At 42.2% G+C, this 72,089-nt stretch overlaps 2 protein-coding genes across 3 annotated transcripts; one reads left to right on the forward strand and one right to left on the reverse strand.

Annotated features, from left to right (window-relative positions):
* Positions 1-1,081: 1,081 nt before the first annotated feature.
* LOC310996151 (solute carrier family 25 member 36-A-like) lies at positions 1,082-17,152 on the reverse strand. Its single transcript, XM_083985502.1, has 7 exons — positions 16,665-17,152; positions 13,884-14,048; positions 12,179-12,256; positions 9,625-9,725; positions 7,378-7,444; positions 4,543-4,832; positions 1,082-4,437 (listed from the first exon to the last, which is right to left on the reverse strand). Exons 1-7 carry the CDS (start codon positions 16,703-16,705, stop codon positions 4,244-4,246), a joined length of 936 nt encoding a protein of 311 aa, XP_083841628.1. The 5' UTR covers positions 16,706-17,152; the 3' UTR covers positions 1,082-4,243.
* A 10,173-nt stretch (positions 17,153-27,325) lies between these two features.
* Positions 27,326-53,796, forward strand: pxylp1 (2-phosphoxylose phosphatase 1). Of its 2 annotated transcripts, none has more exons than XM_083984407.1 (6): positions 27,326-27,450; positions 32,340-32,487; positions 40,891-41,079; positions 42,606-42,732; positions 50,435-50,574; positions 52,070-53,796. In XM_083984407.1, exons 2-6 carry the CDS (start codon positions 32,406-32,408, stop codon positions 53,095-53,097), a joined length of 1,566 nt encoding a protein of 521 aa, XP_083840533.1. In that variant the 5' UTR covers positions 27,326-27,450; positions 32,340-32,405; the 3' UTR covers positions 53,098-53,796. The 2 variants fall into 2 exon arrangements, with proteins under 2 accessions (XP_083840533.1, XP_083840534.1); XM_083984408.1 differs by having other exon boundaries at positions 27,390-27,450; positions 32,344-32,487.
* The last annotated feature ends 18,293 nt before the right edge of the window (positions 53,797-72,089 follow it).

Genomic DNA, 72,089 nt, shown 5'->3' on the forward strand with positions numbered 1-72,089 from the left:
TTATACTCGTGTAAAATTAGCTATTTTCTTCTTTAAAAAAAAAAGTTTATTGTTTTTCAATATAGAGAAAATAAAATAATAGAATAAAGAAAAAAGTAGAGGGAAAAAGAAGGGAGAGAGAGAAAAAAGAACACAGCACAGCATTACAATGATATTTCATGGTCATAAGATGAGTATCTACTTAAAAGTAGCTATTTATGTTGGAACTGTAGCAACAGCAACGGTTGAAGTAGGCGTACTTGATTAAATCCAAACCTTGTGGTCTTTTCCTGAAACTAACACAGTAGTTGCAGGCCTAAACCTAACCAAAGAAGCTCTATGCAATGAGAGAGATGAGTGTCGTTAACTATGGCGAGGATGGTAGGTACAGTCATAGACATATAAATATATATTTATATGTCCATTAACCATGACAACAGAAGCTCCAACAACCTCTATTTAAAGCAGAAGTAAGCGATCCAGTCGTTTTGGCTAACTTCTTGTCAGCCGATGGAGTTAGCAGTCCCCGCCCTCGTCCCCACGTCACCACATGCACGCGCATCCCTTGGCTGCACACACAGAGAGGACCGCCCCTTTATGCCGTTCTCTCTCCTCATTGGATAAAGGTTGTAGGATACAAGGAAAGTTTTCTCCTCGGCTTACAACAGAGCAGAGTGACTGACAGACCCGTGTTTCGGACCAAACACTCTATGTAAGTGATTGCTGTCGGAAGATATAACTATTTAAGACTTATATTAACACAAACATTGCGCTTACTTCTGCTTTAAAGAGATAGTCCAACAGTAGATGGTCAGTTCAGAGGGTTGAAATAAAACAACGTAAGTGGTTGTTTTGTTTTTTTGACAAGAAACATTAACGTTTCCTTTATGCAGGTATTACACTACAGGCTGACGACCACGTCACTGGGTTAGTTGAGGATATGTTCTCCTAAATGCACATAGCCTTTTGTGAGAAAATAGGCAAATACATTTGTTTGAACCAATCTGAGAATCAAAATAGTACAATACAATCCCTATTCAGAGACTGCGCCAAAGCAACTTAGAAAAACTGTCAGACAAGCAGAGAATTTTTGACACTTAAATATACTTGCACTCTTTCCATTTTATTGACTTTTTGTTTTACAAAAACAGTTATGAGAGAATGCATAGACTGAGCCACGCTCACAGTCGGCTCATTAGTGACAACATGGAACAAAACAAAGGGCGTCAGGAAAAAGGCAACAATTTATTTCGACAGATAAAAACAACACTGTTTGCAGCTATTCTTCTGAGTGCACACATACTCCTATGGTCTCTTACACACAAGACACAACTGAATAACATACGATTGTCACTTAAGCAAGTGCTCACACACACATACACACACATACACTCTGGCACACGATGCAAACGTGGGTGCAAAAGAAAAAATAACCAGGGAAGAATGCATCACCTGACAAATAAGAGACACTGATACAAGTGAAAGAGATGCATAGAAATTTACAGTTTAAAAAGGCTCAGTTTACCCAAACAAGGAAAAATTAAATAAAACTAAATTAAATATTATAATTTTTTTTCCTACAGGTTTGAAGTATCAGCCAACATCTAACCACGTTAGAGTTTAATACAATTTCCTTTGTGGTTCTCACAGCATTGAAGAAAGCAAAATTTACTTCACTTTGTTCTGAAGCGATGAGGCAGCATCTCACAGCCCGGAGAAATAAAAACCAGCGCCACTAAAGAGAGGATTACTTGTGTTGTTGTTATTTGGGTAAACTGACCCTTTAATCACATACGGTACAATCAACTCACACTACATGTCCTGTTTTAAACCCATAGGAGTGTAGCCAGCACCATGATACACAGGCATCCAGTCACTACTAGCAGCAACATAGTCCCACATGGACTCGTGTCTCACTACATCAGCAGTGTGTGTTGATGGCACGGTTCGTGCGAGCATAAGCACATCTCTGATAAGACTTGTACGATGAGGCTAATCTAATGCATCCTTCATGTGTGCTGTAAAACTGTTCACTGTTCACATTGAGGATCACGTCAGTAATTTCAGTGGAAAAAAGAGAAAGAGAAAGAAAGAAGAAAAAATAAAGAGAGAAAAGCATCTGGGGGACTCACACTGAAGCAGTCGAGCTGCATGTTATGCCCAAAAAAAAGAAAAAATGCCCTTGCTGCTGCTTACTGCTGCACACCAGCACGCTGACCTATGAAGCAGTGAAGTGTTTGGATAAGTTATCAATGAGAGTTAAAATACACTGGAACATAAACACAGCACTGCGGGCGACGCCGGGGGCCCTTTGAAGTTTGTGGTGAAAATGCACAGTTGTCAACAGGCCGGGCTCTTGTGTCATGTGATTACAGAGGGACAGTTACTTGTGAAGTATGGTAGGATAAATGAGGTCACAGCAAAACACTGTTTCTGTCACTATAACCATTTGAATTATGACATAAAAATGGAAAAAAATAAAAAATAAAATCCAAAGCAGAGAGCAAGCACCTTTCCGTTCCATGTGAAGGACAACAACACATAAAACACTGACAAATGAACAAAAAACCATTTCATTTTTAACCAGTTGAAATGAATGTTTTTTTTTCTTTCCAATTTCCTTTTTTTTTTTTTTTTAAACATACTGGTTGGATTTAATTAATGTGCGCTTTAATGTATGCAGAGCAAATCCTGACCACTTCCTCCGCACACTGGTTTTAACTGTACAACGGGTTTTCCAGAGTAAACTCAAAGAGGATTGTCCTCGCTGGTAAAAACTAGCCTGGATCCTCTCAAAGAAAAACAAACAAAACAAAACAAAAGAAAAAAAACAACAACATGAGATGAAGATTTTAGAGAAAGACATTGAAAAGTGCTACAAGACCAACACCCTTGTTTGAGAAGAAGGTGACAACAAGCAGGAAAATCCCCTCTTCTTTAAGAGAAGACGCACTACATGTTTGCATTTCACCCGGCAACCAGGCAAATGCAACCCACTCACTTACATTTTATATATCTATCAATATACCATTTTGTTAAAATTTGTTAATTATATTTATTTTTAATTCACAATATTGGTCAGTGTTTTACTTCCTTGCTTTTAGTAAAAGTTATTCCTCCTGTTTATTTACATTCCAGTAGTTAGAACAGTGGATTATATTCTGGTTTAGTTTGGTGACTTTATTCTTTACCCTCCGACTGACCCACCTTTGTAATCTCTCTTCTTCATGTACGTGTACAGGTTCACAGGTCGTTACGCAGACTTCACGTGTAATAAAGCGAGCAGATATCCGCTCGCATTAAGTAGGTAGTGTGTAAAGAGCAGTAAATGCATGTAAATTCCTGCGGTATGAGGATATCACAACCAGTACGAGGGTAGTAAAAACCTTCAGGTGAGCGTGTCTCTACTCACGATATGTCAAAAAGCTTCGCTCAGGGCGCCTGAAATCACACGACACCAGTGTACAACTACATTTCTACATCCTTTTTGTTGTAACAGGTCAACCGGAGCTCCGCCTCCTTCTACAGCCAGGCGTGCACCGTGGCCTGTTGTCACATCCTCAACACAAGGCACGTCGCCCATTCAACTCTCTCCTTTTCCCTTGCGCCCTTTCCTCTCTCATTGAGCCAAAGCACCCATTTTCCTCCTTGTGAACCCTCGACAAATACTTCAGCTCGCCGTCTTAGTAGTCTGGGCCTCTGGGGGATGCAGGGAATGGTGCATGACGCTAGTGAGATAAATTAACAACTGATCATCAGCATGAAAACGAAGCTGGAGAGGGTCTTTATATCCACTGTGTAGTGACGATATGAATTACTCTATTTCTCAGTTATTATTAGTATTATTAGAGGCAGAATATACTGTGACTCGGGTCCTTTCTCAAGCTCTCTGAATCTCATTTTGCACGAGCAACGTGTATAATAACCGAAGGGAGAAAAGGATGGAATAAAGATTAAAAACAGGGAAAACTGTTTCTCTGCTACAGCTAAACCCAGAACCCCCCAAACCAATGTGAGGACCTCTTCAACCCTCCTCCTTGTGCCGGACCCTTTGGTTACAAAAAAAAAAGAAAAAACTCCCCAACTTGTTTCTAAACAACCGCTCGTGTTCACAGAGACAAAAGGATCGTCGTGGCGTCTCTGTCCTCTGCTGGTTGAGCAGGTCGTTGTGCTGACTGGTGTGCAGTTGCTCTCATTTTCTTTTTCTCCGTCTCCGAATAGGGGGCAGGGTTACATATACTGTCTAGAAGGGCGAGGGAAGACTTTAACCGTTCAGGAAGTAGACCACCAACTCGTAGGTGCACATCATGATGGCCGTGTTGGGGATCTGTCGTACCAGGTGGGTGGTGAGGCCGCGGTACAGGGCGCGATAGCCCTCCTCTTTGGGCACTGTTGTTAGAGTCTGGAAGAAAGAGCGATACTTGGAGCCCTCCTCACGTAGCCTGGTGCGGATCACTTCTGCAGAGGCAACCAGAAAAAAGAAGGGACCAGGTTAAAAGAAGATGACATGAAGTAAAAGCAACGCAGCCTACGTTATTCGTGTGGTGCTAATCTGACGCTCACCATGAGGATAAGCGATAGTTGTGGCACAGGTCTTGGAGGTGGCGGCAGCGAGCATCATGCCCACGAAGTCTGAGGCGTCTTTGGACACCTCCTCCTCCTCGTCCATGTTCTGCGGTGCCTTGGCCTCCAAGATGCGCCGTTTGATGCTTTCATAGATCACAAAGTGGATCACAGTCTCTGAGATGCCGGCGTAGGATGCCGACATTCCCCTGTAGAAGCCTCGCAGGCCGTCTGCCTGATACACCCGCCGCACGCACTCAAACGCATTCATCCTGCGCTCGCCTCGATTCCTGAGGACAGACAGGAAAAAGGACACATTGTGAAAAAAAAATCTACATTTCAAATGGTCAAATAAACTCTTAACACCCACAAACATCTGTTTTTTGTTGCTTAATTATCAGTCACTCTCAGTCAAATGTAGCAGATGTGGACATTGATCAGCTGTGCCCCCCCCCCCCCCCCCCCCCCCCCCCTCCCCCCCGACCACCCGCCACACAGTCTCCTTGCAAACGTGGGAAATACTGTCGTTTATTAATGGGAATAAACGCTGGATGCGCTCGCTGTTAAGTTTCGTTTTCCCCCCCAGACGATAGCGCTTCTCAACCAGATGGTGGAAGCACTGCGCTGAAGCACTGCGCTGAAACTCCGCAATGTTGCTTTAAAACAGAAAAACATCAGCTATATTATATATAGCTGATGTATATATAGAGTGAGCTGCTGCCTCAGAATACATTTTAAAAGACTCCCAATATTGTCTGCGTCTACTTGAGTAACTAAATATTTGCAACACTTCTGATATTTGTATGTATAGCTGAGAGTTGAGTGTCTTTCTGTGGGTGAAAAGCAGTAGAAATGTTAAGAAAGAAAGAAAGAAAGGGGGATGGATAGATAGATAGAGAGGGGGGGAGTCTGAGATCAAAAGGGGGATTGTTGTGATATTTACCCCCAAATCATATATTGCTATAATGTTTGGGATATTGACATTTGCCTTAGACATATGATAAGCTCGTGACAATCAGTTTAATAATGAAGCATGTAATCAACTTTTCTATAATTGGTGTAATTACTGTGTTTTGCTCTTACAGCCCAGAGAATGACATAGCCCACACATGCCAGGGGAAGTAGCAGTTACACACGGGGACTGAGTGTACTGGTTGTTTGATAAACAATTGGGATATCTGGTCTTCGTATCTAGTGTAACTGTGATAGTCAGCTGACGCAGGGGAAAGCTGACGAATACGGGGGGTTGTGTGTCTTGTTCTTTCTTTCTCTTGTCCATTGTTTGATAGGAGCTGTGTGCTGAGTGTTGTTTATGACTACTGTAGCTGTGCACATTTGCGTATGTGTATGTATGCGCATATGTCCGTATATGTATATGTACATATACATCTGTGTGTGAGAATGTGTGATGGTATGCATGTCATCTTGTTTCTTGTACATGCATTGTTTTTGTTTCTGTCTCTGCTCTGTGAAGCACTTTGGACGACTGTCACAGGTCTTTTTAACTGTGCTATATAAATAAAAGTGAACTTGAACTATCAACAGCTGACCAGGGCCAAGCATGAAATTGGGGTTAAACACTGCAGGATGGCGGGTTGGACTCCAGTCAATGAGGATGCATTCACTTCAATCATATCATATCTTGTAATTGTGTAATCAGTAATATAAAGCCAGACAGGGATAGGAGACAGCATCAGACTTTGTGAACTGATGCTGCTGCGGCATGTTGTCAGGAAAACTTAGTCTGGTCCGGAGCTCTGTACACAATCTCTTTTTCTAGTTGATTCTTTTATAAATACATTTTGGAAAATATTGTAATTGAACGTCTCCTGTGTACTTCATCAAACGAACACGCGAGTTCAAGGACTGGAACTCAACAGTAGAAAGAAAGAAAGAAAAAGACAGAGATATGGGGTAGAAAGAAAGAAAGAGTCAGAGAAGGGGGTGATAGATAGAAAGAGGTACATAGATAGCGATAGATGGGTAGAAAGAAAGAAAGAAGTAAGTAAAAAGACAGAGAGAGGGTAAAAAGAAAGAAGTAAAAAGACAGAGCGGCATGATAGATAGAAAGAAATACAGAAAGAAAGAGACAGAGAGAGGGGGATGATAGATAGATAGATAGATAGATAGATAGATAGATAGATAGATAGATAGATAGATAGATAGATAGATAGATAGATAGATAGATAGATAGATAGATAGATAGAACTTTATTGTCATTCAGGTACACATAGGCACAGTGTACAGAACTAAACTCCATTGCATTGACTCTTCAATAGCAGAAATACTTTTCTGATCAAGACAATAAAGTCATGAATGCTCTTGTGTTGAGCTTGAATACACAGTTGCACCCAGTCTTGTGTTGCCTTCAGCCTTCCTTTCTCAGTGAGAGGTCAGATTAGAGGGTGTGGAGGTGCCACAAAGCAATATACCTGTCTGTCTGCCACGGTGTCTTTTTGGTCCTTACAATCCTACAAACAGGGCCTTTATAAAGCTGTAGAACATGAGCTATAAGGTTAATTGTCAGCTGGAAACTTTGTGATTGCAGTAGATGGAACACAACCAGGCAGCACAGGGGATAGCATACAGATGTGAATGGGTCTCCGGGAATTTCAGACCAAAGCAGCAACATTATAGTGAGTCTGATTTTTTTTTTTTTTTTTTAAATAACAGGGTATTCATATGGGAAAGTAAAACTAACAAGTGTCCATTTGAAGGCACAAAATTGAGGTGGATGTTATGGAGAGGTAATGAAAATAAGCATGAAGGGAAAGCTTACAAATGAACAACTGTTTGTGCAATGCCTTAAAGCTCACACCCTAGTGTCATGTTTACCTCGCATCCAGCTGCAGACGCGTCTTTATGAGCCATATTGGATTGGTTGCTGTGATGGCTGTAAAACCTGTGGAGGGAGAAACAAAAACACAACAGGGGTTACGTTTTTTTTCCCCAAATCTTGAAATCTGCGACACACAAGTGTACTTTTTTGTATTTAAGATAGAAATGCTCTTTAAGCTGCACTCATGATGTGAAAGTTAACACAATGTAAACATGATGTTGATAAGAAAAGTACAAAGTCAGTGGGGCAGCGTAGAGAGAGAGAGGGAGAGAGAAAGAGAGAGAGGGAGAGAGAAAGATAGCCCCTCTATACTACCCTATGTGTGCCAGTAGGGGGGCGGGGGGGGGGGGGGGGGGGGGGGGGTGAATGTCATAAATATTGTATGTGTCATGCAAACAGCAGTTTTAAAAAAGGCTGCTTCTTATCCAGTGACCTAGATGATAAGTAAAAGAGGTCAGAGATGCGTAGAGAGAAGGAGAACAACCAGATATTATGTTTTAGAAAAAAAAAAATGACAAAAAAGAAGCACAGATCTGTGATGAGTACTCACGCAGACCCAAGTAACTCCTCACAGATGCAGCTAGAGACCCCTGGCGGTGCGGGGGTCTCATGCCCGTGCGAGAGGAGAGCTACGGTAGAGTTAAAGCCTAAAACAGACACAGGCTTGTGTGTAGCAAAATGACCGGCATGCAACCATTTAAGTTGAACCCACTCCCCTCTAATTATCCCCTCAGGAAATTACCCACCATATTCATACGAAATGATTCGTCCCACAACCAGGACAGCAGAGGGGACATGTTAGGAGAACACAGCTACAGAACAATGATTAATACAAGAGCAATATTTATCTGCTGCGGAGTCGTATCATAACCCATAACCCTTACATTGGGAACTAGGGATGTCATGATTACTTGTTTTCAAAATTAATCGAGGTATTATTCGCCCCAATTAATTAATCTTAAGGGTTCCTAATACCATCACTTTCCAAAAAAAGATTATGTAGGAACCATATCAGCAGATGTGCACCAAATAAAGGTAAATGCACAGATACTGGTCCATTTACCTAATGTAACATTGAATTGGTAGGAATTTAAATGTTAGCGTCTCATTTGTAATTAAAAAAAAAAAAAAAAAAAAGATTAAAGTAAACTGATATAATATAAACAATTGATATAATATATCAAATAATATAATAATATTTCAAAAACTTCCCCTGAGGGATTAATAATTGGTCCTATATTTATAGATATTCAAAATATTTTTGTTTAAATACTATTAATGTTATTATATTTTGACTATATTTGATTTTACACATTCATAATGTTGTGAAATTAATTGAAATTGATAATTGTAATACCGTGATTATTTTTCTGATATTAATCGTACCAAGAAAATCTATAATCGTGACATCCCTATTGGGAACCATTGGTTAGCAAACTGTATGTAGACTAAAAATAGTGTTGTGAGGCTCTATAACTAATATCTGTGCCCTGCTTTAGCTTGGGGGCAACTTTCCTAACCAAGTGTATATCCATCCATTGTTAACTGTGGCAGAGGTCAGCTCCAACCTCTGCTGTAGGTATCATGTGTCATTGAAAGGGAGCAGATTCATGGCTGGGACAGTTGACACCTTGTCACCCTGTCAGCTCGGCTCAGTGGGACCGGACAGAGACGTACTGACGAACGCTGACCTTGACTGAGCAGTCGGAAAAGACTGAGTCACGGTGCTCTAAAAGTGGCACCACCGTGAACCTGTTAGATTCTCCGACACACACACACACACACTAGATGCAGCTGCCTCTCGTTCTGTCTGACCCACATTGTAATGGCTCGGCATTCCCAGCTGGGTCAGTGTGACATAAGTGCACATACCCTACCCTTGACATACAAACCATCAGAGAGTGATGATGGAATATTTAAGTCGACCTACATTCTTAATTAAACTGTTTCAGGGTTACTTAAGGTGCAGTACGAAGGGAAGTCTGGGGAAAGGGTGAAGGAAACAGGATAAACTTGTTTTTATATATACAGGGTCTTAAGGAGAAAAGTCTTCAGCTTCAAGTGTGACACAAACTAGTCCTAACATGGCTTCATCTCCACGGAGGGATTCATGCAAATGCAAAAAGCTCACTGCTGGAAATGTTTTACGAGTTTTTTTCAGTTACAACAGTTAAAAAGATTGACATGGTTGTACTTTTTTTTTTCCTTTTTGATATAACCTGTGCCCTTAAATGTATAGTTACCTGCCATTCCAGCCGACGCCATGTGTACCTGTGTGGAGTCCGGTTCCAACACACCGTTCAGTTTCTCTTTGGCAGTAGAGTAAGCAGCAAAGTAGATTGCCCTGTTGAGAGTAGAAGAAAGAAAAAGTGTCAGTGCATGTTAAACCTGAACAGTGATAAACAGTTTATATACAGTAAGTACTGTGCAAAAGTTTTATGGAGGTGTAAAAAAAAATACTGTAAGGTAAGAATGCTTGTCCATCTGGGAGGTGTCTGACTTATTCTCAACAAACCCGAACATAAACCTGAATAAATGTATCTCCTGTCTATTTATTGCATTTCATTAATTGATGAAAATAAACTATTAACTAGGGACGCACAACAACTACTGTTACAGATAATTATCGGCCCGATATTGGCTGATATTATCGGCAAATACACAGATAAGTCAGATAATGCAATTACTAGAGCCAGATATAATCATATAATTGCTTTGATTGAACTCATTTTCAGTCCGTTTACGTCCTCAGTTATTTGGAAATAATAACAAATGTTTTTTCAAGAGTCATAACTGTATGTAGTGATGTCAGTTATATTATTTGGTTAAGTCACAGGCAGAGCTGTAATGTTATATTCATCTTTACTCACTACATTAACCTCAGGTGTGTTTCTAAACTATAAAGGACGTTATTGGTTATCCATATCGACATCGGTTATGAGAAGCAGGAAGTTATCGATTATTAGTATCGGTGGAAAAAAAGACTTGGTGCATCCATTCTATTAACAGTTCAATTTTTGAAAGCATTGTTAGTTTACAGCATTTTTAATCACATCTGCCTAAAACCTTTGCACAATACTGTAAGTCCTGCATTTGTGTTTTGGAGTAAAAGCTAATTAGACTCAGTTTACTGTGCGCCTCCAGAAGCAACGTTGCTTATTAATTACACTACATTAACATGAGAACCCCTCCCTGCGTCAGGTTCGGCTTAATTAGCCGTCTCAGTAAAGAGGCTTTTCAGTGTAAAAGCACATCTTCATCTGTTTCCACTAAGTGTCTTTATTTGTTTTCACCTAATTAAAGAAGGTCACGACGCTCATGCTCATACTTTTAACTAAAGCTGCTTTTGCTTTTTTCTTTCTAGCAGCAACAGCACTGTATAACGCGCCATCTGGTTGGGGTCTACTGTCATTACTCAAATGTGCTTAGTCAAGACCGTTAATGATGCTTAAAGCTAATCAATCACATGATAAAGACCGGTTTGTCTTTAAATCTGCGTCGCAGCTCGGCAGGTCCCGTTGATGTCACTTACCTTAGATGCTAACATGCTATCCAAACACTTTACAACTGCTTAGCACTGGCACCCAGCATTACCCACTAGCCCATTAGCTGCCACTTTACTCCCCTTTCCCTACCGCAGGAGGGTAATTAATGATCACAACGGTTACATACATTATTACCTAACCGCAGTCAGTCTTATTTCTCCATCAGATAGACTCAGTGTTTTTTCTGAAAATGCTGCTGCTGTTGCTACGTTTCCAAAAGAGCACGTCATCATCCAGTGAGCAGCACAAAAACTGCTGAGAAAGCCGCCAAGATGGATGAAAGCTAAATGGCCGTGGATCCCCCCCTAAAGCTTCTTTGTCAGCAAGTTACCTCAAGGATCCCTGCAGTAGTTACATAACACCAATGTTCCTCACAGCCATTCCTCCCCGTAAAAACAGGATCCATAAAGGTTTTTTATTTACCAACATCAGAAATTATACTGGAGTGCAGGTAAACGCCATCGAGCAGCATAGTAACGCCACCGTGTCTTGAAGCCGTGTCAATCAGACACCAAGACACTGAAACACTTCAAGACAGCCGTTCTTAAATCTGCTGATTCTGATGCTTTTCTTGCTACGGCAGGTTAAAACGCCCACGGTGCGGTGGAAAAGCCTTTTTCCCCAGCAGCCACCGGTTGGTTTGCTGGGTTACCAAGTGGAAGTGAGGGAGAGGAAAAACGGCCACCAGTGCGAGTGCATAAACTGCCTGCGCTCCTGTTTAAGTTAAGCACCACACGTCAACATGCTGACAGCTGGCATGTAAATCAAAAGGTAATATGCTTGTTAACAAGGCAGTTACAGGCATCATGTTCATATTCAGCTCAAACAGTGAACTGATTGTGGCTGGGGTTGACACGGTACTGCTTAGCATGGATACAGACTTTTTGTCTTTTGGTGCAATTAATGGGAAAGGAGCAATTATACAGTATGTTATAATACTAACATCTCTAGCACATTCAGAAATATTCTTTACTATATTGAAAACAAATACTTAAAACAAAGAAGTAATTACCTCCATTATTATAAATAAATTCCTGTCACTCATCATGGATTAATCACTTTAATCCTTCAAAAAACAAACCCTGTATTAATCTAGAGGATTAATAACACAGGATGTTCAATATCATTAAAGACTCATTTACTCAGAAATCCTAAAGCTACAACTTGTGTCTTTAATATCACAGCTCTAACATATCTTTAAATGAGAGGTGCATATTAACAGGATGAAGATGAAGTGGACACGTCGTCTCACCTAGAAGGTGCCACGCCCACCAAGTTTGGCCCCAAGCCCCTGAAGAGTGAACGAGGTCCTTCTTTCTCCAATATCAACCTGCACAACAAACACACACATAAATATTATACAATCGCATCGTAAGATTGCATCATCGCAATTCAGACGCTGTAGGGCGTGACTTATCACTGCCATTTGAACCCTTTCTGCTAACAATATCCCTTCTCTGATGCTCTACTGTGCAATTAAAATAACAGGTTTATCTGGTAACACAAGGATGGTATTGGTCAGTTGAAGATGTTGCTGTCCCACCTCCAATACAGAGGCCATATAAGACTTGGTCAGAGCAGTTTTTTTTACTTAAACAGCAACAGCTGAATATTAAGGAAGCTGTTAACCTGTTCAGATTTTAATGACTAGCCTTTCCTCTAGTTCCACCCACAGCAGGAGCTTCAGCCAAACATTCAAAGCTCTTAACTAATGGGGGATCCAAGAATAGAAAAATTGGCAGTAATCAGTTGTCTGTTGTTTTGGCCGCTCAACTCTTCTGTATTGCTGCTGAGGGTAATGAACACTGCAAGATCCCAGGAACGCAACACACACGCGCGCAGGGGGAAATATTTTCCAGTTAAAAGAGTTGCATAATATGTTAATCTCAGTTTCCTTTCCCTCTGCTTTACAGAAACACTGTAAGATTGCAACTTAAGAAACAACAACATAATATAGTTGTGTTTTATCATCTATTAGAAAAAATATCTGCTTTGCTTTTCCCAGCTGTGTCACGTCCACATGCTGCTGTGCCCCTTTTGGCTGCTGTGGCTGCAGTGTGCAGTGACTGGCCAGATGAATATGTTGAAATTTTTATGCAGCCTCACTTCACTGACTGTACTGTACCACTGCCTACAACAGGCTGTGTGTTCTCCAGTCTATTTCCATAGAGCTATACCAGCTTTAGCTAACTCCATGATTAATTTTAGGTTTTGACAAAAATACAAGACATGCCAGCACTCTGTGTTTAAACCTGTGCTGCTGATGCCACTAAATAAACAGACTGAAACTAGTCTGTTGGTCTGTAGCAAATGCAATGCATTTGAAAGTATGGCAACACTTTTAATTAGCAATCTAATGCCAGTCTTCCACAACCAAGCTTTACCTGCCACACCTGCTTCAATTAAATGTGACTGAGTTAAGTGGTTTCCATGGCTTTCCAGGCATCAAACATACTTTTTCCACAGGCTTGGTGCAGCGTCCTAAAGTAGGAAAAGGTCCGTCATAGCAGACACGCCGAGCCATGAATAATAACACATTGATGAAACTTTCACACAAGCTCCAAAAAGTAATAATAGTTGGATTTGTTATGAAATTTCCTGTTTGGCTCAAGCGGCCAACATGTGCTCCCTGTGTGTAGTTTTCCCAAGGGGTGAGGGTTTGGAGTAGGCTTTCAGGGAGCAGTTGGCAGTAGTAGGGGCACATCAGCCAGATCAAACAACAACAGAAACAACATGGTGCCTGTTGAAGGATGAACTGCGACTCTGCTGCCAAACTTCTCTGGGAGAGCAGGGGAGAGGAGCCATGACCAGTTCTGCTCATTTTTTAAAAGGTTAAAGCTGAAATTTTAAACCATAAGAGGCGACATTTACTTTATATTACTGTAAAACTTTATATGCTGCATCTAAAACATTTTAGGTGTAAGAGTGTGAGGGTGATAAATGTCTAATATACCCACTTGAGACAGTGCAGGGGGCCCGGCGGGGACACGCGGGCCACACTGGCCCCGTTGACGGTGCTGAGCTGCACCTCAGACACATAGAGGGTGATGGAGGAGGACTGCAGTCGGGTCTTCACTACTTCCAGAGGACAAGTTAATATGGCTCCTACCGTGCCCCCACATCTGACAGAGAGACACATGAGAAGGAGAAGGTGGAGGTGAGAGGTCAAAGAGCAAAACAATGTCCGGTCTCAGCCTGACAGAATGATATTAAATGTCCTTTTTCAATGTCGACAACGATCTGGATGGTCAAAAATGTGTGTGCGAAGGTTTTTTTCTTCTTTTCTTGCATAAATAAATTAGGTAACAGTGTGGTTAGTTGGATACTCCAGCTCCCTGGCCTGTAGACAAGAAATAACCCAGAGTGGGAACAGTGAGAGCCAGTCAGGAATGCTTTGTGTTTCTTGGTGAACAACAGAAAGCGTCTATTCACTGCCACTCCGCATTCCTACCTCGCATATCTATGTATTTTCATACATGGATGTATCAAATCCGAGCTCTCGCAGCTGAAAAACAAATGTCTGTAAGCTTTGGGAATGAAACCAGTCGGCCAACATGTAAGGAAATGTTTGTAGGTGTGTTGTTTCTCACTTGTGCTGCCAAATTTAAAATGTTTATTGGTTATATATTAACAAAATCTTCAGCCAAGACCTTCAGATAGGCACAACTCCATGTTTTGTACAAACACATGGCTAAATCCAGGACATCATTTTATCACCAGGAAAGTCACCTGACCATTTAACAAATAATAACACTGATAAGAGAGAACATAAAACAATATCTGCATGACCTAAATAAATGAACAGACCCTGATGAGACACTGTATTATGTTGAGTCAAAGTAAAAGGGGGGAAATCAAAAAGGGGAGCGGCAACACTTATCTTTTAGTTAAGGTTAAATTTCAGACAGCAACAGAGAAGGAGATAGTTAATCTTGTCAACAAACTTTTTGGCACAGGTGAGCCAATGGGCGTCGAGCTGGGACCGTACACACACACAACAGAGACAGCAGGACACTGGCACAGGGGAAACATGCATAGGTGAGGAGTCAGATTTGATCCCACTGTGGTGCTGGATAGTGTGGTTGTAGCTTGATAGACAACATTTAAACCACCTAAACAGCATAAGACTAGAGTAGTTTGGCCATAATTGTTTATTCAAATACATTAGTCACCCATGTTTTAATCCAGCCTCAGAATACAGGCTCGAAGAACACAGTATGAGTCACTGAGGTTGTAAAAGTAGTAAATGAAATGCTTATTTGCCTGCAATGGAAATAAAGCCTGAGGTGAGATAAAGTGGTGCAGTTTGACTACTACAGTGAATTTTGCAAAGTGTCTGGCAAAATGTAAACATTGTTGTTGCCGTTTCGCGCACTTTTAAAAAGGTGAAATCGTGCATTCACAAACTTTCTATACTATGAACCAGGAACCAGACTGCAGCTATATGTATACATACAACCCGGGCTGTAACATTCATCCCCTTCATCACACTTGGCAGAACCAACGAACGACAGAAAAGACTAGACTGGACTCCACGCACTGTTTTAGAGATGTTGTGTCGGGTCACACGGCAGGCACACACATTTACACACACACACACAACTGTTTTGTTTTGTCTGTGATTTCTAAACACAGTGTTTTTCTCTGCTGTGACCTTTCAGTGGCAGTTTGCCCACGTTTGTTTTGATGCACTCACCGGTCTGTGCCTTTCCCCCGGCTGATGAAACCAGAAGTGGGTTTGGCTCACTTTTCCTTTTTAACCACGCATGTTCTTAAAACACCAAGCTAAACGTGAGGGTTTATACTCAATATAAAAAAAGATATAAACCAGCAACTGGTGTCGTAGTACTCGAGAGCGGTCTCTCAAGACCAGTCAAGACCACAGCTGCAGTGACATCTATTTTTTTTCTAACAGCAAATGTCTCTCTGTCACTACTTGCTCACTTTGTATTATATACTGCAATTCAATAACTTTAACATAATTAAAATTGCTCTATAAGAGTATATGCTTGTGTAACCATCTGAAAAACGTGGTTGCACCGGTGTAAAAAGTGGCAGAGACTTCAGCAGCTTCTGTGCTGTGTCTGTTCAATGCACAGATTTCAGATGTCATATAAAACTATCTTTTCTTTTTAGCTGAGGAATAATGTAAATATACAGCCACATGATTATTATGAGTACTAGTACTGAATACAGTAATGGTCTTAAAAAATAAAAATGGTCTCGCACTGGACCCTTTCAAAGTCTTGGTCTTGACTCGGGCTCGGGTTAGGTGGTCTTGACTACACACTACCATCTACTATTTCCTGATTAGGCTACGAATACACTTACTTACGCGCTTCACGCACACACACACACACACACACGCAGTACACACACACCAGCCATTTCATTCATACATTGAAATGTCATTGTAACTTGTGACATTGAGCTCACCCCACGGGCGCACATGCACAAACACGACGGGTGACACGACTGATGCTAACACAGATGTTTAGCTATGCGTTGAATCCACTAACCCAATCACATTAAAATACATATATATCGTGAAAATGGCTATATAAACAAACAAACTCCCAGTGTTGGTGTGTACGTGTGTGTGTAGCTACACGGGTTAGCGACGGCTTGTTAGCCCCCTGAGCGTGGAAGCTAACTCTATGCTAGCTCGGCGGCGGTTATATACACGTTACATGACATGGGAATAATGATGGAAATAACAACAATGTAATAATACTCACCCTCCAGCAAACAGGTGAACTAAGGTATCTCTTTGACTCATTATGGATCATATTCGGGAACCGTCCACTGGGCACGACCCCAACCTAGCGAGCAAATGATACCCAATGCGTCTGTGTTGTGGTGGTGGTGGAGGTCAGTTGCATGGAGAGAGAGAGGAGAGAGAGCGAGAGAGAGGAGGGGGAGAGAGAGAGAGGGGGAGAGCTAACTTAGCTAACGCTAGCTCGCGTTAGCCACACAAGCTAACGGGTTTCCGGTGGTAAAATTAAAAAAAAAATCGATGTCAAGTCAGAGGTCTGCGTCTCTCCAGGACGATGCTTCACTCATGGTTGTGCGGTCGTATCTTTTAGTGTCCAGTGTCTTCTCCCCCGTGCGTGTATGTGTGTGTGTGTGTGTGTGTGTGTGGACGCAGGGACTCGGCCTCGTTCACGTTGACGTTACGTTGACGTGCTCCCTGTCTGTCTGTCGGTCTCTGCCTCCACGGCCACACTGAAACCCGGCGGCGGTGAGGTCGCAATGTTTATCGGGGAATAAACAGAGGCCACGATTGGTCGAGATGGTCCAGTTGACCCCGCCCCCCTTCCCCCTCCTGCCGCCAGTCACTACTCCTTCACGTGATAATGCTTTTTTTTTTTTTTGAGGGCAGAGATCGTCACTAAAGGAGGAGATGGTGGGACTAATGTTACTTAGAAAAACGGAGAAATAAAACAACTTTTAAAAGAATAAACTGCTTATTGCAACATAACAGCTACTTAGTGCACATAACTTCTCATGAAACTCTGTCGGAGCAGACTGTAAGCTTTTTGACATGTAAACTCGTGTATTTTTCATTCGGTTTCATTACATCATTGTCGTCTTGTAAATGTATCGATAACTTATGTCGGGATTAGAGGGGAGGGGGTTCAGCGAAAGGGAATGCAGCCTTTAATGAACGCACTCTCCACTGAAGGAAGCTTCCTCGGTCAAAAGTACTATCGCCCGAACAGGGACTTGAACCCTGGACCCTCAGATTAAAAGTCTGATGCTCTACCGACTGAGCTATCCGGGCTCTGAAAATTCCATGGAGTACAGTTCAGTCTTGAAATTAAAGAAACAATTTGATGGTGGTTGGAGAAATGAAATATAATAACATGAAAAAAAAAAAGGATTATATTGAGCGTCTTTTGCGAAATTCTCCATAAAAACTCATTGTGACGTCATGAAAATTAGACTATTTGCATTATCTATCATAATTCACATGTTGGTTTAATGATGAAGTAGCCTATTATCTAATTGTTATAATTAAAAAAAATCGACTACAAGATTCACAAATGATGTAGGCCTGGCTAGGCTACAATAAAATAACAGGAAAATAAATCCCACCCGTAGCCTACTTTGGCCACATATGCTGGTTTTCTTCTGGTCCAGTGTAGGCTATACACCAGCCTTAACACCACAATGGTCAGAAATACTTTTAAATCCGGATTCAGATGGGCATATTCACCTGGTTGTGCGTCAAGTCAATGGGAAAACACCTGGACTCTGCCCAGATATGAAAAAAAGCAGGCACAGTACATGTTGGATCAGAAGTTTCAATTTTATATGAAGGCCCATTTGCAGGACAAATTCCAATTTGGTGTTGGTGGTGCTATGTGCTAACCTCTCCTATGGATCTACAGGCTATGTTACGTAACCGTAGTAGTTGAAGAAAGGACCGATTGTTGCAGCTTGTAAACATAACCTGAGTTTATGTATTGCATAGTAGCCTACATGAGATGATGCATGTAGGCAATGTAGGGGGAAAGTGCTGCCTGACTCAGACTAATTTGACCTCAGATCATTTTTACCAACATATTTCATACAGAGGTTCTTTGTGCCAACTTTATGTGTGTGTATCTCTCTGTGTGTGAACTGGGACTTGAAAGTCAAGTATACACAGAAAATGAGGTTTACTAATTTGGGCAGCAGAATAAAATCCACACGCCACTTAATTTCGTAACTACAGATGCAATTTAACCAGGCCAGATCATGTGCAGCAGTTTCTCATCTAATCACGTTACTGTCCGTCTGTATGAAAAGGCACGCAAGGGGTCACTAACATGTAGTAAGGCTTCCTTATGGTTTCTATACACAGTCTGGGTTTACAGTAAATGCAGCATTAATGCTATACAGTAGCCTATATGGGACATTTTATAAGGTGATTTAGTTGGAAAACCAAGAACAATATCTTTATATATCTCCTGCTCCTTGAAATGGATGCAGTATGTGTTTGGTAGCTTTTATGTTTTTTTTTTCAACATATAGTATGTATCTAAATCCAATGAGTCAGATGATCCGTAATTGGAAAATTGGACCAGGCAATCTCATTTTGGTTCCACCTTTGGTTTGCTACACCTTTATAGATCAATGGATGTGACCCCTTGGTGTCTTGTAGGCAATTCTCACCACACTCACCATTTTAATTGAGCCCTTTTTACACTCGCAAGTATACAGTTTTTGGTGCATCAGGAAGTTTGACCTTAAAGAGGAACTATGCATGCGTATGTGTGAGATTATTATTTTACTAAAATATCTTATTTGTCATGTTTTGACTGCCCTTACAACCAGACAGAATAAACCTAGGGAAAGCCAACAGTAGAATTTCCAATACTGAGCGAATGAGTTTTTTATTTTTATTTTTTTGTGAGAGAAATGGCAACATAAGCTTTCGGTAGCTACATGGCCCGTGGGTGTGTGTTTGTTGGGGTGAAGTGTATTTTTGGTCAGCTTGCTCATGGTGTTTGCTTTGGCTGTGGAGGCCAACATCTTGGTGTCTTGCAGTGCAGGTCCGTCTGTAAATACTCAAATAAAAAGTCAGTCTGAACTTTGAGAGCAAACATTCCTTCGGGGGATTTTGATTGGCTGAATTTAAGCAGCGAAAACATGTTTTGTACAGAAACAAAAATCATAAGGTTTAAATCTGTCAAAGCCAAAGCTGGACTTTGGCCAATCAGTTATCTTATATGCTGAATATGCTGTATGTTACAGGGCAGGTTTGTCTGCTGCTTTTTTTTTTTTTTTTTTTTTTTAAACATCACCAATAGGCTAAATAAATATAGTAGGCTATTTTGGAAAGTATGATAAATATGTTAATTTACAAGCTAAGGGATTCATAACGTTTCACTGCAACATCATTACATCGTCTATATGCACAATTGTTCTTATGGTGTTTTCCATTAACTTTTAGCTAACTTTAGCTCTAAAACTGACTGACAAGGTTTTAGCATTTAGCATTAGCCCCACAATAGTTGCTGTCCAGTTAAAGCTGCACAGTCTTGCTTTATGTTTTTTTTCATGCAATTTTAACAGTTTGTTTTGATATATTTCATCAAATTGCAAAACCTGAAGACAAAACCATGGAAAAAATGACTAAAAACAACACATTTTCAGAGTCAGACAAGTCAGCAGTTAATGATGCACTTGTCCTTAGTGTGTTGCAGCAGCTGACCAGGTGTGTGTCCCTATCAGCCGAGGTTCCCGTCTCCTCTATATTAGGGAGAGAACGTGCATCTGTGGCTGTTTGGAGACCATATTAGGGTGCTCCCTTATAAAGAGAATTGATTTGGGGAATCCCTCACTGTGAAGTAATCCCTGGCAAGTATCATGTGTGTCACAGTCACCATATTAGGAGACCAGCTTACTGTATATAGTGTGTAATGTAGGAAACACCAGTTAATAGATGAAGAAATGGTGTCTGAATATTTATATCAGTTTCTAAATACAAACACTCAGTTTAAGCAGGCATCAGGAGGATTTTCACTGTTTATTTAAAATAACACATGATTAAATATAGAGTAACTTCATCAATGACTTTCATTAACATTTCACCATTTGTTACTGAGACTGTATGTGGTCTGAACAGTTATTATTGCTGAGAAGATTATTACCCCATTACTTGAGAGTGTTTTCTGGAACACTAGAACACCGTATCAATGATCAACCACTATTTGACCATGCCGGCTACTGAACCTTTTACTTAGCCAGTTAGAAAGGGAATGTTTTTTTTATCGGCTGAGTGTTTGTGTGGGTACATTTCCAAGTATACAAGTGTATACTTGTGTGTGAATGTGAGTTTTGTAATAAGGAGATAAGATCAGGACGTATTTTTGTACAACATAGTGAATCAAATCCATTAGGAAAATACTAGTTAAACTTTAACTATTTCAGGGCACTGGGTTTATATGCAACATGTGACAGGTGCCCATGCTGGCTTCACGTGTGCCCCATGGTATTCTGACAACACCCAATCAGATCGCTCGGTCCTCTCCTCACTTGACCTCCTTTAGTTGTTCGACATACAGATGTTGTTATGGAGCCTAAAGCTCACTGCTTGACACTGCATGGGCTGTGACCCTCCATGAGATTCAAAACAGCAAGTTGAGAGGAAAATGTTGCTTGCATTTGCAAAAGTAGAATAAATCCATTACTTCATAATTTATGTGCTCTGTTTCTGTTTATCAACTGGCTATTATAGCCTAATCATAATTATTCATAATCCTTTGTTCCATGTTCATGCTTAAAAGAGTGCAAACTTATTTTAAATATCACTTCAACATGCAAATACGTTCACATTGTTACTTGCAATATTAACAAATCTGTATTCCATTTAAAAGCCCAAGCATTAGAGTAATGTCAGCCAAGAGACACAAATACAAAAAATGCATAAAAGGAAAATTCACATTTTATTGTTTGATCTTGTCCATTATGAGTTGCTTTTTCAATATTTCCTCACACCCAAACCAGTGAATGGTCCAACGAATGGTCCATGGTTCCTACATCAGTTTATGGAGGGTTTTTTTGGATCCAAAAAGACCAGAACGCAGGAGTCAGAAACAGTAGTAAAATAATTATTATCAACAGACTGGTTTAGATAGTGTCCAGTGGCAGATAATGGAAGATAATCAGGTTGGAAATTGGGATTCACATTGTACCTACAGTATAGGTGAGGAAGGAAGGAAGAAACTCAGGATTACAAACCTACAAATTGATGCAGTGAACCTCAGACTAGAAGTTGCACATAATGTTTGAGCCAGACTGTGGACTCAACCATCAGGCATGCTAAACACTAAACACAGAGCAGAGGTCAGAGGATGATGGGAATGTTATTGGCTTTGCAGCTATTTAGTTCTGAGCCAAAGTTTCACATCTATCCCAGCAGAAGTTGACTAGTGACCTTGGCTAAAATACGTATAAAGAGGTAAGAAAAAGCAGCAGATAAAGAGATTATATTCTTTATCAATACCGTTGGTGTTTATGGAAATGAAATCAAAGATCCAAGGACATTCCTCTGTTACAGCTGCACAAAGGACAGTGAAAGATCACAGGTTGACAGCAAACATTTTGTTATATAATCATCTCCGTTTGTATGAGAGATGAAACTCATGATTATCTGAAAAAGAATCGAGGCAGCTACCAGGCATGTACTCACGGCTGGCTGTTAGAATTGATGCAAATCACTATCCCATGACATTCACACACGCACACACACTAACACACTCACATCTGGCTGCCAAGCATAATTTGGATTCTCTCAAAATTATATCAACTGAGCATTTGCGTAATGCTGCATTTATATAAATTACGATATAGGCTGCTACAGTACAGGGCATATGACACATTCCTAGCCTTAACTTTAAGTTACCAATTGCTGACTCTCACATGGCAACAGAAATGCATCTACGCACACATGCACACACATGCCATTCCCAATCACCCACATCATCCCTGTCATCCCTGTCCCATGACTTCCATTGGTGCAGAGTAGAGTGGGAAGGAAAAGGGTCACGTTAAGTGGTTGCACGTTCAGCAGCTCGCCTCATATGACTGCCGTACCTTCAGATATTACTGCAGCAGAGGAGCGATCGAGCTCCAGACAATGATCCACTGAAGGCCTGGGAGCTTCTCGCTTTTAGTTGAGGACACTTCTGCAGATGCAAGAGCCACAACAGATGCCATAGGGCAGAGGCATGCCACAGTGCCTTGCTGTAAGTCTGAAACAACTGTTGTCAGCTGCAACTTTAGCCAGTGTTTCTGAAGGCCAGCAAGTCACCAACAAACTGATGAGGGAACCCAGAAATCGAAGTGACAAGTGACCTATTATAGCTTTGTCCAAATGTAGAGGGGGCAACCGCCATTCCAACATCCCACCAGTCTGACATAGGCCTCTAATTGTCTAAATGGTAACACTTGATTTTCTAACAAATGTCCCGTCATTCCGACCATTCGGTGGTCGGAATGACTGTATTTTTTTCTTTTTTTAAACATCCTGCGCTTCCGACAATTCCTTTAATAGCGTTTTTTCCCCAAAAAAGATTTTGCACTGGTTGGGCTTTGGCAATGATGAAAGGGGTTGGTTAAGTTTAGTAAAAAGACCAGGTAGATGCTAGACAGGCCTTATAGATAGAGAGAGTCCAGAAGTAGAGAGTCTAGATTACAGTAATAGGAGGGAGTCACCTGTTGAGCAATACACATTTCCTTATACTGAAGCCTTGTCGGAACGGTGGGACGATGGCATGTCGAAATAGCGGTATGTCGGAATGGTGGGATGTCTAAATGGTATATGTTGGAGTGGCATTACCCAAATGTAGCAAATTCACTTTCTGCCACTTCTAAAGATTAAAAACTAAACAAGAAAACAAGACAATGTCACAGGTTTTGCTATTGATAAGCCTATAGAGTCATGTTGAGCCATTTATAGATGTTTGACTCTCAGACTTACAGTATCTATATCAGTGTTATTTTACTAAACACACAAACACATTGAAACACCAGGGTGATTTGGCTCGCTGAAGAACACTTCAACATGGAGACTGGGGAGGCCGGGAATCGATCCCACGACCTTCTGGTTTGGAAAATAATGCAAAAAAAAGGACTAGCTACTTGGGATAGTGGAGCAGCTACCATTTAGCTATGTCAAGTATTTTCCTCAGGAGTTAGTAGAACAAGAACTGTGTGGTAATTAGTTTGCCATACTTAAAAAATTAAATGTGTCGTATATGGCAACCAAAGACATGGCAGAGAAGAGTAGAAGCAGACAAATGAGTAGTACCTCACTTGTCTGCATCAGGCGGTATCTGGGCTGGCAGCCCAACATGCTGCTTGCTGTTCTGCATCAATAACAATCAGCTAACAAATTGTGCTAATGAGAAGCTTTTTGTACCAGGAGCAGATTTGGTAGCTAAATCAATGCAGCTGCGCAAGTGCTGATTGAAGCTGCTTTCCAGAATAAAACTTTCAGGACTGTAAGATGAGGAGATGATGAGAAAATGATCTGGAATGCTAAAATCAAAATGTAGCTACATTAAATCTGTTTTGTAGAATTAAAAAAAAAGTTAATATACACACACCATGTAATGAAGTGAGCAATGTGTGTTAAGGGCTAAGAAATGTTGAAATGAGGAATGGAAATCAGCATCCAATTCACTCAGGTGAGCTGACCAAGAATGCATCGTGTCCCATGTGTTTTGCTCTCTTCCACCACATGCTTGTTTCTTACCCTGCAGCATTTGAGTCACATCCCTGCATCTTGCTCTGGCTGAGGCTGAATGTGAGTAAACTCAGTGTCCTTTTTTGCAGAATTTTCTAACCACATGAGCAGACAGCGGTGTGTGCTGCAGACAGGATGACACTGATTAGTGGTAACCAGACTGCAGCGCTTAAGGACACAGACACCAGTAGTCTGGAGAGGAGCAGGCTGTTCACGCTGCATCACTCATCTAATCTTCTAAATCTTAAAAATCTAAAGCTGCGCATTTGTGAAACCAAACGAGTGCAAGAAACTTCCTATATAATCACAAACATCAGCAACATCTCTATAAAGGAAGGAAATATGAAATGGATGATACCATATTGTGCAAACAAGCAATGAGCAAAGATGTTACAAAAAGGTTTTTTCACAGACTTAGATGTTTATTTTTCTATATTATATATTTGTTTGTTTATGCTAAGCTGATGCAGTAGGCTAAATTAATTCCCCATGTTACAGAAAGTAAGATTTCCAAGCAGGTCTTGGTGCTACATTATTAAAGTGTCAAAATGCTCAATCCATGGGCAAATGCACACAGTTCATATTCAGAAACTGTGCCTTAAAATGAGTCGATCAGCCCTTCTGTAACTTTACAAATGTCCTCAGCCATGTCCAGGTCCTCATACCAACATCATTTTGTTGCTTACAACTGAATTTATTCATTCATTCCCCCCCCTTCTAAAATACTGTGTACTCCATTTTTTTTAAGCAATGACTGACCAGTGCTATTTTTAACAAGCTACAACCACAGTCATGGCTACAACAGAAGGAGTCACTCAGAAAACAGTGACCCAATCAGAAGAGATCCAATACAAAATGCCCTGTTCCTACCAGAGCTCTGAAGAGAGAGGAGATGTAAAACTGCACCAAAATGTTGTTTTGTTTTTGTTTTTTGTAATTTAAACAAATATATATTCTATGGACATGAAACCTTTAAAGGTTTTTCCTTGTACTGTTCTTCTATGACAAGAACTGATACTGATATTAAATACTTCACAGAAATCACCAAAGGGAAGTTTAGACCACAGTTTCTTCTTTACTCTGCCTTCCTCTGTAATTTGTTCAGGGACAGCGGCAGTTTAGCAGAGCTCAACAAAGGTCAAACGTTCATATATGAAGCAATATCATTATTGCTCATGCTCATTTTCAAAACTTTCCTCTTTCTTCTTATTCCAGGTCTATAACCTGTTGTGTTAATTACCATCATATTTTCTATTAGGTAGAAGGGATTGATGATCCATTTACCTTTGAATTATCTATACCTGCAGTAAGCTGCATATTAATCTGTATTTGTGTGATGTACTATGAACAGCATTTTCATCATCTTATTGCACTTTGTCCCTCTGATGCATTTGGCTGTCTGCCCATAATATCATGACAAGCTTTCTGCTCCCTGTCTGCTCCCTCAGGTATTAAATGACATCACTAATAAAGTCATTTCCAGGTTCTTTATTCAGCTAATCAGTCTTTAGTAAAGTGCACATTTAAAACCCTTAAGATTTTTTTTTTTACACTTTACGATCAATCACCTGCAAAATACCCTTCCTTTCAATGCTGCACAAGGTCGTGCTAGTGATGTGTGGATAAGGCAACAGCAGAAAAATGTAGTGCACTTTCCTTCATACTAAACAACAGGCAGGATTCAGGGAGCCGAATGCTGATTACGTTTTGTAACACACTGAAACACTGTCCCACTGCGCCCATGCGTTCAGAGGCTGCAAAGCAGTGTGTGTGATGTCTTTCCAAATGTTACAACTAATGCACCAGATGTCATTATAACTTAGTGCAGTGGGCAGATGCTTTCTTTTGAAGTGCTTTGAGTTTCGAACACCGTCTGTAAAATGTTCATGAAATGTCCATGAAATGTCCAAATTAGCCGTGATTGGTTTGAAAATGCCAGAAAACGAAAGTCTTTTTTATTAAAACTTTATGACTTGTCAACATTGGCTGAGATACTGCTACAGCTTAAAAGGTGCAAAATCATAAATCAATGTGATTTAAGTCCCAAGGCTGGTTACTCCCGTAATTGAGAGCTCATCAAAATCTCCTCACACACTATATAAATATGATGGAACTGTTGCAATAATAGAAAAAAAGAGTTATTGACCTGCTATTTCAAGTGAAATAGTGTCACTTTGCCAAGTAACTACATTCACTCTTTTGATGTATAAAGATTTAAAGGTTGTAAGAGGAAATGGTAAATAAGGCAACGGCACCTTGACCTATTGCCAATTTTATTTTTTGTGGTGTTTTATTCAAATGTATATTATGTTGAATTCCCAGATCATATTTCACCTGAGCAATGATGCAAAGCTTCACATGGTTTCAGAAATTCTGACTGAGAAAGGTATAAATGAGGTCTATTAACATTAAAATTACAAAAGAAGGACTGGAGAAAAGGAGCATTGGGATAATTTTACACTTGCTCAAGCTCAATATATTCTGTCAGTTTTGGGGACAAATGTAGTAGCCTATGGTCCATGGGAAGCCCATTGTGTTGATGAAATGAACCTAAATGCATACACAAAGAGAAACATATGGGAAGATTGTGAAAGAATATTGTTTTTATTTTTTAATTGATATTAGCCTCAGAATAGTGCATTGCTGTCAGTAGTCCAGCAGATGGGGCAGTGAGGTTGGGATTTTGATGGGGATGAGTGTCCACAAACCAAGCTGGCAGAGCCGCTTCTCCTCGACTGTCAAGTTACAAAGTCACAAAGTTAAAATGAAACAATACCGGAATGCAATGCATTTTTCCTCCAAAATAAAAGCACTATAAATGCTTGCGTTCTCTAGACAAAAACCTGACATTCATCCCAGCTACCTCTGTCATCCATGTTGTTGTCTGTATTCGTATTTGATTAGTTTTGTTAATAATACCTAAACGCTGCAGGTGGCTGTCATGGAGTACATCAGACCAAAAGGAAGCAGATTTATACAGTCATGTTTGTGTCTGTATGGCTGCTATAGTGTTAAAGTGTAAGTTAAAATTGAAACTGTTACTTAAATACTTTAGAAAGTTATATACATTATTTATGGCGTAGATGCAAAACGTGGCAGCACGTTCACTCAGAAACAGTTTTATTTTGAAAGTGACCACAGGAAGTGGTGCTATACGCCGTGCAGCTTGACGCCGGTCTCTGCCACTCTGTCTGCAGTCGTTCGCACCGGAGACACCGAAGCGCTGGATTCAAGTGTTTAACCCGAGGTCTCTCCGTGGCTCTGAGAGAGTCAGTTCCCGCTGGGTAAGAAAATACAAGAAATACTCTTTTAATGGAGGAATGATGTGGGCGTTTAGACCTGAGCATTTATTGTTTGTTTTGTTTAGTCGTGTGTTGTGTATCGAGCACTATTGTTGATGTGGCATTTTAAATTCCACGGCTCGGTTGGTTGTTCGGTCGCTCCTGCCGTGGATAGCAACACAAAGCTACACATGAACCTTGAAACACAACAATAACTTATCCCCGGCCGGGGTCGTGAACGAAACACTGGAAGCAACAAGTACGGGCAAAAATAAAGTCAGGAGAAGTGAAACCTTATTGTAGTAACACACATTTACACACACACGCACGACATTGACTGTGAGCAGCTCAGTGTGTGGGTTTGCTGGAAAGCCAATGTTCAACCGACATGCAGGATTAAAGCTAACTGTTAGCTAACTAGTTGTAACTAGTAGTAATGACTGCGAGTAACGGCTGTCACTGTGTTTTTGTTTTGCTTCCGGTTAAAAACGTGGACCTGATGATGTGTGACAGACAGCTGATTGATGTAGACTTGTCATTATTAATTATTTAAGTAGGCGTTTAAATAGCATGTAATATGGTTTTCATTTTAAAGGGATAGTTCAACATTTTAGCAAATTCGCCAATTGCCATAATCCTTATAGTCGTAGAAGTAGGTTTCATTACCTTTGATTATCGGTGCATGTTGTTTTGAGATCCTGCAAGCTGCTCAGTGAACACAATGGAGGTGAATGGTACAAGTCCCCTGTCCTTCAAAACGCACGTTGTGACCTGCACATTCTATGAAGTAATCATATGACACAAGAAGCAAATACTCTACTTATGAAATCACTGTGCAGCCTTCTCTGGAATATAGTTCTGGCTACACACCTCTAAAACAACTCTGTCTCATTATGTTACATTATTGTTTCATAGCATGGTGAACGGGCAGGTCGCAACTTATCCACGAAAGCGTTTTGGAATTGTTGGATTGTGTATTTGATGAGTTTTGAGGGACAGGGGACCTGTACCGTTCACCTCCATTGTGTTCACTGAGCAGCTGGCGTCTCTGCCCCACAGATCTCAGAACAACATGCAACGATAATTAAAGGTAATGAACCTTCCCCTGACTATAGGGATTATGGCAATTGGTGATTTTGCCAAAATGTGGAACTATCCCTTTAATAGCCTCTAACTAAAGATTAGCAAACAGTGTGACAGATGAGGATTGAAGTTGGTATTTCTTAATAAGCTTTACATTTAGGGGAGACCGGGGTACAGTGAGTTAGGCCACCCCTTGTTCCTATAAGAAAAATTGAGCCCATGACCAAATATTCAGGAGGAAGGCATCATTTTCATTTTATTTCATGGCGTCCGTGAAGATAAAAACCACACAAGTAAAGTGGTTAGACATTTATGTCCAAATTTTTTTTTTTCACTCTCGAAAGTGAATTCAGTCGGTTTTATACATGAGTTGTGGTATGTAAGCTACAACTTGAGGTAGTAAACCTTGCATAATAAGAGAGCTTTTTTTTTTGCAGTGGGGACTCATCATCATCATCATCATCATGAACCATTATTTAACGAGGCAAAATTGCAAGAAAGCATTCTTATTTAGGCAACGGCCTGATAGGAGGCAAAGACCTCATAAGGGGCAAGTGGGGGAGGACAACGCTGTATCAGTTAAAAGGACACATAGGCAAACAGTGACATACAAATGTAGTGACACAAAACATAGTGACACAAAAGGGACCAATAAAGTCAATTTTGTAGCTGTGGGGTAAGTTGAGCCACCTGGCCCATACTACATGGGTGTATTTTGGATGCATTTGTCCTAATTATTAAATCAAGATACTGCATTTTTATGATTACAGTAAGTACATTTCTGAGAGTAAGGCTGTTTATGGTACGTCAAGCTTTACTTTCAAAGAGAAAGATGAGGGATTCTTCCCAAGATGCAATGTAATTTCAAAACTGACCAAACCTCACTGAGTTAGTTAGTGGCTCAGCAGGAAGTCCCAGCAGTTTGTGTTCACCTGCAACCTGGACCGGTGAAATATTGAATAAAAAGGGGAGGTGGGAACTAAGTTGTGCCACGATGATGCTATATTATCAAAACAGTTACGTTACACTCATTCTGTTTCTGAAATATGCTGATATGTTAGTTAGCAACAAAACTATAATTGACTTGATGTAGTGATCCTGAATATGAAAAGTGGCTCATCTTACCCCGGTCTACTGTTAGATAGCTCAACCTTGAACTGCCATTATTTTGACTGGAGTTTGCTGTGACACATCCTGAAGCCACAGGTTAGTGAAGTGGATCAGGATGGAAGCACATTTTTGTTGGTTCAGCTCTCTCTCTGTCTCTCTCTCTCTGTCCCTCCCCCCTGGAAGCATCGTTTTACTGTACCTTGGTTACAGGCCGGTCTGGGAGTAGTTTTAGACATCTTAATGGTAGGGTGCATTTTCAGGGCTGCATTTACTGCAGTTCTAGTTATGTTCCTACGCATGTTTTAGTTTCCAAGTCTCCGGCCTGACATGGGCTATTCATGGAAATCGTGCAGACTCATTGTGCTGTATGCTGCATTTTTGTGTTACTGGAAAGCAAAAGCAGCATGTGAGCCAATTTCACTGCATATTTTCGTTTTGGTTAGATGTGCATCTTATGAGGTTTTGCTTGAAATCTTGTAATTGTATCCAAAGCTGTTGTGGATTGATTCCCCTTAATAACACTTTAATTAACTCATTACACATCTAAAAAGCACTTGGCTCCATCATATCAATACAGAGATGCAGGACACGGTAAGAGGATAGTGGCGGATCATTGGTTATACATGAGTTCAACGGTGTGATGTTCATACGGACAGTTTGAACAGATGGTAGTAGTTAGGGGTTGCGCCATGTGTCTCTGTGTAATTTTGGCATTTTGCTCGACCCTTCACCAATTAATGCGTCACACACGAGGCAGAGTTTCCCGAGATTGTGCACTTAAGCAACACAGCCACAAAAAAGTTGAGGTTTTCAGAAAGGTTATTGAGTTCTTTAAAGGTATCATGGGAAAAGAAGGGAGCTAAGATACCCACGGTGCATAACAAAAAGAACACCACAAGTCATTTAATGGCTCTTGAAATGCATTGAATATCAGATTATGATAATAGCTGGAAGTATTAGATGTTCTGAGGGTAAGTCAAAGGCACATTTAGATTCTTCCAAAATCCAAACACACCATTACATCTGACACGTTAATGCATCCAAAAGCTGACATTAGGCCACAGTTTCACTACAAGTGATGTGTACACACACACACCAACAAGCTGGATTCTTGTGAAGCAAAGTAACTCCTGCAGTTGTGTTTCTTTTTTCTTTTTTTGTTTAAACCCCAATTGCCAAAAGTATGTTGTTAGTAAGATGTAACTTCAGTCCTCATTTCCTAAGGCCTTGTCCTTCGTCATGCTTAATTAAATGTTGCAACACATGCACAATTTCAAAACAGTCGGTTCCCTGGGAAAAAGAAATGTTAAAAAGTTATAGGCTATTTGCTTTAAGAAAAACTGCACGGGGTGACTCTTTTTATGATATTAACAAACTGCGAATAGCACAGTTACACTTTGCAGTAAACGCCTAACACTGCCCTGACATAAAAATGGATTTATGAGAAGCACATACTGTACAGGAAGCTGTAGCTTTAGGCTTGTAAGGTTACTGCTGCGTTTAATAAGTACTCACCATCTCTGGCTGATACCTCATCTGCTTTATAACATCATCACTATTGGTGCCAGTGCCTATCCCACTGAGTGGATTTGTGCATCCCTATACATTTCCATTGATGAACTTAATTAGGAATTGTAGGAGTCAGGCTTTCAGACAAATTGGTCCATGCAGTGTTCACTTTTCAAAATCTAATTTGTGGGTATGGACACCTCAGATGCACTGATCACATTTCTCTGGTCTGCTGCCATCTTCTTGTTTTATAAGGGTCGACTGCCTTTATCCTTTTAATGATGTAGAGCAGCAGACAATAAATAAGCATGAAGCAAAGAGGTGTGAGGTGAGAGCGGGACAGGAAGTTAGTTGTTGTAGTTTGACCCATTCATCAACAGCAGGCAAAAGAGGCAAATTACTTGAACTCTTAAAGGGATACTTCACCAATTTTCTACTCAAAGACATGCCAAGGAAGGGTTTGGAGAACTATCGGAGTTATCAAAATGCTTTTGGAGTTCCTTTTTTTTTTTTTTTTTTTTACTTTTGGAGTTCCAGGGGGGTCCGGCTAGCAACGGATTTTCATATAATATAATATCACTTTTGAATCGTCCAAAACACACACTATGAAACATACAAATACCTCCATACTGCTCGTCCATACTGACCCAAGTGTCTTGGAACCGCAACATGAAAAAGTTGTGCACATGCGTGAGATTTGCTGTGAGATGTTCGCTCGTCGTTGTAAACCATTGGATGTATGATGTAAACACGGAAGCACATCTCGCAGCAAATCTCGCACAGCCACTGGGAGCTACTAATACAACAAGGCTTAAAAACAGAGATTAAATTCATTTTTTCCGAACAAATTTTTCATGTCGTGGCTTCAGGACACTTGGGCCAGTACGGACGAGCAGTATGGAGATATTTGGTGTATTTAGTGTATGTTTTGGACGATTCAAAAGTGAACTCTATCCGCTGCCATTATATGAAAATCCGTTGCCAGCCGGACCCCCCCTGAAACTCTAAAAGCGTTTTGATGACTCCGAAAGTTCTCCAACCCTTCGTTGGCATGATGGGGAGCAGGAAATTGGTGAATTATTGATTTTGGGTGAAGTATTCCTTTAACTCATTCTGTCTAACAGAACATCTAAGATAATTATTATGTAATAACATAAAACATTAAGGTTCTCATCTCTCTTTGTTTCCAGACAGCTGGGATGGGCCGAGGCATGGATGGCTGAGCGACAGGGTTGGAGGACCAATCACATGACAAGATGCTGGCTCGCAACCGCTTCCTCCTCCTGGTGGTGGTGGGCGGGGCAGCGCTGGCCATCATCAGCCTGAGCCTTCAGTTCTGTGAGTGTTGCCGTTTTTGTTTGCGCTCGACTCCGGAGGCCTCTTTACGCATCACTTCTCCCCTCTGGAGTCTCAAAGTGTGAATATAATCATGCATACTTCTTTTTTGCATGTGTGTGTTCATGTGCATTCATATACATACATTTCCTCCCATTGATTTCCCATTCAAGAAAATCCATTCATACCAGAACAAAGAGGAATCCCCTATAGGCTTCCTATAAATATCCAGCACCAACAGAGGGCCTCTGGATGCCCAGAAATCCCCGGAGCTTCGGTTGCGACTCTCACACCTGCTGTGAGACGCCTAGGTGTACGCCATTGTGTCCTTTCCCCCATTAAGTCATTGTTAGGCACCTCCTGTAGGTATTGTCTTGACAGTTTATCCCTGGCAGCCACAGAGAATGAAAGGAAACTGCCGCTTAGTAAAAGGAGACAGTCTCTCTGGAGCCGAATGTGATTTGTAATCCTCGCAGGCGTGATTGGGGGGAAAAAAAAGAAAAACCCACTGCATGGCTGACGAGGCAGGCGGAGCGTGCTGCACAAATGGAAATTAGTATTTGAATGTAAAATGTGTAAGATTAAACTACTTTATGCTGGATTCCTGAAAACCCCGATGCAGTGGAAATGTTTTTGGTGATTGCAAGCTTGTGTCTGGACAAGCATATAGGATTAGACTCGCATAAATCATGCTCATGCACACATGGGATTATAGTGGAATTCAGTGTGATAGAGCTGGTATTTCGGACGGCATCTCTGCCAGAATTTCCTGAGCTGTCCCTCATCAGCATTTCTTCTTTTTAAAGATATTGTTCCGTCAGATTTGTAAGCTTAGGATACTGAAAGCTTTCACACATCCTCTTCATCTCTCTTCCTCTGCTGCCGTAAATGCAACGCAAGATCACAAGGCATATGTGAAAAAGGAGGTGAAAGCAACTCACTTTGTGACCCCTGAGTAATCACTTGCCACTCAGACACACAGCTATCACTTCCTCCCTCCTCCTCACTTGGATAATAACTATGTGCATGGCCGTGTAAGAGGAGTTTGCTGTGTAAGCCCGACTATCAAACTCTCTGCAATCTTCTCCTTTTGTAAAACGCTCAGAGTCAAAGAAATATTCTATGATGAGTAAACCCACCCCCTCTATAACTCTAGAGGTGTGCGTGTGTACTTACATGCATGCCTGCCTGAGGGTTGATGCTCTCCTTACTGCACTGGAAACGTACTCGATTAGGTGGTTTCTTAATTAAAGAGATACTTGTTTCTTGTGGGAATGCACTCTCTTTTCAGAAGTGCCCTCTTTTTATTTTTTGATCAGTTGTACTGTCGGAGTAAAGCTGCTGTCATCATTTATTCATCACTCAACGAGAAGGATTTGAGCCATTATCCAGAAGAAGCATGGGATAAAAGCGTATGGGATTTCTTCTCATGTTTTATAGATGGTCAGCCTCTGTTTTTGTTCCATTTTTCTGCTATTTCTCACTCTCAAATCATTTTTACGTTGCTATGCTACACTCTTCACTACACTGTTCTGGTCTTCTACCCCCCCTCCTTGGCTTTTAGAAAAGCCCATGCACGTGTTTATCATTGTTTTCGTCGAGTGTTGCATTCGTTGAGCATTATCATGAGAGGCCGAGTGATGGATGATGATCAGTGGAGTAAATGCCTCTGTCTGGCTCCAGGCAGCATCAAATTAAAACAGGGATGGCGGCAAAGGACGCGACTGACCGCCACACTGACTGACACACACTGGGGGGGTGGGGGACTCCCAGAGGAGAAGGACAACACAGCTCCAGAGAGAGGACAGCTGCAGCGAAGTGGCTGAAACACAGAGAAAGTGAACCATTTCTGTTATGTTAACAGTAGTGAAGGGAAAGGTGAGGCAGAGGATGATGGGAGTTAAGTGCTGCAGGAGAGCCGGCAGATTCGTGAGAGGGGAATATCACGAGAGGATATGAGAGGGGAAAAACAAAGGTAGGCTGCCTGCGAGGAATGAGAGATTTGAGCACAGTGATAAAAAGAAATGAAATGAAACACTCGAGATTTGACTTGTTTGAGGGGGAAAACAGACAAAAGTGAGCAGTTATGGCCCAAATATACTTCAGATGAAAAACTTGTTTCAAGTGGTTTGACAGCTTGATAGCAGGGAAGAAGTTGTCACCTATTTTTGGTGTTAAATACTCAGACCTCAGGCACTTTTGCAAACTGTTTTTCCACATTCCTCCCATTCCTGTTTCCTGCAATGTCTGCGCTTACTGTTAAAGTGGGCTGATAAGGTGCCAGGGTTACTTGTCTAGCTCTTGGCCAAGTGTTTAATTACCTAAAAGAACAGTGAGTTTCCAATAGTTTGACATCTGTACCTCATGGTTCTGTTATGGTCTGCATAAAAACCAATCACCTAACTTAAAGGGATAGTTCAATATTTTTGCAAATTGGCCCATTGTCATCCCTATAGTCACAGCAGTAGTTTGTTACCTTTAATTGACTGTGCAAGGTATTTTTAGAACGGTGGAGCAGAGCCGCGAGCTGCTCAGAGCTACGCTACGGAGGCTAATCGGATTTCTTGGTTTCCCCCATCAAACTCATCAAATACACAATCCAACAACTCCAAAACGCTCTGGTGGACAAGTTGTGACCTGCGCATTCACCACACTATGAGATAATAACGGAATGTTACGAGACAGAGTTGTTTTAGAGGCAAATGCAGAAACTGCTTGCTGAAAAACTGTCCCTGAAGGCAACGCGCATCAGCAGTTTTGCATGAATTTATCTTGAAAACGACTCTGTCTCAAAACATTCTGTTATTATCTCATAGCGTGTTGAATGTGCAGGTCACAATTTGTCCATCAGAGCGTTTTGGAGTTGTTGGATCGTGTATTTGATGAGTTTGATGAGGGAAACCAAGAAATCCCATGAGCCTCCGTAGCGTAGCTCGGCCGCGCCGCTCTAGAAATAGCTTCCCCCGACAATTAAAAGTAACAAACCTACTCCTAAAACGGGATTATGGCAATGGGCCAATTTTCCAAAATGTTGAACTATCCCTTTAAAATTTAGCTGTTTTTAGCAAATATGGTGTCTTTTGTGTACTACTACTCACAAACCACTCAAGCCCTTCCTTGTTTTATATTGTCTCATACAGCAGCATCTCATCTCCTGAGTCCAGCGTGTGTTCTCACAGCAGCAAGAAAACACCGCAGATCCCGATTCCCTGCATAAGAACTCCTCGTCCTGAATGTAAATCTGTGTTGACTGTGTGACTGTTTGGATTTGCAGATGTTTAGTAGCTTGCAGTGCAACAACAATGGGACTGGATCTCACTGTTAGCCAGCCAGCTCACTGCAAAGGCATGACAAGAGGAATAACTGACTTTACAGATGCAGTGGAGGAGTTCTGTGACGTCTGCTCAGTACCTCCTGCCAGCATTTCCACAGTAACTCTTCGTTGTGGATGCTCCACAAAACACTGATTCAGGAGGACACAATGAAAATGTTCTAGATAAACATCAACATTAAACTGTGATGCAGGTTGTATTTTCTTTATGCAGATCCGATGACCTTCTTGCTACATGCTCATCCCTTGCCAGATTGTGTGAGCTGAAGCCTATCCCAGCATACATCTGGCAAAAGTTGGGGTACTTTGAAGTTCACCAGAAACACACTGACAGACAATCTCAATGTGTGTTTCCACACCTAACCAGTTTATACTAAGTACTATGAAATGAACTGGTGAAGAAGTGTCACATGATCTCTAGTGCGGCACAAACAGCTGGAATGACTTTGCCTTAGGAAGTCACCGTGGTTTATTTGTGACTGTCTGCTGATTTAGGGAACTGGAGAAAGCTTAAACATATAATAATGTAATAATCACTTTAATTATTTAAGATGGTTTTGCATGATTAAAGCAGGGATTGTCACACAGATGATGCAGCAGCTCAGTCGCTAATGACTAAGCTGGCTGTCAGTTTATTTTGGTTGTGGTTAGTCACTATGGAGAGAAACAACATGAAATGCAGCTAGATTTTAAATTAACATCAGATTGCACTCTGTGTGAGAAGATCTGCATTGTGGGTAATCAGGAGCTTATCGGTGCATCCCTAGCTCTCTCTCTGTTAACCGGGCATTATCGTTTAATTACACATGCCGAGGAGGATCTTAATCTTTGGCCAGATAAGATTTGTTATTAAAGTCTTGCAGCTTTCCCAATTCCAGATGTGAATATTTTTCTCTCTGATTATATCTCGGTGAGCAACAGACAATTAGTGCATACCCATGTGATAACATCTGACAGGCAGCCACAGCCTAAGAGGGACCATTATGATGGGCAGCTGCAAGCAGTCGTGACCGTCTATACACATACAGCACTCGGCCTGTGTCAGAATTTGTTACACAAACTCCACTGGTCTTTGGTCTCCACAGTGCTGCAAGTGCATAACACTTCAACACAGGTACTTTAAGTGGGGGCACGCCTCGCTAATGTGAGGGCAAACCACAGTCTGTGAGAACCTGTTCACCCCAGTAATTGCTGCGGCGCAATAGCTCACACAAATTTGTTTGTGTGCATTTTTGAGGCAGAACTCCCTCTTTGCCTTAAGGTAGAATTCAATCTGCATGTGTGTGTATGTGTGTGTGTGCATAATGATGGCTTCACAGCAATAAGGGTCAGGAGGTGGAAGATTGAACAGGATGTTCTATGAGCTCTGTCTTAATGCATTAAAAGTTGTAGGAGATTTGTCAGATTTATTATAGTGTCGTATATTTATTATAGTAGAGGCATCCACTTTGTTGAACGCCCTCAGACATTTCTCCTGCTGCATTTGCAAGATCTCTGTAGGTGGATGGAAAGTCAAAGTCCTGAATTGTTATTTCTCCAGCTGCATTTTAGCGTGGGTGTATGAATTTGTTGAGTGTGTGTGTATGTGTGCGCTACAGTATGCTCTGTGTGCCATTGCTGTGTATGCACTTGGTAGTGTTGGGGCAGCCAGTTACAAAAGCCCCATTGTGTAGATGACTGTGACTGAGCTGGCCTCCAAAAGTTTGGTTAGTTCAGGCAGACGTGTGTGTGTGTGTGTGTGTGTGTGTCTGCAGTGTATGGGGCATAGAGAAGGAGGAGTGGGGGGGCGGGGGGGACAGGTTGTGGTAATGAATGTGCTCCAGTGTGTGTGGCTGGACCTCAGGCTACCGAGCTGTTGTCAAAATGGTCTCCGCCGTCGCCGCACACCTTCTCCTCCTCCTCATCAGTGGTGAGTTTTTTACAGAAATCTTCATATAGAAAATCGAAACTGCTTGAATAAAGCTTGTTCAGAAGTGGAAAGGGTCTTCACATGGATTTGACAACTTATTTAAGATGAAACATTTCTTGCTGTGCTACTCGAGGTATAGTTCCCAGAGCTAAAGAAATAAATTGGATATTGGGTTTAAGGACTTTTCATTATGTCAGTTTTGTCTTTTCTTTTTTTAGATATGAAGTTTTTCCACCCTCAGCCACTTGCAGACTTTTTCTTATTTGTCTTATGACTAGTCCTGATTAATATCACTTTGTCCAGTATTTATGTCTCACACTTACAAGATAATTAGCATTAGAAAGCTGTTTAGTACCGTTGTCTTACTGCTTCGACAGATTGTGCCTCGAGTGTGCGAGCTGTCGAGATAAAGTGATATGATAATGTCTCGCTGCAGAAGAGAAAGAAGTGAGAAGTGAGTGCAGAAGACGTAGGCGGCCGAGCTCAGTGAGGCGGCTGCTTTATAGTTGACTCAGAAGATTTTTTTCTCTCTGCAGGGTCTTGAAAATCCCTTCAAGTTTCTCTGCCCAAAAAAACTGGTCATGCAGCAGCGCAGTACACTTTGTAGATTTATTTTCATTTTGTGGAAATTTCATATAATGGAATCAGAGTTCAATAATGATTATTATTATTGCAGATAATTGAAAGTGTATGAGGCTATAAAACGGCAGAAATTGTTCCCAAGGGACGAGGTGACATCTTGAAATGGTTTTAGTGCGTTGGTCGGAGAAAACAGGCAAAGATAGATGGTGATGTAATTGTATGAGGAGGAAAACAAATCCTCACTCTGTCTCCGATCTGAACTGGAACCATTAAATGTTTAGAAACCGTGCTTGTAAAATGAAAATGAATCCATTGATTAGCTAACGGTTTCAGTTCCAGATAAATCAAATTATTTTATGATTACCAATTTGATTTATGAAATGTCAACATAGTAACAAATGCCTGTTGTATTTTGAGTTTCCATTCCACTTTAAAGCAAATTTAACTAAATTTCCAGGTTGGACGCATGAAGATAAACAGTCAGTGGTATTTATGCTCCAACAGGAGATCTGATATGTTTATCCACTTCACTTTTTTCATCTCTTCAGTGGAACAGAAGCTTCAGTCTAAGCTTCATGCCCATTTTAATTTACTTGTTCCTTCATCTGCCCTGAAGAGAAAACAAAGAAAAGCAGCAAAACCTCACATTTGAGAAGCAGAAACGTGTAAAAGTTGGGCATTTCTGCTTGACAAATGCCTCAAACAGCTCATTCTTATTAGTCCATTTCATCAGCTGGCGTATTGTTGGAACCCTGCTCTATTTTAGTAAAGACTGAAGTATGGGGAAACTTCCTTTCCAAACCATTCCCAGTAATTTTGTACGGCAGAGTCGGCATCATTCCCGCAGGGCCGGTTCCAACTTCTCTAGATGTTCTCAGATAAAGCACAAACTTCATCCTGGGACAAAGTTTTTTGACCAAACTAAACTGGATTTTTATGGAAAATATTTTGCCTCAACCTTTATAGACTTTTTTGAGCCCAGTGTGAGTGCTGAAGAAGAGAAATCTGTAGGTTTGCAAGAGAATGAGAGCGTCTAACACCATACACACAACACTCAACTCCTCATTCAGAGGAGGTGATAGAAGTCGGAGGCTTGTTAAAGCAATGAAACCATTAGCTCTTTGTGTTTTATGATCAGACAGGCAGCCTGGATGTCTGGTGTGTGTGTGTGTTGATGTGTGTTTATGTGTGAGTGTGTGAGTGAGAGACAGAAAGGAGGAAGGAGACATAAGTAGGATTTGGATTTCTGTCTTGCCAAAGGGGAATAATATGGGTTCAGCTGCTTTTTCTTTTCCGAGTGGGATATTTGTGAATGGGTCTTCCAGTTCCCACAACTTCTCTGCCCCTATTGGACCATTTCTTCCCCGGGTCACAGGTCAGTGGTGTCCAAGCAACCCACTGGTAACAGTGAGGGGTTTAGGGGTACAGAGCTGTTGACATGGAGATGAACTACGGTTGCATTGCTTTACTTCATTTCAGGCTGGCTCTGTCCTGGCTCTGTCAGCTTGAGTTTCTACTTCTCCTGCTCCCATTTTTGAGATATCGCCACTCGCCAGTGAATGTTCCTCAAAACACAGAGTCACATTGAGAGTAGGTTTGAAATAATTTGCATTAATCCATTATACTTGTCCGTCATACAAGTACAACGACATTGGGTCTGTTTGCCATTCAAATTCAAATTCAAATGTTATCCATCACGTACTCGTCTTACACAGTACAAGACAAGGTCTAGTGAAATGCTTCATGCACCAGTTCTAATTAAAAAACAAAACAATAATAAACAAACAGCAATGAATAGACAGTGTGCTGTATGTGCAAGGAGGTGTGGCGGGGGTTGGGGACAGACATCTACTTGTTTACTGAGTTCACTCATTCACCACCAACTGAAATACCTCAATAGCTATAATATCAATTGCTGTGAAAGTTTGACCTTCATCTCTTCCCATGCTATAGCAATATTGATCTTTTTTGTGTCTTAGTGAAGCTATAGGATGGATATTCATTGAATTTGGTACAGATATCAGATATCCACACACAGTCTCCAGAAGATAGCTGAATGATTTCTGTGAATTTTCATTACATCCCATCATCAAGTCCGAGTAACTTGTAACTGTCGGATCATCTTTAAATCAACTCCAGACTTTTATTTTGACAGGCCACACCATCAGGTCAAAATCTGTGTTTGTCTCAAACTTTGTGTGATGAAGCGAAGCGTCCTGACAGTCTCTCTGAGCTGCGAGTGGAGCTGTAGACTGATGCTATCAGTGTGGTCCCTGTCAACTCAACACTTCACACTGTGCACAACAGTCTCTGTGTAGCGTGAACACACAGACACCAGTCGTGCACCTGTCTGAGAGTAACAGCAACTCCTGCACAAACACTGTTGTCAGCACTGGAGAAATCCACTTGTCTCCTTGCTCTTATCTTTGATTGCCAGTGTGGTTTGAGAGGAGGCAGAAGAGGAAGTGATTGGTTGGGGAGTTCCACAGCCAAACAACGCTTTTTTTTATTTATTCAGTATTGCTTTTTCTTATTTTAATCCCTTTTCATCTTCTTCAACTCTCGCTTTTCTCTCCCCCCACAGTGAACCTGATCCCCACCACTCCCGTAGTGGAGGAGCGACCCTTCCAGGCTGTGGATGGAGGCCTCGGGCTGGCTCTGGGGAAGAGCAGAAAGAGAGTGTTCCCGGTGCCTCACACCCAGGAGCCCAACCCCATCTCTGAGGCCTACGGCTACTGCAACACACCCAACCGCACCGAACAGGCCTGGGAGGGTGAGACCTGCACGCCGATGTCCACAATGTCATCTAACAAAACACTGCAAGCCTGTAGTTGGATGTCTTCGTTACATCCATGATTAGTTTTTCTTTAAAAACATAAATCAGAACTGATCTGGGAGCAGCCATTGAACCTACTTAGTTAAATCTTTCCTATTTGGCGGCAGCAAGTGTCAGAGCGCCACTGCTTCAGAGCATTAAAAACAAATTAGAGCAGTTCTCCCTCTGCTGGAAACAGCCAATTTGATGGACAGCGTATAAATACTTAATATAGTAATAATGTCAGATTTAGTGTGTCAGGACTCAGGGGATGTGTTAATTGTGCGAAAGTAATTTCAGCTAGATTGCATCATCCATAATGCTGCAGTGCGCTCTCTCTCTCTCTCTCTCTCTTCAGCAAAGCAGCACGGAGCCTTGTGTGTGTTTTTACCTCCTCCACTGAAAAGTCAGTGCAGCCCCAAGCAACTGTAGAAATATCCTTCACCACCTGAGACAAGTTGTACAAGCCACAGCTAATAGAAGTTAACTGTCTTTATCTCTGGGTGGCGGCACCGTCTCCATGGAAGAAAAATCAATCACTTTGTTTAGATTTAGATTAGAAGTTATTGGAAATCAATCAGGAACAACTTGGATGTTTTTTCAAAATGCCCTGGCTATACTAGTATTTGCTTTTATAACATGTGATTGCTTGGATTCTCCTTTTATTTGTTGATCTCCAGAGAGGAGCAGCACTAATGTTAACAGATTTTAGAGCCACTTTATAGCAAACACTTGTCGATTTGCACATTGAGCAGCTACAGAAACTTTAGTATTCACTTTAAGTCGTCTGGCAGTCAGCTCACCTAATGAAATGTAGTCAATCCATCTGTCTTTAGGCTCTGTTGTTGTCCACACCAATCAAAATACGTGGCTCTTTATCAGCTAGGTCCTCTTGCTTACATTGTGTGCTACCTTTTTGTCTGAGCAGATAGTGTACACTGGGTGTGTCAGAGTTTTGGTATTGAAAATATTTGATTGCCGTGTTTCAGAATGACACATACATAGGGTAAAGAACTCAAAAAACACTGAAGTCCTTGGCTGCAACACCAGCTACATTCAGCTGAAAGACACAAATCACAAATCACAAATCTAATTGCTGTCTCAATATTTAGCTGATTGATTGCAAAAGTGAAATAGTTTTTATAGGTCATGATAAAAACCATTGATCTTAAAAATAATACAAAGAAAGTTCTTTACTCTGCTTGTTAGTTAAATAATCTTGTGATATTATGTAACTGGGTCATGCATAAAAAGATGCTTTATATAAGCTAAGAACTGAAATTAGATCTGTTTGGTTTGACTTTAATAGTTGGTGGACTACCACAAAGGGTTTGAGGTTATGAAAGAGGAATGAAAAATGTCTTTCTGACTACACAGCTACACCGTCACACAGTCTACAGTCTACATTGTGTGTTTGACAGCTCTAACATGTTCTTGTGATTGATGTCTTTGATATGGAAGCTGATGAAAGTCTCCTCTGACAGGTCACAGTCCTGCCGACTACAAGCTGCTGTCTGTCCAGGTGATGATTCGCCATGGAGACCGTTACCCCCTCTACTCCATCCCCAAGACCAAACGCCCCGCCATCGACTGCACTCTGTCTGTCAGCAGGTACGCACACTTTTCCAATGGAAAAAAAGTATAATACCCAATATGGCTACTATACTCAGAGTATAATGTAAATCCACCACAATAACCCATATTAAAAAGCTGCCCTTGTGAAGCTCATAATGGTTTATTTTTGGGTGTCAGAAAATAGTTTATACAACAGAATATTATTCAATGTGTTTATTATTATCAGTGTCAGTGATGTAAATTAGCCACAGTTAGCTCTGAAGCTAACTTTACCTTGATGTTGCTCTTGACTGCAGCGAACCAAGTCAATTAAAAAAAACAGAATCCACAAAGACAAGGAAAACAATAAGTTAGAAAATAGTGCGACTGACAATGAACAGAATCTCAATTAGTAAAGACATAATGATCTCAGATGAACCATCGACTTGCCGCTAATGTCTTGGAGCCTGATACCACAGCGTATCCTCAGAGGTCTTATAGAGTGCATGCCCTGGTGGGTCACTAGAAAGAGATGACAAGCACAAATATGAGATGTGGCAGGTGCAATTAATAATTAAACCGTGTAACAGTGGAGGTGGATTGCAGTTTAACAATGTGAGGTCCAGTTTTAAAACGGTACAGTTGAGCTCCTCAGACACTGTGTCTGCTGCTGCTGCTGCAGGTTTTTATGGATGTCAGATCTATAAAGTTTGACGAGCGTCTCATACAAACGAAGGCACCACAGCCTGTGAACGCCGTTTGCTGTACTGTAGCAAACTGTGATGGATGATACGAGGATGGACCCGACAATGGCTGTGAAGAACTGCTGATCGACACAGCCTGTGGCGGAGCAGTCGTATCATATCGCAGGCTGCTGATGCTGTTACGCTTCACTTAAGTTAAACTACAAAGAAGGCAATCACGGGAAAAAGATCGATGGCTTAAACAAAAAGGCATTCTTGCGCTTTTCATTTTCCCCGAGTCTGAAGATAAAAGCTTTATTCCTCCAGTTTTAATTACACCCGGTCGGAGTAAAAGGCTCAAAATGCCTCTGGGATTTAAGTAGAGTCCCAGACACCTCGGTGTAATGCCTAACAAGGAGAGACGCTGGAAAGTCGAAGAGAGTCAGGTACCAATTACTGTGGTATTTCTGTGGTACTTGGGAGGCTTACCAGAATGGTTTTTCGGTTTTTTACATCTGAAAAGCAGACACTGTTTTTTTTATGTTTAGTGTTTTTTGAACAACTTACTACAAACAACTAAAACTATAATAACTTCAACAGCTATATTTACAAAATGGTTCATTTTTGTGCATTTGAAATGGGTTTGGTTCATTCTCAAGTATATAGATTTTTATTTTTAGTTGTCCAACTTCTCCCTTCCCTTTTCCTCTATTTTCCTCCCCTATTCTTTCCTTCCATTTCCCTTGTTTCCCTCCCCCCTTTTTCCATCAGATACACTTTCACAGTCCCTTGGTTTTGTTGTGTTATTGCACGTGTCAGCAATAGCAGGTGCGTTTGTTTTGCTACATCTGCTCTGCGGTGCTTTGGTGCAAATGGATACACACAAACACACACACAAACACGAACACAAACACATTTACATGTGGTCTGTTGAGGCAGAGTTGACGATTTGAGCTCCGTCTTCACTGAGCAGCTCCAACAGAGCAGAATGGTTCCTGCAGCAGACATGTACTGTAGATTGCGAATACACACATGCTCAAATTAATATCATTGTCTTCTTTACAGACCATGCTCCTCTGTTCTCTCATCCATATCTTTTTCTCTCAGTCTCTCTTTTTTCCCTGTTGGCACTCTGTCTCCTCTCACACTGCTCTCTCTCAGGGCTAGATGAGAGCTCCTGATAGGACGTTATTAAAAAACCAGCTTGCTTCTATGCTGCAGCTTCAGAAGTGTGAATTCAGCACATTCACACCGTTTCTATGTGCATGTGTGTGTATACATTCACTTGAATTTATGCGCTTGTGGTTGCGATAACATCTGTCCACTTTTACATCCAAAAAATGGTGTTTGTTCAGATGGTTTTCATATGTGTACTAACATCCTCTTAGATGAATTACTGAGACCATGTGGTCAATAAATCCCCCCTGTCCATGCACCTGAGTTCAGCTTTAGACAATGGTTTTTTTTTTTTAATACGAGGCTTTCACTGTAGCTGCACCAGCTTTGCACATCTGGGCAGAATGAGAGTACTGTTTCGTAATCTAAAGAAAGCAGATTGATGTGATGCAGTTAATCTGACATGTACATTTGATTATTAAATATTTTCCATACCCTTGATCTTTGAACTCGAGCTGGATGTAGATCATCCTGCATCAAGCCTCAAACGATACAGGTTGAGATGTTTGAATTTCAGCTTTTTTATTTATTTCTGTGTACACGTGTGTGCACTCAGAAACACAAAGTAAAAAAAAAAAAAAACACTAATGAGCACTCAAGCAAACCGTACCTCCTTTTATACCCAGGAGGGGGGTCTGTGGTTCACTGTTACAGCTTCTGATTACACTACTCAGCTCCCAAATACAATCCACTATATCCCTGCCTAGTAGTAAAACAATACTAAATTAGATCCAGTTTTTTTAATTTATTTTTTGGTAATTTGCACAATATTATAACCAAGCAAGCAAAAAAAACAAAAAAACAAAACAAATACAGTAAGCAGGATGTGCAGGTGAGATGAAAAACAATAAAGGAAATCTCACCTCAGTAACATGAAAACAAAAAATAAAGTACCACAGCAGTAAAAACAAAACAAGCAAACATAGAAACATAAAATCAAGAGGAAAGAGTAATTAAAAAATCACAATACAACTAAACTTATACGTGAGGGCACAAGTTTATGTGTGTGTGGATGTGTGTATGTGTGGTTAAGCGAGCATGGGAGTGTGCAGCTGTATACTCATTTTCCAAAACACACTTCAGTTCAGCCAAATCCTAGCAGTTGAAGGAAAAGGGTCAATTTTAGTTAATGTAGTGGTTGTTTACTTCCAATACAGTTGCAGCAGCATCACAGGTTTGGCTCGTCATTACAATATGAAACCAGTTGCATCAAAAGCCGGATATATTACACAATAATATGCATAATAGTCACTGTGTCATTATGTGAGTGCAAGTCCTTAATCCTCCCACTATAGCGATGATAGACGGAACAGTTGGCATCCACCCAGCATCATGATGTATTGGGAGGAAACAGAAAGCAGCATCCAGCAGTCAGCGCCAGGTTGTACTTCACAGAGTCGGCTTTGAGTTAAATGCTGACATGATGATGTTTGACCATGTTTGCCGTCGTAAGCGTTTTTCCACGGGCTGGGGTCGGTTTGCTTTAACTCTACTTTGCCATGATGACATGTGTTTCCTCAACGGCAGGTGGTAGCGGCTCCACGCTGCGGCGGGCCTGCTCAGCAGCAGCAGCAGCAGCAGCAGCAGGGCCCATACATAAAAGCTTTCCTCTCTGTATAGATGGAGCATGTGGCTTACAAGTGTCTCTGTTCAGCTTTCAGTACTGTAGTAGATAAAGTGGAGACGCACCTCCTTATATACAACCCCTAGGGTCACCTGATACAATCATCAACCAAAGGTGTGAACAATAGTGACCTATTCAGAGAAAATATAAGTTCATGCATATTAATGTCATTCAAATTCATTAGTGCATCAGTACAGTATGTATATGCACAGGGAAATACATCCAGAGATACAATGCAAGAAGGTACAATATGATGCAAAAATAACAGAATACTATATTTAAGAGAATTTGTGCACGTGTAAAACCTGAAATACACAGAAATCACACACACACACTTTAAATATCACATGATGAAAACATCAGGTATAGACCGCCATACACTCATGTGGTATTAAAGGGAAAAAATGTTTTTTAATGACGTCTTGAATAGATAAGTATCAACAACTCAGCGAGAAGACAAATGAAGAGTAACCTGAGAACATGGCTCAGTAGTAGCAGAAGATAGTCAAATGCAACAACAAACCAACTACTGAGGAAACAATGTCAACAAAAGTGGCACACTCCTAGATATATAGAGATGAGGCACACAAAATTAACACATCACAAAAAGAGAGATGGGACTACTTGTAGGCCGCAAAAATACGCCGATTAATTGTCCCCCATTCACAACAGTTTACTGCCTGAGTCTCGGTGCAGCGTGATGTGCCGGTATTTCTCAGTGGGGGGGAGCAGAGACCTTTCTACTGCAGATATTATACTTAGTGGCCATTTGTACCTCATACAACCCCACTTCAAAAAAAACTGTACTATCCCTTTAATTAGATGCTGAGACAACATAACAAGTTATTCGGGCCCGTCCATAAGGAGCTATGCTGTGTATCAAATTTGAAGGGCTGAGACTTTTTGCATCTCCATGTCTCGCATATGACATTTAAAAAATAACCTATTTCAGATATTCACATATGACAACATATTGAATCACTTGTACACATCACATTGTTTACATGTCTGTCTGTCTGGTGCATCATTATTCTGCCTGGTTACACAGCAGCCAGTGACAGCAGTCTGCAGGACCAGGAGCACTTCATTATAAATACACTGCTCCTCTAGTGATTTGTGAAGACGGAAACCATCCCACACACACACATACACACTGCCAAAGCACACAAGTCCAACATCTGCCATGCCACAGAGCCACTGATAAGCTGTGAACACACACGGCTCTCTGCACACGCCAACCTGACTGACAACCACCACCTATTCAGCTGGAGAAAAGGAAGTGAGCAGTCAGTGAAATCTGGTGGAACCTAGGGTGGCTTAAGACGGGAGCGAAAACACCACCACGTGTTTGACTTTTCATGTTTTGTGGGGGAATAAGAATTCAACATCTTTTATTCATTCAACGACAACAGGAAGTTCTTATGTTGGGGGGGATAAAAACAGAATCCACTCTGTTGTGCACAGTTCAGCATCAAAAAGAAAAGGATTAAGCTGCTCGTGATCTCACATTGTTGAGTGTTTGCTGTATTCTGCCCCGTGTGTCTCGTTTCTAAACATTTTCCACGTCGTAATCGTGTTAACAGTTCGTGTCTTGATCTCTGTCCAAATTGTTTTGTGTCAACTTCGGCCTCTGCAGTTGACGCCTCTTATGACGTCATGTCCATCACCCATCCTTCCCTTCCTGTTTGCGCTGAGCCGCCTTGTGTTTGGTGATTTTCTTTAAAAGCAGAGTTTCACACAGACACAAGAGGGACAGATCAACACTTTGTTGGTAAAGAGTTTGAAAGCTTCTGAAGTGTTGATGCTGCTGAGACACTGAAGTGAAGCAGCTCCTCCAGTACTCTGCCCTTGAAACATTAAAAGCCTATTTCGTATTTTTATGTCCAAGTAATAATGTAGGTACTTCTGTTTTTTTGTTCTTTTTCTGATTCAGACCAGGGTTGTAATTACAGGGATCTCAACCAGCATATGCCCTGGGCTGGATCCTTATAGAGAGCTCAGTCGTCTCCATGTGTGTGTGTGGGTGAGTGTATGTGTGCGTTTGTGTGTGTGCTGGCACCAGCCTCCCCGACCCACTGTCTCCGTCTGCGGTTAACTGAGCTCTCTTCAGCAGGGCGCACATCTCCTCTCCCTTTCCTCTTCCTCCACCAATTCAATCTCTGGCAGGGTTTTCATCCTCCTTAAACGACCATCCAATTCACTTTAATTTATGTCAATATCTCTCCTTCATTTCCTTCTCTGTTTATTCACCCCTCCTCCCTCTTCTTTCTTTATCCTCATTTATCCAACCTCTTTCTCCCCATCTTTCCATGATCCCTTCCTCACTCCTAACTAATCTCTCTCCCTGTCCTATCCAGTGATAATAATCCCTGCTTAATGTAATTGGGCTCTGTAATCTCTGGTTAGCAACAATCAGCCCAATAGACAGCCCGGCCGGCTCTTTGTCCACACTGCTGTCCCCATCCGCTGACATCCAGTCTTCCAGCGTAGCCAATTAAATCTACATTGTCCCAAACTCCCGTCAGCGAGCTGATCTGCCGATGACGGAGCAGAATGCAGCACCGTAATTCGCCACTCGCATGTGTTTCTGCGCCCTGGCTGTTGTGCATGAATTCTGCCTGTATTATGCAAGTGAATATCCTTGTGATCAAGCAGGGAGAGGCGAGTGGATAGATGATGACAACAGATGCTGATGCAAAAAGGAAAACAGTGGTTTTAAAAAAACAGAGAATTTGGGTTTGTATTCTCAGAAGAGACCTGAAATCAGAGCAGTACTTTGAATCTTTTATTTTGTCAACAGGAAGGATGTAGTTAGTAAAAGACACATGCACAGTCTGACATAGTGTAGCTGGTGGCTGTAGATGGCAGATGATGTTTACTGTGCCTACTGTGTTCAATCAGTAAGAACAATCAGAGGCGTGAGGGTGAAGACAGACAGAGGGTCCTTTTTTTTTTTTAATGCCGTGTTCCTGAAGCAGTCCGTGATCACTATGGAAACAGTGAATGTGTGTGTGTGTTTGTGCACACGTGCCTTTAATCTGAGCGAGCTGAGCTGCAGCTCCCGCAGATTTTTTTTTATATTAAACTGTAATCTTCAATCATCTCTAATCTATCAGATCCCCGACTGCGCCTCTCGCTGCCCTCAACACTGCGTGTGAGTGTCAGTTCATGTGTGTGTGTGTGTGTTTCTAAGAGTGTGTGTGTGTGTGTTTTTATGCTCGCATATATATATATTTATATGAGTGCTTGTCCCAAGGCAACAAATTCTTTCATCTTTTTATATCTCCATCTCCCTTATTCCCACCCACACATACTGAGTAGCGCTGTGGCTCAGCAGTGTTAGAGCGACACCTGGTGGTGAAGGTCGGGAGTGGACTTTACAAGTAGACACACTGAACAATGAAAATCTGTATAATCACTGTATTTCTCCTCTAAGCCTGGGTGAACAAGTGGCCAGTAACTTGTTCATCATACATGCACCTATACTTTAAATGTATTGTTTAATATGAACATTGTGAAAGATGAGTCTAGTTAATGTCTTTAAATTGCCTCCTTGGTCCAACCGCTCCAAAACCCAGACATCCAGATAACAAATATATATACAAAAGCAGCAAATCTTAATGTTTGACAAGCAGTAGTCGTTGTTTTCCGTGATAAATTATAAATTGCTGAAATTGTCTTTGATACATTTTTCATCATCATTTAATCCTTACATCTTCTATGTTTTATTCTCTTGAGCAGATTAATTTGTTTGTTGACAAAAGTCAAAATCAAAGGCCTCTCAGGAAATACAGTATGAGACAGTTTCTGCTTTTGTTTCTCAGGGTTGTAGCTGTGGTTTGAACAGGAAGCAGTCGGAGCTGCGTGTTTATATCGTCTGGATCTCAACATGCAAATGTCTGCATGTGTGTGATGGCGCCATGGTTTTCCACTGGAAGAGTGGCTAATTCTTTGTTCCAATTGATACATTTGATGTGTTTTATTTTGATTACTTATGTTTATTCTTTTGATATTTTCAGAATGTGTCGGTCTCTTCTGTCACGGTTCACTTTAAATCACTTGGGTGAATAAACTTTGTTAAACTTCGGCATGTCTTGCCATCCATTTCGTGTCAACCCGGGGCAAAAGGTCTTACGCTACCCAAACCTGAGGCAGAGGTTGTTGAAGAAAAGCTGCAGCGCCAGCAGTAGAAACAAGCAGCATTGAAAACAAAGCCATGTGCTAATCTGATATACACATTTGAATCAAGTCTTTCTCTCCCTCTTGTCGCCCCCAGGAGCCCCTCACACTCCCTGCTGACCTCCTTCATCAACCACATGGCCCAGGGAGGGCGTGGCCACTGGGAGTCGCCACTGGGCTCTGTTGCCCGTCTGCCCAATCACAACGCCTGTGAGATGGGAGAACTCACACAGACGGGTAGGTGATGAAGCTGTAACTTTAAGTTCATATAAACTATGGGTGGTGGAAAAAAAATCAATTATTGGTTAATGATAATGATTATTGTATGGATGATTATTAAATTTCCAAAAATCGATTATTATTGCATTTTTTTCATCGTAATACAAACCACGGAATATACACAGCAGTGACTCCTCCAGTCACCGGCTGTCATACAGGATTTAAGTGCAGCTCCATCTGGGCTAACAGTGAGCGTGTGGCAGGAGTGAGAACAGCCGTGTATAAAGTGAGACGTAAACGTAAACAACAGATCACTGTTCCTTCCTGAGGTCGATGAGCTGTTCAACAAAACTCTGTGATTTTTAAAACTTTCTGTTTGTTCTGTTGTAAAACGGATGTGTTTCATAAAATGTTTACACCTCCACTATTATTTCTTCTTCATCCATAACGTCCTGTAAGCTTTAGCTTTAGGACCGATGATGTGGACTGATGTTGACAAATTATGATTTTATTGTGTTAAATCTTTAAAGTTCCAAAGCTGCATCTTTGTTCTCAACTCAAACATTTAGTGTGGACATTTGTTTTTTTGACCGCGAAGACTACATCTAAAACAAACAAATCAAAAAATAAAATAGGAAATACATTTTAAAAATAATAATATGGAACTTCAAGTTACATCTCCACTACACAAATTGAAGGTGCAGTCATGTCTAACATGATAAAAGAGAAGTTAAAGCAGATATCAGCTTCACGGCCGTTTCGGCTAATGCTGCGTTCAAGGCAGGCTTTTGAAACCGTAAGTTACAGCTTCAAGTCACAACTACGACTTGGTAGCGTTCCAGGTAACCCGTAGCTCGTGTTTTTACCATCCTGTTGTCTGTGAAAGTTCCCTATAACGGCCACTCGTAACTTCCGACCCGTGAACTCGTACCAGATCGAACTGGTATGACTTCACAGGAAGGAAAAACACAAAGTACGAGTTTCTTTGAACGCACCATGAGTTAGCAGCCCCCGCCCTTGTCAGGCATCAATTGGTCCTCGTGCTACGTCACCACATTCACGCGCATCCCTTGGCTGCACACACAGCCCTTCATGCCGTTCTCTCTCCTCATTGGATAACACTTGTATCCCACAAGGAAAATTTTCTCCTCGGGTTACAGCAGAGCAGAGTGACGGAGAGACTCGTGTTTAGGCTGAAATACTTCATGTAAGTGATTGCTGACGGAAAATAGGACTATTTAGGACTTATATTAACAAAAACATTCCACTGATATCTGCTTTAAGTAATTCAGCAGCTGACTATGTTTTAATGGTGCAATATGTTTGTGGTGTCAAATGGAAAAACAATAATCTGCAATAATCGAAAATCGAATCGGTAGTCGTTAATAAACAATAATCGATTGGTAATCGAATCAAGGCCTCAATAATCGTAATCGAATCAGGAAATCGGACTGATTCACCACCCCTAATATAAACTTGATGTGTCTGTAATCTGGTCTTGGTCTTCCTCCAGGTGTGGTGCAGCACCTACGCAACGGGCAGCTCCTCCACCAAGCCTACAGGCGCCACAATCTCCTCCCCGCTGATTGGTCGCCCCGTCAGTTGTGGGTGGAGACCACCGGTAAGAGCCGGACTCTCCAGAGCGGCCTGGCCTTCCTCTACGGCTTCTACCCAGACTTCGACTGGACGAAGCTGACCGTGCGTCACCAGTGGAGCACGCTGTTCTGCGGCTCGGCCTGCGACTGCCCCGCCAGGAACCGCTACCTGGAGGAGGAGCAGAAGAGGCAGTACCGGCTCCGGGTGGCCGACAACGAGCTGGAGAGGACTTATGCCGACATGGCGCGGACTTTGGGTATGCTCACCCGCCAGCTCCGGGCTGCTAACCCTATAGACTCCCTGCTGTGCCACCTGTGCCACGGCCTGTCTTTCCCGTGCGTTCCCACGACAGACAACGGCGCCGGCGGATGTCTGACGATGGCGCAGTTCGCCGTGATCCGTCGGCAGCAGCTGGACGACGAGGTGGATCGGAGGAGAGTGGGGCTTTACCGGAAATACGCCATCCTGGCCATGTACCCCTACCTCAACCGAACCGCCGCCAAGATGGAGCGCGTCGCCAAGAGCAGCGAGGCCGGCCGTCCACCTCGAGCAGGGGGCGAGGAGGTCTTCACCCTCTCTTCGGCTCACGACGTCACCATGGCGCCGTTGCTGAGCGCCCTGGGACTGGAGGAGGCCAGGTTCCCACGCTTCGCTGCAAGAGTCGTGTTCGAGCTGTGGAAGAGCCCCCCGGCCGCTCAGGGGCAGCCGAAGAAGAAAGCCGGCAAAGGCGACAAGTCGAAGGCGAAAGACGGGGAGCTGTTCATCAGAGTGCTGTACAACGGCGAGGACGTGACATTTCACACCACCTTCTGTCGCTCCCACGACCGCCACGCCGGCCAGCCCCTCTGCCCTCTGAAGAACTTCCTGTCTTTTGTCAGGAGAGACATGTTCAGTGTTGTCAACGCCACGTCCTACCAGGGGGCCTGCTACAGACGCCCCGGTTGACAGATGGACAGATGGAGACGTGGGTGAATGAGGACGGACGCAGAGTGGCCAGATGGTTGTACTTGTTTTTTTTTGTTTTTTTTTCCACTTTTGAAGATGGTGCACTTTTATGCTGCTCATAGTGTCTTAAAATTCCACATTTTTACATATAATCCTTAACATCCATCAGCACAAAGTGAACGGCAAACACCACACAATCCTGCACACACATCGTATCTTGACGTGTTCACTTTCTAACATTTCTACAAACTTCTTCAGAGTGCTCTTTTGAATATTTCTGTGTTTTGTTTTTTTGTTCTCAAGCAGATCTGTAAAGAGATAAACAGTTGAAGGGGAGTCGTTCGGCACTTAGCCACTTTATTCCTACATTACATAATAACATGTGTTCCCAAAACACCTGGAAGACTAACCGGGAATGACAAAGCTGGGAATTCGATGCTGGATTGAACATTCTTGGGAAATATTTTCTGTATAATAATCTTTTCAATGAAAATACACTCTAGGCTAATTTGGGCCACATTACTCAGTGTGACTAACTCACCTGTCGTTTCTAAGAGTTTCAGTGTTCATTCGTTCCAGTAGCTGGCTCTTAAATAGAAAAGGTTATTATTTCTACGTTCTCATTGATGTGGACCTTGTTTTTCTCTACTTTATTAAAACGGACTGCGGTACTTTAAAAAAAGTGGCATGTGACGTGTGTTTTCCTCACATTGACTGGTCACATTCCACTTTGGCTTTTTGCTGGAAAGATACTGAATTTAAATGTAATCTAGTGTTCATTTTGAATAGACCTTTATACTGTAAAGCACATACAGAGTGAAATAAATGCTCTGATTTTTTCATTGGATATGTTACAGTGGTATTCTTTACATCTGTTGTGAATGTGATTGTCTGTTTTCACACCCTTTCACTGTTTGCACATTTGCAATTGTAGCTTCGATTCAGATCAGATAGTATTTCCCATTTCTCTCAAACAATTGACACACACAGATCATTAATTCAGTACTCTATGGGCGCACATTTAACAGTGTTAAGTCTTATACGTCAAGTTTCTACAACCACTACACCTGGATTTGGACAGTTCACATCAGATCCTCTCAGACTCTGTCATTTTGGATGGGGACTGTGAGCCGCCACTTTCAGGTATCTCTTGACATAGTGCTTAAAACGTTTTTCCAAAAGGTTCAATTTTTGTCTCATCAGACCAGAGAATCTTCTTTCCATCACATTTGACCCAAAAGCAACTTCTAGTATCTATTCACTCAACTACCACAAAGACTGACGGAGGGTAGTTGAGATGAGGTTCTTCCATCTCTACACAGGGACTTGTTAGCTGCGTTTAGAGCCACTTAAGGACAGCTGGCTCAATCCTGTGTGCAGCAACATTAGTTTGACCATTAACCCAAACTAAAGTAAACAGTGAAGATTTTATTTACCACAGAAAGAAACACAAAACAAAAACAGTGTGGAGGCAAGAAAATACTAAATAAAGTGGGATGTCTGAGCCAACTAATCAACAGTGAACAGGACGACCAAACAAAAGAAAACAGGTCATCAGAAAGCTGCTCTGAGGTGTCAGAGGGAAATCTCTGCTCCAGCCTCTCTTAAGTAGACTGTGGTGGATCTGAAACACCTGAGCAGTGAGCACAGTGGGAAACACTCCCGGTGGTACAAGACTTCTCACAATTACTGTGACAATTGAGCTCCCGATAATTGAAATATTTTCTCATTTTGCCTCACCACAGTTTTATCTATTCTTTCTACTAACCTGTTGGATCTCGTGTGGACCACCAGTGAACTAAGTCTTCAGTTTGCCACAGGTGAACTCCCACGGGCACAATGTCAAGTAAACAAACACTTGAGCAACAATGTACAAAATGTAAAACTAAAGAATTCCTCTTAGCAAAATGTATAAAGACGATAAAGCTAAAATGACAGTATTAAATTGATTTCTACATCGGATGCGTTTATGTGTTAGCATAACTTTAATTTTGCATCTGTTTGAGCTTTGGTTTATTTTAATTGTGTATACTGTTACTAGGTAGTTCAGTCTTGAATTTGAAAACACTGATGAATGAGAAATGTTATTCAAGTAAAGGTAGTAGTTGTATTCTTTTAATATATACAATTTGGATTACTAGTCAAGTTGGGCCAAAAAGGCATGGCTTATTTTGCCTGCCCTATTTAAAAGAAAGAAAGTTGTATAACAGAGCAAGTAAGGATAACACAGGTCACAGAGTTAAAATACAGTTTTCCCATGGAGGTCAAGGAAATGTAGAAAAATGAAATAACAAAATACTTGAAAAGTTCATTATAATTCATTCAAAATGCTCACCAAGAGCAGTCAAAGTGAAATACTAGCTATTTCCCACCATTGTGGCTGTGTATAAACACATGCCTGAAAAAAATGGTTGTCTTTTCCCACCACTAGATGGCGCCATAGTTCCACAAAACTCTCCAAACCTCCAGTCTGGCCACCTGCTCCTATCAGTTATCCACTTTGTCATCAGTGCTAGAGGCAGAGCACATAGTCAATACATTCATATACAAGTAAAAAAAAAACTACCCCTGAGTGGCCTGTTCCTCCGCCACTAACAGACAAGTCATGTATCATCATCATTAGCAACATAATACAATGCTGACAAGATATCAATTGTAGAGCTCATTTTCAAAAGTGCTCAAACCTGCCTCTTCCCTTTCACAATCATCAGAATCACAAGACTATTGACTGGAAAAATGCAATAACAAGAGCGAGTCGGGTAAATTACATTTTGCAGTGTACGGACATTACATTCGTCCTGGCAGTAAAGGGCCATTTGCTGGTGAATAAAAAAGGGAGCGCAGTCGATGCTGTAGACAGATTAGAAATGTCATCTGCTGGCGGAAAGAGTTCATTTTGTTATGAAATGAATCATGGCGAAGCAGATTTTTTATGAAGTTGTGAATGGTATGAATTTAAGTAGCTTATAATATTACCCAAAAAGCCTGATGCACATTTTTCATGGAGTGACGTTTCTAAACGATGTCAAGTATGAAAAGAAAAGAAAGATTTGAACTCCCCAAGACCAGTGGATTAAAAATCACATTTTGCCTCAGCTGCTGAGTCACACCACGCCCAGCCCCGAAACTCCAGGTTCACATCTCAATCCCAAAAAGTTGAAGCCGACCGCGAAAATTTATGCTGATTTATTCCCAAACTTTCCCCGGTCACATCCAAAACCTTCTCTCCCTGGCCATTTCCCCATGTTATGCCATGACGTCAGGGTTGTTAATGATAGGAGCTAACCTTCCTCAGCCCCCCTCCCCCTCCCCCTCCCCAGTCCTGTATGTCCTGCCCTCTCCCTGCACCGAGGGCCCTGACACCCCTCTATACCACCCACGCCTCTGATGTCATCCCGCCAGACCGAGGTGGAGCAGCAATTTCCTCCTGCCGCAACTCGCTCAATCTTTGATGTTGGTACGCTGCCTCCGGCTTTGGCTTATACACCCATGTCTCTCGGTGTGTGTGTGTGTGTGTGAGAGAGAGAGAGGAGAAGAGTAAAAACAGATCAAGGTGAATGTACAGAGTGTTTGTTGATGCAGTGTGTTTTTCTGCCCCCCAGAACAATGTCCACTTGACCCAGTCCGGCTGAAAAATCCCAAACACACGCCTCCCAAAGCTGTCCGTCCGGCATCAGCAAGAGCAGAGCAGTGACTGCAGAAAACGCAAATGTGTGTGTGTTTGTGTGTGTGTGTGTTGGTTGGAGAGCTGATGGGAAGACAGATGAGTGACAGCTGAGACAGTAGCCGAGCAGCACTGTGGTCAACGCCACAGCAGGAGCAAAAGATGGAAGAGGAGGGAGGGAGAGGCTGCGGTTACGGTTCGACGTTAACCTCATGGAATCGGCCCTCAGACTCTCTCTTTCCGAAAAACCACAGTCAGAGCCGCAGGTCGGAGGAGTTAAAGACGGAGATTAGATTTCACATGTTTGTGAAGAGGTTTCATCAGAGGAGGAGGAGGAGGAGGAGGAGGAGGAAACAGCGACCCGAGTGTTTGACCAGAGGGAGCAGCTCGGGTTCAGGCTAATGCCACCACCGCTGAAACGACTCCAGCTTCCCACGGTGGGTTGTTTGTTGTGTCATATTCCACCGTCATTTAATGTTCACTTCATTCACTGCATTGCCACACACACATAACAACTTTGCTTTTTTCCCATAGAACAACTTTGCTTTTCCAAAGAAAATATAGGTTTTTAACTAGATTGGACAGAGCTCAGCTTGCTGTTTCCCTTATTTCCAGGTTGTGTGTAAGCTAAGGCCACTAGGCCAGCTACACACTAAATGATTTTAGGCCATTTTTGAGCCCTAAATCGTTTTCCTGATGGTCACCCAGTGTTGGGGGGAGCAAAAAACGCGACGCACAATTGATGCAGGCAAACCGGAGTTACACCGTGGCTACCTGGCACTAGGGATGGCGACAACGCTAACCCATGGGGGCAATTCTTTCAACCACAACACTCAAAAAACAATCAAATATCTATGGTACATGACTCGAATCCTTATGACACACCACTGAACTCATATAGTGTACAGTATAAACAGTATGAACTTTGTGTTTTTGCATGTAGTCACTCACCTCAGATAGCCGAACTCTGAAACATCCTGGAAAGACATTACTATCCGATTGCAGAGCGCCTGCTCTCCCCGCCACAGAAACAAACACTTTTTCCTTGTTGTGATGATTTCTATACAAAAATAAATGGTCAGAGATATTACGGACATTACCACTACACTGCTCGACCGTTTGCAAGCTTGTAACAAATAACTATTTGTCCAAATAAAGTGTGTTGTGTCCATATGAGTATTTTTCTGCTCCCAGTTGAGTGAGATTCCAGATCTAGTTGCCTCCGATGGAAATACCCACAATAGCCAATGAGAACCAGAAAAACTGGAAGCATCAACCAGATTTGTACTTTTACAGCTCGCAAACATGGCCGTCAACGGAGCCAAATAGAAAATACTAAACCGCCTGTAAGAGTTGTGTTTTCTCTTTTAAAGGCACCGTGTTTCACACTTTTACCCATTTTCCTGTGTTTTACTTGAAGTGTTGATTCCCATAAGGAGATATATTTGTGTTTTTAAGAACCGAAAACCATCTCAGTGTTACATGTTTACGTCTCCTCCCTGTAGTTAACGAGCTCTGGAGAGAGAGAGGCTCTGATTGTGCTGACTGTTTTCTGAGTAATGCAATACATCAGGTAAACACTCAGTGAAACCGAACCCTGCGAGGTCTGCATGTGGACAGTGTGGGCTGTGGGGAGTCTGAGTCAGACTGCTGATGCTTTGTTGTGACATCATTAAGTTACAGAAGTCCTGACAGCTTATTTATAAGCACGGTCTCATAATAATGGAAATTACTTTTTTTTTTTGATACTCTGACCTGATTTATAATAAACAACGTGGCACCTTTAACTCTGTGCAACAAAGAGGGTTCGACTGTTCCTGCAGAGCCAGGAAAGTGATATTTTTACACGTGGGGAGCCGCCATTTTTGGGAGATGAGGTGACAGAGGAGAGGATGTTTGAGAGGGAAAGAGTGTGTATGTTAAGTGCGGGGTCAGCTAATTGGGGTCTGCAGTGTGTGTGTGTGTGTGTGTGTCCCGTCTGTCAGTGTCTAGACTGTGCCACCGGTGTGTTTTCTCAGATGTGAGGCTTTATTAAGCCCTTTACTAAGCCAAACAACCCGGCTACCACACAGTGTGAGTCCACTTTTACAGTGTGTGTGTGTGCGCAGTTACCTGTTTGTGATTTATCGAGAAGGGAGCGAGTCCTCGTTAGCTAAAATAATCAGGATTTATGAGTCTGTGTGTGTGCTGTAAGTGACGGGCCAGAGGCTTCACCACACACACACACACACACACACACACACACACACACACACACACACACACACACACACACACACACACACACACACAGAGTCGGGCTAATTGAGTTTGGTCATTACTGTCTGGTTCCTCTATCAAGGGCTCGTTTAGTCGGTCGTCCATCACAACGCACACAAGCACAGACTCCATGAAACTCTGTGCACTTTTGCTTTAAATGTTTGTGTCACTGTGGATGCCATAACACAAACACACAAACACACACACTAATGTCCCGTCTCTGCTGATATTTGTGTCTTTATTATCCTCACTTGTCTCTGTGTGTCTGCCTTCTATCTTTAGTTGTCGTACACATTCAGTGTCTGAGTGTGTGTGTGTGTGTTCTTGTACTTACTACGTTGTGAGGACTGGAACAAGTTTTTAACCAACAGAGTGAGGACATTTTTGGGAAGTGAGGACATTTTGGCTGGTTCTCACTTTTTAAGGGGTGTATGAGGGTTAAGACTTTATAATTAGGTTTAAATTAGGTTAAGAGTAATGGTTAAGGTTAGGAATTTGTTTTGGATGGTTAAGGTTAGGGTAAGGGGCTAGGGAAAACATTATGTCAATGAGTGTCCTCACAAAGATAGCATTACAAGGATGTGTGTGTGTGTGTGTGTATCAAACCCTCAGGAACCACCTCTCGAATGCAAATGGCTGAAGACCCCACTCATCATTCTGAGAGGAAAAAGAGAAGAAGAGAGGGGAAAATGAGACGGACAGACGGACGGGCCGGACGCACATACCAAAGCAACTATCTAGCGGAGTGATAGAGATGCATACAAATATACAGCCAGCCAGTGGTGGGTATACAGAGAGATGGAGCGAAGGAGGAGGATGAGGATGAGGATGGAAGGAGGGAGGGAGGGGAGGGGAGGAGGGTGGTGGGATAAAAGCGTTTGGTAAATGGGTCAGGCCTGTCTGCCATCCACACAGCATGCAGCCCCCAGAGAGAGACCCAGACTGTACAACAAGCTGCTGAGAGCAGAGAGAGAGAGGAAGATGTGACGAGGTGGAGGCTCACGGACGGATCACAGGGAAGGTTGATGGAGAGAGGGAAGGAGGGAGGGAGAGAGAGAGGGAGGAAGGAGGGAGGGATAGCGTGTGTTTTGGCTCTGGATCTGAGAGGGGTCGGTTCAATCAAATCACACAAGGACGTGTTCTCACTTAGCTCTGGAGGTGTCCAGTCCGATGTGTTGATCATTTTTTGGGGTTTATCTGCAGAACTCGGAGCTCGATCTTCTTCTGAGCTACTTTTTTCTAAAACATTTGGTGCAGTGCGACACCTGCAACATCTTTATCTAATCACCATGAACAGCATGAGCTCCACTTTAATATCTCCATAATATTATATGTCATGATTCAGTGTCCCGTGGTGTTTGGTTTGTGTTTATCTGTTGTTGAGGTTTGGACAGTTTTTTATTTTATTTCGACCAATAGCAGCTCTGCAGAGGCGTGGCGCTGTCATGACTGATGAGTATGGTGATTGAAGTACATTACCTTCACACTGTCACACTGTTTGGCTGCTGTAACATATGGTGCTGTCAGGATGTGTTACAGCGTTGTGTGTGGACGCCATGCTCCTCTGCTCTGCAGTGCGCTCCACACAGCAGGGCTCACATTTGAAATTTACAGCAGCATCAATGCAACACTCCTTTACATACTGTATCTACAGTAAAAATCCAACCACAACAGCCATAAAACTGCACCAGTACTTTTTTTTTTTTTTTTTTTTTTTTACATGTGTTTCCATTAGACAGCAACTACTTTTGAACAGTGTTGCCACCTGTACAGTACAAACGCTGGATTGTCCTGTGTTTCAAAATAAAAGGCCGTAAATCGCTCAGGCGGTGGAGGGCATGATTAGTGTTATAGGTTTGATTTTAAGACTTGACTTGTCACCTTTTTTTTTTAAAGCTCTTCATGGTCCTGGAACATGATTATAACTCTGATCTGCTGTTCCCAGACCAGCCGGATGATCCTCAGGCAGGAATCTGCCGACTGTTCCCACCTCATGATTAAAGTTTGTGCTGCTCAGCTGTGGAACGACCTGCCTGAGGAGTTCAGGTTCACCTCTTTGCTACTGATACTTAAAAAAAAAACCTCCCTTTACAGTGGTGTGGTATTTTAATCCATTATCATTGCTCCTCCATTTGTTTTAATTCTTAGCCTTTTGAATTTTGTTCAGCTTTTTTGTTTTGTTTGTTGTTCTTTGGCTTTTGATGACTCCTTGGCTTTTATGTTTTGTTGTTGTTCACTTTGGGGTTTTGGGTTGTTCTGTTTTGTCTCAGCCCTTCTTCTTTTATTCTCTTTGCCTGTTCAGTTTTATGTTGTGCATTTGTTGCAGGGCAAATTGTTGTGAAGGACTTTGTAATGCTGTTTTCCTAATCAAGTTTATTATTATTATCATTAGCAGGGCTTCACAGTCTGACCCATAGCTCTTCGCTGCATACTGTCCTCTTTAGCACTAACTGTAAATCAGCATGAAGTTACATTAAAGCACATGAAAGAGTGTGCTGACATGAGTTCTCATGAATGTTTACATCAGTGGGAGGTTGGGACCTTTGTTTCTTCACATACGAGGCAGTGACTCCAGTTGTGGTGACAGGTCTGACTGGTGGTGGTGGTGGTGTTGAATGTGACCTGTGGCAGAGGTCCTGGGTTAGACTGTGACCCGTGATGCTGAATGTGGTTCAGCCTGCTGCTGCTGTGCAGGCCGCACCAGTCATTTTTTATGGTACACTGCCGCCTGATGAAAGGACGTGGTGAGTCTGTTTGCTGGACTGGAACTGCATCAAAGCAGAGGAGGAGAAGAAACGGGGCCGTCACTGGAGTGAGAGCTGCTTGGCTCGGACAGATGAAAGGGTTAATCTCATTTGACAACGCACAACAATGAGTAATGACTCCACAGCCTCCCACTCCTTCCCCATGCCTTTGCACTGTTTCACTCTCAGCTCTCTTTTCTTCCTGAAGCATGGCCTTATTTGCCGTGCAGCCACACTCTCGCCTTGTGTTTGCCTCTATTGTGTGCCGAGCAGCTCTGCTACCAGCGCCTGTGTGCGCCTAGGTAAACACATTTTGGGAATAGCAGCTAATCCATCACGGGCGTCACACTGAAATGTTTCTCCCTCGGGGCCCTGCAGCGCCGCGGTATCAGGTGGAAGGGTTCCACTTCCTGTCTTTGTCGGCAGGTTCCTGGCCGAGGGGGACAATCTCCCCGATTGGCCCCCGGTGGGTAGAGCAACACAACCCATGGGCGACACTACCTGTTCCACCACGGCCCCGGACGGCGCCGCTCTGGGCCCTGTGGAAGGGTGTGTGTGTGTGTGTGTGTGTGTGCAGTAGCCTATGTGTGTGTGTTGTAGTGTGCATCATGTGTTTACGAGAAACAAGGAAGTTGAGTTCTATGATCTGGAAAAAGAAAAAGAAAACAAAAAAAAAAACATCAGGGGTTTTACCGACATCATTTGCAGCCCTGCTGTGTTGACCGGAGGAATTTACCATCGCCGTGGTGACAGATGTTGATGTGAGGAGATTGCATCGCCGTGATGGCTTTGCATCGGCTGTGAGGAAAGGTGCATGTCAGTATCCTTCTCTCTCTCTCTCACACACACACACACACACTTGCACACGCAGGGCGAGCTGTACAGATTTTAAATTGAATCTCTCTTGTCCGCGTTGTGGGTGACCTTCCCATTTGGAGCTGAGGAGCGCTCCAGAAAGCCAATACAGCCGGCGTGATTTCATTCTCACAGAGCCAGACAGTGACAAGCAGGGGGAGAGATCCAAAGAGACAGAAGCTGAACTCAGATTCGCTGCACAGTCTGTGTCACCGACCTCATATGTGGTTCCAAAAAGGTGGCACGGAGGAGATGAGACCGAAATTTTAATAGGTTATGAGCCATGTATGGAGTTTAATCCTGAGAGATAAGAAGGGTATTGTGTAGTGTCTGATGCTTGGTTGTTTTGCAGGAAGGTCTGAGGAGATTTAAGGCATCAGTAGCTTCAGGTGAAACCTCCTCGACAACACTGGACTTTCAAAGGCAGCTGTGTCTGAAATCAACAACCTGTCTATTATGTTAACTGTGCTACAGATCAATGGAGGTGATCAAGACCGTGTCCATACTAATGCTTTTTGATTTTACAATCTCCTTCCAGGCAACAACATTAGAAACAACCTCAGGGCATATAATCACACCAGAAAGGCCTACTACATAGCATGGCATGTGCTGTAATCGAAGACCAGAAAATACAGTAAAACACATAATTTAACTAAACAACAGCTGTTAGCAAAAACAACAAGGTCAGTACGTGTCACTTTAATTTTGTTTTCCACCAGATCAAAGCTAAGAAGATGCAACCATCAAGCAACCATGGGTGTCTGTGTCATTGTTCATCCACTCTACAACACAACGCTAGACTTTTCAAACTAAAATTAGTTCTGCTGTGTTTTCAAGTCTGTTTCAAGTCCTCAAAAACTCTGCGGTATGAACACCAGATGGAAATATGAGGAAAAGTTTGTGCTTTATAACTAATGTCGTTGTGCGGACGTAGCAACTTACTTTATTCGTAAATCTATCATCAATCAATCAGATTTTATTAGGCTACTATAGTACTTTTCATAAAAAAAATGCAACAAAAAAGTGCTAATAAAAACATCCCATCCCACCCATAAATCCCCTTAAATCAAATATAAACAGGCTGAAGCACAAAATAAGAGATAAATGAATATAACAAAATGTGAAATAATAATAATAATTATAATAAAAAAATCTGTGCTGTTCAAAAAGATGTTTCTTTAGTTTTTTTTTTTTAAAAGACAGCTACCTTGATCACTTTTTGTATGTACAATGAATGTAACACAATTGCTGCCATGACATCTTAATAGCCCCAGGCCTGCTGTTTCTAACTACTGAAAGCGTTTTCAGATGAGACTTGGTATGAACTCATTAGTTTTATGCCTGGCCCTGTTTTTGTTAGCATTTGTAATAAAACAGAGAATAACTCTGACTCTTTCACACCAATGTGGAAGATCAGAGGATCTCCCACCTCGGTGAGGAACTGAGATGAGAAAGTTCATCCTAACCCTCCCCAGAGAGGTAAAGGTCCAGGAAAACAAGGTCAGTGTATTAAAAACTAAGATTATGTGCAGGTTGTAAAGGGATTTTTTCAATAGTTCAAGGAGAGAGAAGTCTCACGTTACACAACAGCAGCAGCAGCAGCGTAATATCGAAAATAGAAAGTCACAAATTGAAAGGGAGGATTAAATAAGTCTAAATCCATTCAAGGTCAAGTAAAAGAGAGAACATGAGAGCTCTCAAAAGCAATAATCTCCCATCAAAGCAGCAGGTTAATGGGGCTATTTTCAGTCTTGACTTAACAAAGCAGAGACAGCACCTTAATGAGCCTGCCACTCACCACCAGACGCCTGCGCCTTCACTCTGAAACCATTTCCCAGTTACATGCACGATAGTTTCAGCTGCGTCTGACTCTGACTCACCTTGAACTGGGAGCGATGTAATCACTGCTGATTTGTGTTGACAAAATACCTCAATTTGCCCCCTTGTTTCCAATGGTGACATTTCACACTCTGAGAATATATTTACTATTCATTGCACTGCCAATGATTGAATTGCATTTGTTTTCTGTGTGTGTGTGTCTGGATGAAGCTTTGCGATTATCAAGGCAGGTATTCCATGGAAATCAATTGATTTTACAAAGAAATTCTTAAAGGGATAGTTCAACATTTTGGCAAATTGGCACATTGCCATAATCACTATAGTCATAGCAGTAGGTTCATTACCTTTATTTGTTGGCGCAAGCTATTTTGAGAACGGCGGAGCAGAGCCGCGAGCTGCTCAGAGCTACGCTATGGAGGCTAATGGGATTTCTTGGTTTCCCTCATCATACTCATCAAATACACAATCCAACAACTCCAAAACGCCCTGGTGGACAAGTTGTGACCTACACATTCACCACGCTATGAGATAATAACAGAACGTTACCAGACAGAGTTGTTATAGAGGTTATATTGTTTTTGCTCTGTGTGCATGTGTATGTGTGGATGTGGGCATGCATGCATGTGTGTGTGTATGTGTGCGCATGTGTGGATATGTACTGTAGAAAAATATGTACACGAGCATGTATTCCTTATCCTCTTGTGTGTGCCGGTGTTTTTTTTTGTTTTTGTTTTTAGTGTGTCTTGTAAGCCCATGAGGGCTGGGCACCTATGGTGCAAGAGACCACGTTTAAATAAAAAAACCTGCTACTACTACTACTAGAGGTAAATCCATGGAAAACCACTGATGTGCGTTCCCGTTGGGGGCAGTTTTTCGGCAAGCAGTCTCTGCATTTGCCTAGAAAACAACATCGTCCCATTAGCCTCCGTAGCGTAGCTCTGAGCAGCTTGTGGCTCTGCTCTGCCGTTCTAAAAATACCTTGAACTGACAAATAAAGGTAATTAACCTACTGTTATGACTATAGGGATAATGGCAATGGGCCAATTTGCCAAAAAAACTACCCCTTTAAGAATAAAAAAGATCATTGATAATTTACAATAAATTCTTTCAATATTTCATGCAAGAAAGCAGAGGTCCGGGGCTGCAAGGGGGGAAAAAAAGTCTAATCCTGACTTTATGAAGGTGAGATCGAAGTGTCAGGGGTAAAATATGGTTCAAGTACCAAATGGCAAAAAGAGCGAAGGAGCCAAATAGAGAGAAAGTAAAAGTGAGAAATAAATGGATGGAATAATGGCGCAGCTCTTAACGACTCCCAACATAAATTCTGATGCTCTTTTCAGCTTTTGATACCAATGAGAAGCACCATGGGTATAAGATCAATAAGTCTCAATTCTGCCAGTGAGCTTGGCTTTACAGCGAGAAAAAAGAATGAAAAAAAATCCATGCCTCTGTTTTGAATTATTATTACAAATCCATCGTTCTTGTTTTCCCCAGCCCCGGCTAGAGGAGGTGGTGGAGATTGCGAAACAATGTGAGTAAATCAATGGCGACGGCAAACAAAGCACGGCCCCTGCAGAGACACACACACACACACAACACAGGTCAAACCAAAAAGGCTGTGGTGGTATGACTGGTGTGATGCAATGGCTCCTCCTTGAAGAGGTTTGAGGTGGAGGAAGAGATGGAGTGATGTTTCCATCTATCTTTCAAGAGGTAATGAAGTCATCATCCCCCAATAGACGTGTCCTGACCCTGTCATCTCCTGATGGTGAGTCATCCGCCTGTCGCTCTGCATGGTCACAAGCCACACACACACACACACACACACACACACACACACACACATACATTCATGCAAAAGCAGATTTTTACCGGAAAGGACAGATGTGGATGCTCATGCACTGCTCGCACACTCACGCACACACATTCCCTACTTCCTTCTCCTCCGTCGGGCCACAGTTTACATCCCCCATCATAACAAATCACTGTTATTAGACATAACACCATTAACAGAGACCCACACGTTACACTAATAGAGCCGGTGAATTAAGAGAATAGGGAAGGTGATGTTGAACGTACATGTCCAAACACGCAGCCTTCATAATGGCGAACATGGCAGCAGCGAGTGGACTTTGTAAACGTCGCTGCCTGACTCTGAAGGAGTTATGTTGGAGTGGACACAGCGTCTGTGGGCGTGGATACCTGGCTGCAGCCGGTTTAGATTGAAACTTGTGCAGTGAATGTGAATGTGCAGTAGATGTTTATCACACAAGACAGCACAGCCTGGGTGGCACGATGGCGCAGTGGTTAGCTCATAGCAAGCTGACATGTTCTCCTTGTGCCTGCATCAGTTCTCTCCAGGTTCTCGACTCCGGCTCATTAGTTTATTAGTGACTCTAACGTGGTCATAGGTCATAGTGAGTGTAAGTGTGTGAGGTTGTTGTGTGTTTCTAACCTATATATTGGCCCTCTGATAGACTGGAGAACTGTCCAGGGTGAATACCGCCCTCTGCAATCCTTTATGGATGTTGAGCAACTTGCTAGCTAGCAGTGTGCACATACTTAGAAATTTAGGCCAATAACTTATTCTGACTCACTGAAAAAGTGATTACATTTCTTTATTAGAGCCAGGATCTAGTCTGGAGTTGATATTTAGTGGCCAACAGTTGAGCTGTGGTGACTGAAAACAGAACTATGTGAAGTCCTCTGTGTTAGTCCCCCAAAAAGTCCCCAAATAAAATTTGAACTGTCCCAAAGTGAATGCCATGTGTTACTTTGGCTTTGTCATCCAGAAAAACACAGAGGATTAGGAAATTAAAGGGACAACGAGGAGTTTTGGAAAAGCGAAGCGTTTTCACACTACATTTATGAGCCTCCGCGCACCGTGAAATTCTTTGACCGGTGCAAGACAGACTCATGTTTTCATTCATTAATAATTAAAGTCAGAGGGTTGAAGACGATCACATACCGTCGTAGTTCCGACCATAAATGGCGATTCGGCGGCGTTATTCTCATGACTCGCCACGAAACCGAAAGTAAAGAAATGCTGGTCGGCTCGACCAGCATTTCTGCCACCACTAATAATAACAAAATAACAATAGAGACAAAACGATATATTCATCGAAAATGGGCCCATTAACAAGTGTGGGTAGCGTAGATTCATCCACATTAACGTGAGACTTTTTTTATAACCAAATAGAAACTCCTCGTTGTCCCTTTAGTGCGAACAATTTCTTTTACATATCTGACCCTGCATCATCAAAATAATAAATTGTTTTGATTAGCCATGGCGGAAAAAAGGCGCAAGAAGCAGTGTAGGGCAAATTACTTTGGCAAAGTATTTAAAATACTTCTTCGTCTCACGGCCACCCGCGCTGAGTGTGAACTCCAGTCGGCCAAGACAGACGGAGCGTCTCGGTCTGTGGTGCACCAGGACCGCCGAGGGCAGTGAGACCGAGCTGCCCCGCCTGCCTCGGCTGTCTCTGCTGCGGAGGAGCTTCCCAATCCGTGGCCTGCAGCTGTGGCACGACACGGTAGTCTGCAGGAGTCTCTTGTCTCTTGTGGAAGTTGTGTACTGTCCGTTTGTGTAGTGACAGTGATAGTATGCGCATTTTGTCTCCGGTCTGAGTGTCGTAAATTGTTTCATCTGTGGACCGAATCGACCACTATTTAGAAACAGCTTATCTTCCCACCGATTGCCTCATTTGCTGTTGTAGGTCAGAGACATCAGCAGAAACGAGAGACTTTTGTATATCCAGTTAAAAGTTCTTTGTAGGGGCTTTAAGTATTTTTTCAGGGAGCCCAGAATTACTAGTAAAGGCCTTGTAGCTAACTAGCAAAGACATGTGGGAGCTACTCTCCCATTTTCCAGTCTGCATGCTATAGCCAAAAGTCAAAACCTGTGTAGGAGCTTGGTTTGATGATAACTACTGCAAAAGGAGTCGAGCTGAGATTAGTGTTAAACTGTGGTTTATTTTAAAGTGATAGTTTGAGTTATTTATCCATGGGTTAGAGCTGGTCTGTAGATTTGGTTTAATAATGCTGTAGGCAGGAATACCAGCACGTAAGATGAGTAGTGCACTTCTATGGACAAGGTCAGCGTAGAGAAAAAGAGAAATGAAAGTCTAATAGCCACTTAGGAGTTCCCATTGCGAGCACGATATGTTGAATATTTTTACAGCTTTATCTTGACGTTAACAGCTCTTTCCTTTGGCACTGCCGTTTTCTCGACCGTTGACCTTACCTATTCCAAAGAATAGGTAACACTGAGCTCAGAACTCAGTCATAAAGAGCTGTTTGATGGAATAAGGTGAAAATATTCAAAATAAAACAGGGTGTGTTTTCAGATAAGTAAGATATGTTTTTGCTGGAAACAGTTTTAATGGTAAATTTGAATATTCCTTTGTTTTAATCACTTGAGACGTCCCCACACCCTGCTTTCCCCCCAAGATATCAGATCTCCTTTTGTTTGCTACCCATTTGTGTATTTTAATGTCTAGACCTTGTAATTGTAATTTCAACCTCTTTGGCCCCGTCCACACGGATACGGCATTTTCGGGGGGTGAAAACGGTATTTTTAGAAAACGGGTCAATCAAGTCAGTCAAGTGGGTAAATCTGAAATGCCGCTCCAGCGTTTTCGTCTGGACGGCCAAAACTGATTTTTTTTCTGAAACGATGATGTCATACCCCCCACCGCTCTACCTGTAACCTGAAACACACCGCTACAGCAGCTACACAGTCTATGGACGTAACGTAACAACAACGGCCGACTACCGTCAGGTCGCTCAGACGCTGCGGCTGAATCGCGTCTGTTTAATCATCACTGATCGTCATATTTACTCTGACACGACTCCTTGTCAACATTTAATCCCATGTTTGAGTTTGAATACAGCGAGGGACTTCTTCTTCTATTGAATTTTGAATTGAATTGAATTGAGTATGGACCCCTGCAGCAGACAAGGGGGTGTGGAACACACCTAGGGGGCGTTCCTCAGGCATAAATGTTCAGGTCTCCCCATTCTCTTTGTCTTTCTTTACCATCACCGCTCGGATGAGGATTGGCCTTTCTTTGCAAGGAAATAAAAAGCCTGTTGGCTGGCAGAAGTCTCTATTTCATTATTCACCAACAGCAAACAGCTAAAAACTTCCACGACACAGTGTATTTTCATTGGCAAGCGGCTATAGTAAAAGTTAAAATATGACATCATGAGCTAATTTACATATTCATCAGATCACAACATGACAACTGTAGGCTAAATGGTCAAGGCAAATCCAAAAAAAAGAAGTGTTGCTAAGTTTAACAGACTGACGAACTGTTTCGGCCTGATAGCAACACAACATGTGCTGTCGTGTCAGAAATAGACGGAAGAGACGGAAAAGTTCGACAGATCTTAAAAGGGGGTTCAAGTGAATTTCAAACCCACAACTTGTTACAGAATAAAGGAGTCACGTTACCGCAGTGTGTTACTCTGTAAGGTGATAATTCCCGACCCTGAGCAGATCTAGCCGAGCTCACAGAGACGCAGACGGGGATTCTGGGAAAGCTTGAGGAGCGTCGGACAGCTGTAGTCTCAGTTTGACAGATGCCCCGGCCCCTCAGAGGAGCAGAATTAAATAGTTGACATAGTTTGGTTGGAGGACTTTCACGCCCTTGTTACTCACTCACTCTCTCCCTGACACACACACACACACATACTTACACTCAAACACACACACACTTTCCCAGAGCGAGCTGTCTGACAGAACATAAACACGTATTAGCCGTATCATCTCTCATCGACACTTAATGCCGTAGCGGCGGGTGCTAACACGCCACAAGCCGCGCTAATGCACTGTGGCAGGGCGCAGTTTTGTGACGCCGCCATTAACGCAAATACGATTACACTCATATACAGAAACACACACACACATATGAGTTACACACATGTTGTGTAGAAACCTGCAGCTGGACGGTCCAGCAGGATCCTGCATGTGTACTTAATGGAAGAAGAGATATTACTGTGTATAGTAAATACTACTGTGTATGACACCGGCTGAGCTGCTTCCTCCAGATGGATACAGTGTGTGTGTGTGTGTGTGTGTGTGTGTGTGTGTGTGTGTGTGTGTGCTCTGTAATCCTATTTCCTCATGTCCATGGTGCCTGTTTAATTGCGCAGTAATGCAGGATGGAAGGAAGGAAGTTTTAGCACTTTTTCTCCATAGATAGTTCAGACACACACACACACACACACACACACACACACACACACACACACACACACACACACACACACACACACACACACACACACACACACACACACACACACACACACACACACACACATGATTTATCTATGGCTCAGATAGCTAAGTACCTCAGTAACCACATGACACAGTATCATGGGTTTATGGATGTGTATCTATTCAGCTGGGATCAAAAGGCATATTAGTGTGAAGTGTGGGTGTGTTTGTGTGTGTGTGTGCGTAACTCAGCCTTGTGAAGTCATGATTGAATCTCCATCGTTGCTGCTTCAATTTTCTTTTGAAATAAAAACCTGACGGACTTGAACAGTCTCTCTCTGTCCGGCCTCTCTCACCTGAGCATCCAGGTTTGGATTTTCTGTTGTTATCAGGTGATACACTGTGCTCGCTCGCTCGCCCTCACTCTAATCCCCTCTCCTCCTCATCTTTATTGACCTTGCTCAATTCCTCCTCCTCCTCCTTCTCCTCTCCAGCCTCTTCTCTAATCTCACTGCTTCTTTCTTTATCGATCGACCACCTCTCTTTCACTTTCTTTCTCCCTTTGTCCCACTTCTATTACAAATGCACTTCTTTCATCACTGTATTTACACAGTTAACGTTCTCTTGTCTTTTCTCATTCCTCCGGCCTTCGTGGCACCCTTCTCCCTCCTCCTCCTCCTCCTCCTGTCCTTCCTCCATCCCGATCACGGGATCTTATTGATGTTAATTGGATGATTTCATGATGGGATACAGCTGACCGTGCTGCTTTGATCCCCGTCTGCCTCCATGACCTTCTGCTGGACGGAGGCAGGAGAACAGAATAAAAGTTAAAAATTCTTGTGAATGAGAGCGTTTGACTCTTTTGTGCCAAAACTTTGAATCTTCAAAGGCTCTAAATGGGATTTCACATGATCACAATGCAGCAAACTTAGACCCATCCTGGTTATATTTGTGTCTGTGGGATTAAAGGGCGATTTAACAGCTGCTGTGAGTCTTCAGTCTGTGCTTCAGGGTGAATCAGTGTGACATCACACTGATACACTGACAACATACTAGAAACAGATGATGTCAGGATTTTTTTAAAGGCCAATAACAGCTGAACTATCCGTCCATCCATCCAGCCTCCCCTGCTTCATTCGGGACCGGGTCGTGGAGGCAGCAGTCTTAGCAGAGATGCTCAGACTCTTTCAGACATTTCCTCCATCTCTTCCAGGGGGGACCAGAAGGCGTTCCCAGGCCAATCAAGTGACATAACCCCTCCAGTGTGTCCTAGGTCTCCCCCTGGGCCTCCTCCTGGTGGGACATGCCCGCAAAACTTCCCCATGGAGGCGTCCAAGAGGCATCGGAAACAGGTGCCAGAGCCCCCTCAGCTGGGTTCTTTCGATGTGAAGGAGCAGCAGCTCTACTC

This window comes from Trachurus trachurus, assembly GCF_905171665.1.
Source record: "Trachurus trachurus genome assembly, chromosome: 13".
NCBI lineage: Eukaryota > Metazoa > Chordata > Actinopteri > Carangiformes > Carangidae > Trachurus > Trachurus trachurus.

What these genes read in the sequence shown, in the direction of transcription:
- pxylp1 (XM_083984407.1), top strand. Translation starts at nt 32,406, where the DNA reads ATGCTGGCTCGCAACCGCTTCCTCCTCCTGGTGGTGGTGGGCGGGGCA. An exon ending in CAGCCTGAGCCTTCAGTTCT is followed by an intron (nt 32,488 to 40,890) that starts GTGAGTGTTGCC and finishes CTCCCCCCACAG; the next exon opens with TGAACCTGATCCCCACCACT. An exon ending in GGGAGAACTCACACAGACGG is followed by an intron (nt 50,575 to 52,069) that starts GTAGGTGATGAA and finishes GTCTTCCTCCAG; the next exon opens with GTGTGGTGCAGCACCTACGC.
- LOC310996151 (XM_083985502.1), bottom strand. Translation starts at nt 16,705, where the DNA reads ATGAGTCAAAGAGATACCTTAGTTCACCTGTTTGCTGGAGG. An exon ending in GGCCCCCTGCACTGTCTCAA is followed by an intron (nt 12,257 to 13,883) that starts GTGGGTATATTA and finishes TTTGTTGTGCAG; the next exon opens with GTTGATATTGGAGAAAGAAG. An exon ending in CGTCTGCAGCTGGATGCGAG is followed by an intron (nt 4,833 to 7,377) that starts GTAAACATGACA and finishes GTCTGTCCTCAG; the next exon opens with GAATCGAGGCGAGCGCAGGA.